Source organism: Mus musculus, chromosome 7 (assembly GCF_000001635.26).
Source record: "Mus musculus strain C57BL/6J chromosome 7, GRCm38.p6 C57BL/6J".
In the NCBI taxonomy this organism is placed as follows: domain Eukaryota; kingdom Metazoa; phylum Chordata; class Mammalia; order Rodentia; family Muridae; genus Mus; species Mus musculus.
In genome coordinates, this window is record NC_000073.6 from 43,629,979 (window position 1) to 43,699,227 (window position 69,249).

The window sequence follows — 69,249 nt, forward strand, 5'->3', positions numbered from 1 at the left end:
AATAAGAAAATACTGAACACAGACAGCCTCTGTGCATGTAACGAGTCTGGGATAACCATCGCTGTGATGTACAGTTGTATTTCTATGTAAGAAGGACTTCCAAATGTTCATTTGTAAAAGGTTTTAACCCTAACCTAGAAGTAAATGGTCAGAATCCGAGCAGCATCACACAACAGCTTAATGACACTGTTGCATCTGATCCACTCTTCATGATGCTCTTGTAGTGCTAAATGTAACATTGCTCATAAGGAGTTATCATCCAAACGTTATCAGTCACTTGAGTGTACTGAATGTGAAAAGTCTTCAGTGGCAGGTCAGTTTTTCATGAACACCAGATAACACATGCTGGGAAGAGACCCTTGGTCTGTCATAAGTGTGGATAGCCTTCCTCAAGAAATCTGAGTTGGTATCCCATCAAGGAAATCACATAAGAGAGAAGACGTGTCATGCATTAGTATTAGGGCCCATTCACCCAAGCTTACTAAAATGTTAGCTAAGACATCAGGACATTTGGGCTGATGTCCACCAGGTTGATCTTGGCTGAGGCTGGGCTGGAGTAGATACCCTATTTGGAATAACAGAACAAGAAACCTGGACCAACAAGCACAGCTCTTCTCTCACCATTGGCACGTCTTGCGTTAAGAGGTGTGAAACAAAGAGATGAAGTCTGGATGGGTGATAGTTGTGCTAAAGGAATGCCCCCAGATTGGAGCCCCTGTGACGTTCCATTCTTAGGACACAAGGTCCTTCCCATGGCAGCTCTCACATTTATGCCTGGCACCACAGGGCCCAGTCTAGTCCTTCACATGAAGCCGTTTCTGTTTACCTTTTCACAGATGCCACAGAGGGGAGGCTGGTCCAAAGCCACTCAACGCCGTGCTGCCTCTGTGAAGGAAGTAGCTGTCTTATACACATGTCGAGCCTCTTCTTCTGTAGCCTAGCCCCCCTCCAAGCCTTCCAGTAATACCAGACACGAGCTGTCCTGCTTCAGGGAATGACTCAACATTTCTCAGCCTCTGTTGTAGCCTGTAGAGTGGGGCTTATGTTTGGATCAGCTTTGACTTGTCGTACTAGAGCAGCATTTATAGACAAGGGTGTGTCAAGTCCAGCCTTCAGGTCTAAGACTTAGACCATGTTCTCCCAGCTCAAGTATCCAGCAGAGAAACCCCACAGCACTTGAATGTGTTCTGCATATTCTCCCGCCCCCCCCCCCTCCACTGAGTACTAGGGAACCTTAGTGGTTTCCATTAGTAGTAGTCTCCTGCATGATCTATCCTCAGTGTGCCTCTCTGTACAGTCTTTGGTCTCACTAATTTGATGAGAGCAGGGCTCAGCTCATCTGTTGCGCCCCTAGCATAGATAGGATCTTGAGACCCAGCACTGGGTACCTGACACTCACCTCCTCCACGTTCTGGGGGACTGTATGCTCCCACAAGGAAGAAGAGGCAGGACCTGGAAAGCAGAACCGACCCCAACCTGCGACAGCCACTGAAAACATTTCTGCTATGGGGGAGCCATGCATCTCAGACAGCTCCAAGTCCTCAGGAATGCCATGGCATTATCCCCACACAGTCACCAAGGGTCCCCAACCGTGGCCTAGAAACCAAAGGGACACATTTATCTACGTTATTTCCTCCATGGTTATACTGACTCCATGGAATGCCTTTTGAAAGGTGAGATTGGTTGTAATCTTGGAGTTGTGGGGACAGCTGACAGCCAGTAGGTAACAGGTATCCCTTGCTCACAGACCCAGGACATAGAGCATATTAGGTTACTGGCACAGCCAGACTCCAGGGTTCCTGGAATGTGGATGTGGAATATACATGAGGGCTAGTGAGAACGAGACATGCAGAATCAGGATTAGAACCGGATACAGTAAATCCCTGCTGTTCGACCCTTCCCTAGTCTCAAGACATGGTCCCATACCACCCCCACAGTGCAGATCCTGCAAACCCCCAGAGCTTGGAACATACCTGCTACATGCACATGGGGACTGCGACAATAATTTCATTTGAAGTTTCTTTTTTCTTCCTGAAAGACCATTATCTCTTGTGAAATTCAAATATCCACAGAATAAAGGTGGAATTTGTGCTGGGCCAGTGTGATTGTGGCCACTGAAGTTGTATCTGTATTAACCCTTGTATGAATCAGTTGCCAGAGACAGACACAGTACAAAGTCGAGGCATGGTAGGGTGATCACTGGTGCTCAAGGGTACTGAATGGTTGCTGTTTCTGATATTTTGATGGGGGAACCATAAATTCCATGTCAGGACCCATGTGAGGAGATGAGGCTCAGCTTGACTCAGACATTATAACCCCTATTTCCAAGGCCACGCATCTGCCTGGTGCAGGGCCATCAGCATTGTGGGAAGTGTGTGGGTTCTGGCTCCTATGAGGGATCACCAAAGAGAATGGACACTGGGGCTGGAGCTGCTGTGAGAGAGCAAACCTCAGGCCTACAGGGGGGTAGAAATCATCTGCAGAGAACAGAAAAACACCTCAGAGCCAGAGGCCAAAGAGATGTTAGAAGCCCTCTTGAGGAAGGAGTAGAGAACCTTGACATCTGCCCCCTAACTCACAGGGATCCAACTGCCTCTGCCTCCTGAGTGCTGGGATTAAAAGCATGGTGTAGCTGTCTTTAGCTACTTTGTGGGTTCTTCTTGCTTCCACCCTTCTGTACCCTTTTTCTACACTCTCAACACTCTAACATTAGGTAAGAGAGAAAGAAAGGACAAAAGCATAGAGAAGGAAGCATCACTTTCTCTACCACTCAATTAGACATCACTTTCAAACATGAGTGCTTCCTTCTACAACCTAACTTAACCTTCATTGTTTGGGATTAAAGGTGTGTGTACTAAGGGTGTGTCTGTTCCAGGCAGAGGGATTAAAAGTAGGTGCTAAGGGCGGAGCCACACCACAACTAGAAACAGGTGTTTTCAGTAAATAACACAATCTTGGGGTCCACAGTATGATCAAATATCCTGCAACAGCTCTACATCTCACACCCAGGATTAAAGCAAAAACATATAATATTTCTCTTTTTTTAAAGAAACCAAAATTCCAGAATTCTCACTACAGTGTGTGCCACCACACCAGGCTCTATTTTTTTTTAATGACCTGAATATTTGAGTTCCTCTAAAATATGTTGTATTCTTAACTTCCATGATGATGGCACTAAGAGGCGAGAGCCTCCAGAAGGTAGAATCTCAGTGTTGAATTAGTGTCCTTATGAAAGATTCCACTGAGAAGGTGCTCTCTTATGAGCCAGGAAGAGGAGTCTGTTGGTCCATGGTTCTGCACACCACAGGAGCAATGTCGTGGCTCTGCTTCATTCACTGCAGTGTAAACATCTGCCCTTGAGTTTGATGATGGTAGGTAAGAGATTGGCTCAGCTAATTTGGGACACCTGAGTGCAACAGTTAACTCTGTATGCCAGTGTGAACGTGTTTGGATGAAACATGTCTGGGTGTGACCATGAGAGTATTTCCAGATATCAGTGTTTGAATGGAAGACCTTGCCCTGGGGAGGATGGTGGTGTTTTTGTTCTTTTGATGAGAAACTATAGATATAGTTAGAGATGGTAACACATAGCTGTGATCCCCGAATCCAGGAAGTAGAAACAAGGTACTCACAAGTTTCAGGGTAGACAAGGCTATCATAGGAGATCCTGTCTCCATAATCTGTGCATGTGGCTCGGCAGTAGAGACAGACATCTACAGGTAAGTTACATCCAGTAGTTTTCCCTGCAGTTAAGGGTGCCGCCATGAGATACAGGCAGAAGTGTTGTGAGCCACTGTCAGAAAGTGTCCCTCACTCGGGGGTTCTTCCTGAGACTTCCTACTTCCTGCTCGGTGATGCGGGGACAAAGCATCAGCTGCCATCTTGGGTCAGGAGGTGGGAGACAGGAGCATCACAGAGTAAGAGGGTAGAGGAGCCTGGGAAATTGTCAAAATCACCTAGGACTTAACCCCACTAGACACACAGAGAGAGCACTGTCTGCTCCCTTCTTTTAAAGGGAGAAAACCCATCCTAAAGTGATTTATTGCCAGATGTGTCTCGTGTGTGTGTGCGGCTTCATGAAGTTTCACTTGAATGGAGTTAGTACAGGTCTTTAAAAATGACCCAGTGAAGAACATGAGGGAGTGTGTCATGGGGAATTATTCTGTAGAAAGAGCATAGTCATAAACCGAGACAAAGCAATTAAAAGATTAATCACAGCCCTGAACACGAATGCCAGCTAAAATGGAAAGGAGACATAGGTTAAAATGTAATGGTCTTTTGCTGTCAAACTCCTTGCCACCAAACCTGATGACCTGAGTTTAATCCCTAGGACCCACATACTCCTTCATATCCTCTAACCTTACACGTGTGTGTCACACACACACACACAAATGCTGTTTGTGGTTGGGAATATAGCTCAATGGTAGAGCCTTTGCCTAGCATGCAAAGTCCTGTGTTCAATCCCCAGTACTGGAGGAAAAAAATTAAACAACCAAAAGACACATGATGCTCTTGTCTTTGTAACTGCTTTTTAGTATTTCCCAGTTTTTGAAAACTAGCAAGAAGCTGGTGTTGTTTGTGTCATAGTCATAAAAACATTAATAGGTATAAAAATGAGATAAGCAAAAGCTGGAAGATGACATAGAGCTATAAAGATAAGACGTGCAGCCGTAGGTCTGCCCTCACTGCCGGGCAGAGTCCTTTCTAGGAGGAGCCACACGAAGAGGGGAGGGCAGGGCAGGGACATTGCAGAACCTGCCGAGCTCTGGAGGACCCAAGAAGTCCATGGACTTTTCTAGGCCTAGCTTTAGCCCCTGGAGGTGGCTCACCCTTGTGGGTAAGAGGGGAGAAAATCTGCTTTCTGAGCCTAGGGGGGAGGGGAGAAGCTCGGAAGGAGCAGGAAACAGATCTGTTGAGGCATAACTCAGAAGCTTTATGATGGAAGCAGCAGGAAGAGGGTTGGAGCCAGGTCCCTCACCAGGACTCTCATGAGCACATACATCTAGGGTATATCTCACACCCATAGAGACATAGACAGATGAGACACACAGACTCAGACATATGCATATAATACACACAACCACAGCAAGAACACACACACACAGAAACAGAGACAGATGAGACACACAGACTCAGACATATGCATACATACAACCACAGCAAGAACACACACACACACACACACACACACACACACACACACACACACACACACACACACATCTACCTGCCATGTAAAGTGGTAAACTTGGACCCCTACCTCCCTGCAACCACTTTGTGTTCCTTAGGCTTCCCCTAGCTATCTGGATTCTCTTCCTGTCCAGCCTGGGTCTCTTTCTAATCCCCTTCTTCTTCAGGACTCTTTATGCTCCCTGATACTCACAGCTACTGTGATGTGCTAGGAGGCACAGATACTGGTCTTGAATATGTCAGTGTTCGCCCTGCAGTATGGAGTGGGATCTCAGGTACCTTTACCTCCCCCATAGTCAAACCTCAGGCATTACAGAGTAGGGGATACCAGTTTGTGTCTAAGGTGGTGGCAAGTCCTACCCTATCCACATCCACTTCAATGAATTCATATCTGCAGACTGTGCCAGACAGTCTGAGAGGGGCTTCCCTGCATTTATTCCCCAGATAGTCATGAAAGCTATATACCCAGTGTTAACTGGCACAGCCAAGCCCTGCCTGCCTGGACCTCACAGGTCTGCCCTCAAACTAAATGTCTAAGTAGTCAAGGCTAGGGTAAGGGGATCCTACGATGCTAGGAAGCCCAGAAGAGACACCTGGCCCAGGCTGGTCAGGAGACATCAGAGCTAAGGATGAAGGAGAAATGAGTTCTCAGGTAGACTGCAAATGGGGAGAGTGGAGCAGAGATCTGTGTATGGAGATGGGGACCAGCATACACAGAAGGTTACGGAACTGAGGAAAGCAAGGTCACATCTTGTGTTTTATTGAGATGCACATGTCTATTGTGTGAAGGATGGATTGGGGAGGCCAGTAGCAAAGGGAAGTGGGTGGGGCTGAGAAGATAAGAAGAGAGTGGATAAGACAAGGACTTGGGACTGGGGGGAAATCAGTCCTCAACTGGAAACTCAATGTATTTTATTCTAGGTATATGTATGTGTGTGCTTGAGTGTATCTGTGTTCACCACATGTATGCATGTACCTGTGGGGGCCAGAAAAGGGCACCAAAGACCCCGGGGCTGGAGTTACAATTGTTGTAAGCCACCCACTCTGGTGCTGGGGGCCAAAGCCAGGTCCTCTGCCAGAGCAGTGAGTGCTCTTAACCACTAAGCCAGCTCTAGAGCCAGCTGTACTGGGACTTCTTCATTTACAGTATGAGTTACTTTGGACAGGAACTGGAGAGGGAGGATTTGCTGGCTCATGGTTCATTCTAGTGGATTGGGGTGGGAGTGAGGCATGATGAAACAGTTCAGCTCGTGGCAGCATCAAGGTAGGGTGGAGGCTGTTCACAACATAGCACATAACAGGAACACAGAGCAGGGTAGGAGCCAGAGGCTAGGTATGAGCTCTGCAGGCTTCCGTTTAGTGGCCTGCTTCCACCACTAAGACCTTGTCTGCAAAAGGCCACAGCCTCCCAAAATAGTGCCACTAGCAGAAGACCAAGTGTTCAAAATTTGAGCCTACGGGAGACATTGAAGACTCAAATTCTGACAATTATAGAACTGTGAAAGTCATTACCTGCATCTCATCCCCCACTTTCCTCATCTCCCTTACCCTCCCCACCCCCACACTCTCTCCTCTTTGGTTTCCTCAGCCAGTTTGCTGACCTGTGGGATCTGCCAGGCTTCTGGTCAGATCTTCATCAGCCCAGACTCACTCTTAGGAGTGGAGAAGTACCGGACCATCCTGACCTTAGAAAATGTCCCAGAAGATGTCCTGGAGTACAGCTGGTATCGGGGCAAGGACAACAGTACAGAAAACATGATTTTCAGCTATAAACCTCCCAATACCCGACACCCTGGACCCTCGTACAGTGGACGTGAGAATGTGACCCGTGCAGGTAGCCTGGTGGTGAGGATGTCGGCGGTAAATGACACAGGCTACTATACTGTTGAAGTGGACACTAGCAACGAGACCCAAAGAGCAACTGGCTGGCTCCAGATCGTAAGTGAGTTGGCATGGCAACCAATTCCCCCAACAAAAAAGAGAAGCTTGTCCTAAGCACTCTGAGAGGGAGATTCCTTGGAGAGCATGCCATCCAGTGTCTTTGTTGCCTGAAAGTGACCCTGGCAGCCATGAAGGTGGCTCGCTGGCTTTTCCTGCAGAGATGGGCCACTCTGTACATCCAGGAACTCAGTTCACTTGTGGAAGAGAGTATTTATTTTCCACTGTTGTGTAACAGCCATACTTTAGAGCAGTGTTTCTCAACCTTCCTAATGCTGTGACCCTTTTGTACAGTTCCTCATGTTGTGATGACTCCCAGCCATTGCATTGCTAATTTATAACTGTAACTTTGCTGTAGTTATGAATTATAATGTAAATATCTGATATGTAGGATATTTGATATGTGACCACCCAGAGGGGCCATGACTCACACAGGTTGAGAACTGATGTTTAGAGGCTTAAAAAAACACACACACACACACACAAAAAACAAAAAACAAAAACTCCAGCTGAGCAGTAGTGGCACATGCCTTTAATCCCAGCACTTGGGAGGCAAAGATAGGTGCATCTCTCTAAGAGATCGAGTTCCAGGACAGCCAGAGAAACCCTGCCTCACAAACCAACCAACCAACCAACCAACCAAACAACCAACCAACCAAACAACCAGTAATGAAGTGATTAACTGTATTTATTTTTGTAGTACTGAGGATGGAGCCCAGAGTGTTCTGTATGCTGGGCAAGCACTCTACCATGAGCTACACCCTAGCCACTCACTGGGGATTCTAGGCAGGGGCTGTGCCACTGACCTATATCCATAGCTGGGACTCACTATGTTGTCCAAGTTGGCCTAGAACTTTCAATTCTCTTGTCTCTGCTTCCTGAGTGCTAGAACCACAGGCATGCACTAGCTTGTTATCACATGACTTCTGTGGGCCAGAAGTCTGGTCATTTTCCTGGTCAAGCCCCTCAAATCTCACGGGTGCTAGTAAAGACTGTGTTCTCCTATGGAGACTTACCTCAGGAAGAACCCGCTCCCGCCCTCTCCTGGCTTGCAGAGGCGGTTATTTCTTGCTGCCTATATGATCACAGACTTGGCTATCACTGTGTTGTTTTATTTTTGGCCATAACTATAGGGCCAAGTATTTTGTAGTTCGTTATAGCAATCTCGTTCATGATAGTGATGGTCACTCCAGGCCTGGAGGTAGTAACATGGCTGGCTGCCTTGGGGATCTGACCACTGCAGAGAGCTCCCATTGGTGCCCTAGGACCAAGGGGAGAATGTAGTTTTCTGAGGACCGGAAGCCCTCTGCTTATTTCTGAGTCTATACACTGTGTTTCTTCGTCTATACTCTGTGGCCCTGAGCCTTATCTTTCCTCAGTGTGGAACTATGTTCCCAAGTTCTTCCATCTGCAGAAAGGGTCAATATCTACCATGTGTGTGTTCTGTGTGTTTGGATAGAGTTTGGTAAATGGAGTGAAACTCAGATAGCAGATCTAATTATTATGAGTAGTTCCAAAGCCACCTGTCCCAGCTCCTCGGATGAGGGTCCTAGGCTTTACAATTACTGGGGGTGGGGGGCAAGGTTGGAGAGATGGCTCAGTAAGAAAAGCACTTGTCAAGAAAGCTTGAAGATCCTAGTTTGGATGCTGGGGATGGTGGATACATCTGTAATTTCAGAACTCCTACTGGACACATGGAAGGTTACCACCACAACCCTCAGCTAATCCGGGCTACACAGAGGTGACAAGTGGCCCTACCTCAAGCAAGGTGGAAGGCGAGGGCTGATCCTCACAGTTGTCCTTTGCACTCAGCATGTGTGGCATGTGTTAGCACTCTCACCCATAAACACATATTCTATAGACAATACACATAGACATGCAGAGTGGAAAACAACCATTAGACCACCTATTCAGGACCAGGAACCTGCTGTTATTGAAGTTGTACAGAATGGCTCAGGCCTTGCTCAGGACTATGCAGCCTGCTTCCCACCCCTCCCTCCTCTGCCCCTCTCAGTGCTAGGGCTTCTCTTTTGCCTTATCTTAGGGTTCTCCACATCTCTTCAACATGCCTCAAAGCTTGAAGAAGCTGACACTATACCTGACTTGTTTTTTTCTGCTTCACCTAGAGTTGAGAAGCAATCCAGGCATCTCAGCCAATACCAGTGCCCTGGTGGAGGGCATGGATTCTGTGGTTGCCAAATGTCTTACCAACTCCTCGAACATCAGTTGGTATGTGAATTTTGTACCAACCTCAGGCAGTAACCGCATGACGATTTCCCCGGATGGCAAGACTCTGATCATCCACAGAGTCAGTCGTTATGACCACACTCTTCAGTGTGCCATAGAAGATGTGCCAGAAATACTCCAGAAAAGTGAGCTGATTCAATTGACTGTGGCCTGTAAGTGCATATGATAGAGGGAAGGAAGCCAATGGTAGACGTCTGTGTGTATCCAGGAAAATGGCTGAGCCAGCCTGCAGCCAGCTAGGTGTGGTTAATATCCCAGCTCTGAGTATTTAGCTCTGTGGGTTCATGACTGCCCTCCCCACGGGATGCTGGACTTTAGGAGAGGGACATAGTCCTTATTCTTAGGTTAGAAAAGGCCAGGATGAGTTTATTGAGACCTGGTTATTTGTTTGTTTTGTTTACTTGTTTGTTTTGTTAGAAGAGGCAAGTGGGGCTGGGAATGGCTGTCCTCAAACAAGGACCTGAACTGGGATCTCTGACATTTGCATAGATGCTGCATGTGGTGGTATGTGCCTATAATCCCAAGACTAGTAGGGTAGAGACAGATTGCCGAGGCTCACTGGCCAGCCAGCCTGGCCAGAATAGATGAATTCTAAGTCAGAAAGATACTTTATCTGATTCGTTTATTTGTCTGCTTTGTCTCTTTTTTAATAGAGAAAAAGAAGAAAACATGGAGTTGGGTGTGTAAGGAGGTGGGGAGGAGCTGAGGGGAATTGAAAGAAGAAATCATAGTCAGAATGTATCGTGTGAAAACAAATTTTTCAGTAAAGAAATAAAGATGTTGCCGGGCAGTGGTGGCGCACGCCTTTAGTCCCAGCACTTGGGAGGCAGAGGCAGGCAGATTTCTGAGTTTGAGGCCAGTCTGGTCTACAGAGTGAGTTCCAGGACAGCCAAGGATACACAGAGAAACCCTGTCTCAAAAAACAAAAACAAAAACAAAAAACAAACAAACAAAAAAAAGGAAATAAAGATGTCTTGAGAGTGATTGAGGAATGCCTGTGATATTAACCTCTGACCTGCACGTATAAATCATAAATATGCCCACACTTTCATGCACCACACATGTATGAATCCAACACACACACACACACACACACACACACACACACACACACAGCACAATCGATCTTTTATTCTTATTTTCATTTCAGATCACAAGTTTGCCTTTCTCATTTGCTTTTATTTATGTGTATGTGTGTATATCTGTGTGAGTCTATGCCATGTATGTGTGAGTGCCAACAGAGGCCAAAGAGGGTGGAATTACAGGCAGTTCCGAACTGCTTGATGTGGGTGGAGTTCTGGGAACCAAGCCCTGCATGAACAGCAAGCACTCTGAGCTGCTGAGCCATCTCTTCCTCCGTAAGAAAGGTACTGCCTTTGACACTTAATCTCAGCTGAAAGTCACAGTCAGACGTTGCAAATCATTTTTACATTTTAGTTAGAAACTGTGCAGTGGTCCTCCTGTTTCTTAAGATGAATTCTGTGGCGCCATCTGAAGAAAACTAATTCCCAGGAGGGTAGACAACCCCTGACCTCTGTGCTGCCATTTATGGGTTTCAGGCTGGAACCAAGACTGAGGCCCCCTGGACTGTAGCTAAGCCCCAACTAATAGCTGCTGTTGTGTGAACAGGGCACTTGAACCTGCTTCCTCTCCTCTGAGATTTGCATCTGTAAGATGAAACATTTATGAACCAAATGACATGAGTGTCGGTTAACAGACAATCCCACTAGGCTCCTCCCAAGGACTTAGCAACAGTGACCTAGCATATAAAGAGGACTGCTGGCTATCCTAGATTCCTCGTCTCATCTTGTCTCGTTTCGTCTTTTCCCTTCCCTTCCCTTCCCTTCCCTTCCCTTCCCTTCCCTTCCCTTCCCTTCCCTTCTCTATCTGTCTCTTTCCACCTTCCCTCCCTCTCATGCTTTCTCTCTCTGTTCCCATGAATTCTTGGCCAGCCTCTCTTTCTTTCTCTATCCCCGCTTTCTCTGCCCTCTTGGCTCTGTTTGCCCCTACCCCTTCACCAGGCCCCCCGCCCCACCCCCTGCTCCCTGTCCACAATAAACCTCCCTTATACCAGATCAGTCACATGGCATGATTTCTCAGGGAGACACCTTGGCAGCACCCCCACTCCTACCCCAGGTACTCCCTTATTCCCACCATCCCTGCTTTATATCTCATAACAATGAGTTTTGTGGATTACACATTCATAGCCTAGCTTGCTTCCTGTAACACAGTTGGTGTGATGAGCTTTTCTGCTTTGCTTTATGCCGTTTACTATATATAGTGTGTAGGACAACCAAGGTTTAGTACACAAGAACCCAAAATGGAAGCTACCTTTATTGTTTCAGTTGTCACCTGGGGTGGGCTCATTGCACATAGAGGGACACCATGTGTCTTCTGGACAAGATGCCATCCCAAGAGATCAGAAATACAGTTGTGGTCTTCTCCTTCACTGTCTCTGCAGATGGTCCAGACTATGTGTCACTGTGGACCCAGCCCTATTTCTTTGCTGGTGTGCTGACTGCTGATATTGGTTCCAGTGTGCAGCTGGAATGTAACTGTTTCTCCAAGCCGGAGCCCAGGTACCACTGGATCCATAACGGCTCCTTCCTAAGCATCCCAGAGAATAACATGACCCTCCCCAGTCTCTCCTGGGAGCAGATGGGCAGTTACCGGTGTGTTGTGGAGAATCCGGAGACCCAGCTGACCTTCTACAGAGATGTCACCATCCAGCCACCTCGTGAGTGCAACCACCATGCTCTCCAAACTTTGCTTCCCATGTGCTTTTTGTCTAGACAGGAGGCCCCTCTGCTGCTACACCCCACTCACAGCCTCTGGTGACATGAAGGGACCGGCATCGGCATAGGACACACCAAGAACCAACTTCTCAGCACAAAGGAGGTGTTTTTGCCTCAGAAAGACAAAGGGAAGGGGAATAAGACACAAAGACCAGAGACAAAGGATGGGAGAGAAGGGAAAAGGAACAAGGGAGAGAAAGAAAAGGGGTATTTGCTCCAAAGGACAAAGGACTGCCTCTGGATAGAGGGGAAACAGATGTGGCCCTTAAGCAAATGAGAGTTTATAGAGGAAAATGGGGAAGTCCAGTGTTAGGATGAGGGTTTTTTTGTGTTTTTTGAGATAGGGTTTCTCTGTATAGCCCTGGCTGTCCTGGAACTCACTCTGTAGACCAGGCTGGCCTCGAACTCAGAAATCCACCTGCCTCTGCCTCCCAAGTGCTGGGATTAAAGGCGTGCGCCACCACTGCCCAGCGAGTTGGTTTGTTTTGATTGGGCATGTTAATTATGTGAGCCAAAAAAGGGCTTTTGATTGCTGGACTTCAAAACTTTGATAGCTGGACCTTGGCAGTCAGCCTCAGGAAGAGGAAGTGGCCAAATAAGGGAATAGACCTTGAGAGCTAGCTTTAGTAATGTTACCTAACAATTTAACTGGGCAGAAAAAATGGGGAAGGGCAAGGCCTGCCAGAGCCCTGTTTGCCATGCTCAGGCCTGCCTGCTAGAGCCCTTCAGTGAAGCCCTCCCTCCCTCCTTATCCTCTAAGTATCTGACCAAAGCTGCCCGTCTGTCAATCATGCATAGTCCCCTGTCCTGGAGTCAGAGCAACGTCCACCAGACACAAGACTGGCCAGCATTTATTTCCTATGTGCTAGCCACAGTCCTGGCCTGTGTGACTATCCTGGTCTCCTGGCACAATGAGTGGTTCAATACCATCCACATCTGTCTCACAGGTAAAGACACATAGCCCCGGGTTGTTGAGTACCTGACCCAAGGCTCCATAGCATATGGGAAAGTGGAGAAATCCTTTCCGAGGGGCTCTGACGCCACAGTCTTTGCTCTCAGTGCATCCACAGTGTGCTGTATCTCTTCCAGAGGAGAGAGCAGTTCAGACACTGCGGAAATACATATTTCTTCTGGTTTCAAAACAAGGAACTTGGGGCAGATTTGCAGACGAGGAAAGCCCCAGTTTCTCCCCAGCAGCTCTGTCATTTTCCACAAAGAGAGAAGGTGACAGGAACAGGGAGCGAGCCAAGGCAAGGGTACTAAGCCGTGCAGACTCGAGCTGAGGGCTTGGTGCAGTCACGTGATTGCTACGCAAGCTTGCGTGAGGACCGGAGATCCGTATGCAGAGCCCAGGTGAAAATAATGTCAGCTATGGTGGTGCGCTGTGATCGCACCTCGGGTGGCAGAGACAGGAGGATCCCTGGGGCTTGTAGGCCACCCAACCTGCCCACTTTGAGAGTCCCAGGCCAGTGCGAAAGCTTATCTTGAAAACTGAAATGAGGTCAGGAAGAGGAAGCAGGCAGATCTCTGGGTCTGAGGACAGCTGATCTATATAGAGAATTCTTGACCAGGCAGGGCTATACAGTGAGATTCTGTCTCAAACAACAAAATAGCAAGGTGAACTATTAAGATGGATCAGCAAATGGAAGTACTTGCCTCCAAACCTGGCAAACTGAGTTCAATCCCAGAGACCTCCAATAATACAAGAAGAGGGATGGCTCCCTCAAATTGTCCTCTGATATCCACACGCAGGCAAGTAACTGGATGTAACTTTTTTAAAACTCACATTAGGGAACACCTTCAGAATGACACTTGAGATTAACTTCTGACCTTCATATGCATGACCAAACACATGTATGTGCACACATCACACACACACACACACACACACACACACACACACTGTTCTAGAATCAAAGGATCCCAGATTCCATTTCTAGCTCTGTAACTAATGTGAACCAGGAGCAAGAATGTCACCATTTCCAGACTCCGTTTTCCCATATGCAGAGCTAGGACAATGCCTCTGCAGTAGATTGCTGTGAGAATCAGAACACTGTAGAAGACTGCATGAAAGGCGGCCAGCCTGCTGCACACCCCGGAGAAGACTGAAGGCTGATTCAGCAGAGCATGCTTCTGAGGCTCCCCCATTCATCGTTTTCTACTCCGCAAGACTGAGCTTTAGGAAGGCAAGGCTGTCCAGCCATTAGCTCGCTGCTTGTCCCTTACTGCAGTGTCTGGCATGCTGCTGGTGCTCTGCGATCATCTTCAGCAAGTTAATGACCCTGTGTAACCAGCACTGCACCCCTTACAACTCCCAACGGCACAGCTCATTGTGTCAGCAGAGTCATGGCACTGGGAGTGTGAGGCAGCTGGTCAGGGTGCAGAAAGCTGAGTGTTGGTGCTGGGCTCACTTTTTTATTTAGTCTGGTACCACGGCCCATGGGATGGATCTTCCCTCTTCAGCTAAACCTCTCTGGAAATCCCCTACTAGACCTGTCCAGCAATGTCCCTCATTGTCAGTCAAGTTCTCAATATCAGGCATCATGTCCTCCCCCTGGAAGTTATTCCAGAAGAGCAAGGGGTTGTCTTTATTTTATTTTTATTGTGTGTGTACATGATGCATATCTACGGAGTGGTGCATCTATAGAGGGTGAAGACCAACTTTGTGGAGTCGGTTCTCCCCTTCCACCTTTACATGGCTTGCTTGGTGAGCACTTTACTCCCTGACCGATCTCACCAGCCCCAAGGAATTCATTTTGATCATTGATGAATCCCTGGTACTGAATAGTACTTTGTACACAGTGGGTACTGACAAATCTTGAAGAACCCACAGGTGGCCAAGTGTGCTGGTTGGTTTTTTTTTTTTTTTTTGTCAATTTACATAAGCCTAGAAGTATCTGGGAAGAAAGCCAACATACCTGAGAAAAGTGCCTTCATAAAATTGGCCTGTAGACAAATATGTGGGACATTTTCCTAATTAATGACTTGTGTGGGAAGGCCCAGTCCACTGTGGGTAGTGGTACCCCTGGGCAATAGGTGGTCCTGGCCGTTATAAGAAAGCAAGCTGAGCAAATCAGACAGCAAGCCTTGATCCTCATGGCCGGTGCTTTAGTTCCTACCTCCAGATTTCTGCTTGAGTTCCTGTCCTGACTTCCCTTCATGATGTCCTGACTTCCCTTCCCTGTAAGATAAAATAAGTCCTTTCCTCTCCAAGTTGCTTTGGTCATGGTGTTTTATCACAGCAATAGAGATTCTGGCTATGACAGTGAGTGAAGAAATGAGTTTAATGAATGTCCTGATTGTGGTGTTGTCCTCTCCATCCAGGGCCACCACTGCCTACTGTGAACAGAGAGCTCTACATCCCAGGACCCTTGGTGATATTTCTCATCCTATTGACATCCCTGGGAGGTGCCTTTGTGTGTCGAGTCCTGGTCTACAGCCTGTTCCAATCCTGCTCCAGAGGTGACCATTGTTCTACATCATGGGGTCAGGGCTTGGCCTCATGATCCAGGAGACATGGAGAGATGGCGAGACTGTCCAGAACTGGACACCACGGTTCTTATGAGGCAGACAGATAGATTCCCCAGGACCAGAAGCTAGTGGAAGAGAGAGCTCATGATGAAGGAGCTAGCGACACATGCTGGGTGCTGAAGGGTGGATTAGTCATGGTCTCCAAAGAGTACAGCACTTCAACTTCAGCACTGACCATACTTAAGAGAGCTAGTTGTTCCATATGGGAGAGTAAGACTATCCTGGGCGTGGTAAGATGGTGAGCACCACCCTTGGCACCTGACCACTAAATGCCAGTAGTAAAATCCACCACTATTCTGGATTAGATAGCTAAAAATATACCCAGGTTAGGTTAGGGGGACCAAAACTGCCCTGGCATGAAATTCAGAAGTAATGGTGATGGAGCCAGAGAAATGGCACAATGGTAAAATTCTTCCTATTGAAGAATGAAGACTTAAATTTATATCCCCAACACCCATGTAAAAACCATCCATGGCAGTGTGTGCCTGTAATCCCAGCACCAGAGGATGGCAGGCATATTCCAGGGGCTTACTGGTCAACCACCAGGCTAGCTGAAACAGTAAGTGAGAGACTCCTAAAAAAGAAGGTGGGTCTGGATGTGCTGGCATACACCTTTTGTCCCAGCACTTGGGAAGTAGTGGGCAGGTGGGTCTCGGTGGGTTCTAGGCCATCCTAGCCTACATAGTGAGCTCCAGGATAGCTAGGGGGATACATCATGAGATGATGGTGTAATCATGGTGGTGGATGGTGGTGATGGTGATAGTGATGACGGTGGTGATGGTATCAGTCTGCTACTGTAACAAAATACCTGAGTCAACTTACTTACAAAAATTAAGATAAATCTTGGATCACAGTTTCAGAACTTTCAGTTCATAGTTGCCCCCATTGCTACTGGACCTGTGCCAAAGCAATGCATTCTGGCTTCTCACCTTGTAATGAGCAGAAAGCAAAGAGAAGGGAAGAAGCTGGGAGTCCAGTCCTCCCTTCAATGGTATCCCTTTCAATAACCTATCTTTGTAGAAATAAATAATTAATAAACCGTCCCGGCAGTGGGTCCTGCTACCCGCCCCAATTGTTTACGTTCCCGAATGAAAGACACATGCAGCCTTTATATTTTGCTATGCCTTACACAGCACAATAGCTGGGCCACTTCCTAACCTCCATGTGGTTAATCTGCCTCCCGCGATAATCCCGAGTTACTACTTGATACATTCTGTGTTCTATGTTTGCTGCTGTGGACCCAGAGGGCTGCCCAGCTGGGCCGCACTCTGGCCGCACCCTCTCGGCTCCTTCACATGGCCGCCATACCTCTCTCTCCTGCCATCTTCTCAGGCATGGCATCTCTCCTCTCCTGCCCACAGTTCCAGCATGGCAGCTCTCATTTTTCCTTCTTCCTCTCACTCTCGAGCCTGGGAATCCTAAAAGTCCCGCCCCTGTCTGCCCTGCCTAGCCATTGGCTGCCAGACTCTTTATTTACCAATCAGAACCAACTGGGAGCAGGGTCCCCTCAGTGTCTTACGTGTAGACACTCATGTAGGCAGTTTTGGGGACCAAAATTACATAATACAAGCAGCTTTTAGGCCAAACCCACTTCATATCTTACTTAACTAGTCCTTATGTCTTAAGGATTTCCCAACTCTGAGTCCATGAGGGACTAAACCTTTAACGTGTAGTCTTATAGGGAACATTATAGATCCAATACAGCAGACTAAGGTGATAAAGATGGCACTACTAATGATGCTGGTGGTGACGGTGACATTGATGTGGTGACAATACTTGAAAGTGGCTGGGTATAAGCCAGTCTGTGGAACCAGCAGGCAGCCTCCGCCATGATTTCTGCTGCACTTCCGTGGTTGTGAGTGAGTTCCGGGTTGACTGTTACACTGTGTGGAATAGCAAGCAGAGCTGCCTCCAGGTTCCTGCCGTGCTTTCCTTCGGTGATGGACTGTTATCTGGAATTGTTAACTGAAACAAACCCTCTCTGTCCCTACTTTGGTCTGGGTGTTTTATCACAGCAATAGAACTGAAGCTAGAACAGATGGGTTTTGCTAATTATTTTTTTTCCTGACATTAAAATAAATTAATATTAAAAAGCATGGGTGGAAATATTAGGAACGCTAGGCACCGAGGTTAAGCCCCAGGTTCATCTCTTCCACCGGCAAGTGTGTAGAGGGAAGATTTGGATCACTTTATTTATTTCTTGTTGCATTAGGTGGTTAGTGCTACTCAAAATCGCCCCATGGCCATGGCACCATGAGTTTCTTGCTGCCACCTCAGTGTTCTGGATTCTCAAATGAAAGACACACATGTAGCCTTCTATTTTAATATGTCTTAAACAGCTCAATGGCTGTGCCACTCCCAAACTTTCATGTTGTTAACACCTCCCTTCCGATATTCCTGAGTTATTACTTACTAAAATCTATGTTCTATCTTTGTTACCCTAGACCCAATGGGGAGGCCCTGGGGTGCTCTTTCCTGGCTCTTATATGACTAGTATGCTCTCTCTTCTGATGCTCTCAAGCCTGGATCTTATTCCTTTCTCTGCATGGCGATCCTCTTCCTTCCTCTACCTTGGTTCCTTTGTCTGAGAATCCTAAAGTCCTGCCTATGTCTCCCTGCCCAGCTATTGGCTGCCAGCAACTTTATTTACCAATCAGAACCAACTGGGGGCAGGGACTCAGTGTCTCGAGTAATTTGAGGAACCCAGTTAATATAAGCGTTAAACCAAATCTACAATAATTTCTTTCCCAGGATTTTATGAACACAAGATGTGACTTCTCTCATTTCGTCCCACAGGAAAAACTTGTCATAAGTGTCCATGGCAGACCAACTAGGCAAGGAGATGATGGAGAGAGACAAAGGAGAATGAGTCTCCTGTGGGGACCGGCTGAACTGCACCAGCACCAGGTGTCTCTGGAACATTCCAGGAAGGGAACCATCCCAGGTTTAGTGAGCTGAAGAAATCTGGGCTTCTGGATAAATTGGAAGACTCCCTGTGGGACCTGGACAAGGGGTGACATCACAGGGAGCCTGGCCATTAATACCATCTGCTAATCAGAGCTGGCCAAGCTGGGGCAGATCGTGTAAGAGCTCCAGGATCTAATTCTAGGCACCGCCCCCCATCCCCCCAGTTTCCAGCTCCACATCCTTACTCTGACACTAGGGGATCTTGAAAGATTCTTCAAAGATGCGCAGATACCAATGACAGAGAAATGAAGCCATTTTAAGTTCAGACAACTGGTGTCAGTTGCTTAAATGGGTCCTACACACAGGTTTAAGAAGCACACTGGTAGAAAGGCTTCTCAATGAGGAAGGTAGTTGCCTTCTAATTATAGATGAATACACAAAGCTACATCTGATAGGGCCACAGAGGCACAGAGATGGGGTCAGAAACAGAAAGAACAGATCAGGGGCTGGAGGAAGAGTATATACTGCCTTTGCAAAGATCCCAAGTTGGGCTCCCAGCACCCATGTTGGGCAGCTCACAATCACCTGTAACTCCAACTACAGGTTATCTGATGCTCTCATCTGAACTCAGCATGAACTGCATTCACACACACACACACACACACACACACACACACACACTTGAAAATATATATGAATATATAAGAAAGTATGTTGTATATGCCCATGATCCCAGGCTTTGGAAGCTGGAAGCAGGAGGTTCGGGAGTTCAAGGTCATCTTAAGCTACATAGCACGTTCTAGGACAGCCTGGGGTACTTGTGACCCTGTCTGTTTTAGTTAGTATTCTATTCCTGTGAAAAGACACTGTGACCATGGCAACTCTTATTTTAATCGGGGCTGGCTTACAGTTCAGAGGATTAGTCCATTACCATCATGGCAGGAAGCATGGTGGTAGACAGGCAGATATGGTGCTGGAGAAAAGCTGAGAGTTCTGCATCTGGATAGGCATGGAGCAGGGAGAGAGGGTGACACTGGGCCTGGCTGAGCTGCAGAAACCTCATAACCCTCCCTCAGTGACAGACTTCCTCCAACAAGTGTATACCTCTAATAATGCCACTTCCTATGAGTGACATTTTCATTCAAACCACCACACTGTCTCAAAAAAAAAACCCAAATAAAAAAGTATAGATTAATCAACAATGATAGGCACAAATACAGATTCAGTCCAGTTTTATGTTCACATGCAAGTGAACATTTGCAAAAATGTTAAGTATTATCAGTATTTCCTCTTACGTTAGAATCTTCTTTATGTTTTGCTCTCAAGTGCTTTTCTCTCACAAAGTATATGCACTGTTTTTAAAAACCAGGAAAAAGAAACCGAGTTAAGGCACGTTTGGCAGCCCCTCAGTATCCAGCACTGCTATCTGCACTTTCTCTGAGCTACGTTCAGTGGTGCATCACCAATAGCAAAGCAGAGTGGAGCAGCATCTCTGCCAAATTGTCTGTCTGTCTGTCATCTTTTTTTCTATCATCTATCTTGTATCTACCATTTACCTTTTATATAGCATCTATCTTCTATCATCTATCTACCTTTCCATCATTATCTGTCATCTCTATGTCTCTATTTTCTATCATCTATCTATATATCATCTACTAACCCTTTTCTTTCTGCTATCTATCTATCTATCTATCTATCTATCTATCTATCTATCTATCTATCTATCATCCATCTAGTTTGGGTTTAAATGTACATTGTCCCCAAAGGCCCACATATTTGGACATTTGGTATCCAGCTGGTCGCAGTATTTTCTAAAGCCTTGCGATCTCTCAGACATGAGGCACAGCTTATAGAAGTGGGTGTCTAGGACTGGGCTTGGAAGATGATACCTACATCTAGTTCTGGTTTGAGCCTGCTGCTTCCTGATTCATCAAGATTTGGAGCCTCCACTACATGTACTCACTTGAGCACCATGTTGCCTTCCTCGCCATGATAGACTGAAACCATGAGCAAGAATAAACCTTCCTATCCTTCATGTTTCTGTCAGCATCCTATCAACAAAGACAAGAAAAGTAGCTAATACATACAACATGAAACCATAAAGGGATTGTTTGGGGAGAGAAAGGAGCCTAGCGACTAATAGGATGCTAACAGGAGAAGGGGATGAACATGGCCAAAATATGTGATACACTTGGAAGAAAATATAGCAAAGTCTATCACTGTGTAAATAATATATGCCAATTTTTAAGTAAAAATTAGATCTAAAACAGTCAATCTTATTACTGGAGAGATGGCTTAGTAGTTACGAGCACAGGCTACTCTTACAGATGTCTGGGTTCAGTTCCTAGCACCCATGTGGCCTCTCACAACCCTCTGTAACTCCAATTTCAAACTGTCTGATGACCTCTTCTGGCCACTGCAGGCAGGAGGCATGTAGGTGGCGCACAGGCCTGCGTGCAGGCAAAACATTCACACACATACAGTTACAATAAAGTCAAGTGCTGGGTGGTGGTGCACATCTTTAATCCCAGCACTTGGAAAGAAGAGTTCAAGGGCAGTCTGGTCTGCAGAGCAAGTTCTAGGACAGCCAAGGCTACACAGAGAAACCCTGTCTTGGAAAAAACAAAAGGAAGAGGGGAGGAGAGGGGAGAGAGGAGGAGGAGAAGAGGGGGCGGGGAAGGAGGGGAAGGGGAGAAGAGGAGTAAAAAGGTCAAGCTTATGATTCCCAGGGCACAATAGCAGTTGTGTGGACAGGGCAGCACAGGGGCATGGGCAGCACAGAACGCCTGTGTCACAGAAGGAATGGCTCTGAAGCCCTGTGTATCACATGTCAACCTAGGTGACTCTTTCCTTCTCCAGAGCCAGCCTCCTGGGGCCACCATGCTTTCTCCAGCCACGGTCATGGCCATGCGGTCCTTTGTGGAAACTTTATCTCTGAGTACTCCGTGGTAGTGTCCTGTTGCCCCCACAGGTTCATGGGCTTCATCTCGTGAAAGCTGAGGGTCGCATAATGTATCTCTTCCTCTGTGGAGGAGGGGGCCGCCTCAAGTATGGAAGGCAGGGGCTCAGAGCTGTCATCTGCCTGGGATTCAACCAGGGGATTCTGTAAAGAGAGGAAAGGAGAGAGTCAGAGAAGACAGCAGGGGCCCCTGGAACCCCACATCTACTCACCCGCAAACATTTTAAATTTTAAATTGCATATATGTGTGTAGGGGTATATACACATAAGGTGCAGTGCCTACGGATGCCAGAAGGTGGCATTTGATTCCCTAGAGCTGAGGTTAAAGGAGGTTGTGAGGAGCTCGATGTAGGTGCTGGGAACTGAACTCAGATCTTCTGCTGGAGCAACACACTCTCTAAACCCGAGCCTCTCTCCAGCCTCCCATGTGCAATTTTTTTTGGGGGGTGGGGAGAGGAATCACCTTCACTCCTACTTTCTGAAAACATTTAATACTTAACAAGCACCCCGTCTCCCTAGCTCCACCAGCAAGATAGTCCTTCTGTCTCTAGTTTATAGATGTGAAGCCGAGACGGAAATAAGCAACTCAACCAGAGTCCCTGGGAAAGCTGGTGCACAGCTGCCATGCTAGACTTAGGGGGCAGAGGTAGAGACAGGAGACTCACTACAAGTTCAAGACAAGTGTGGTCTACATAGGAATTCCAGTTCAATCTGGGCTACTGTAACAAGCCCTAAAGAGAAACCCAAACCAAAATTCCAGTTAAGACCATAATCCATTCCTTCTGACCCCCAATACCTATATTGTACTAGGGACACAAGTGTGAGATTTTTAGGCAGTTGTTGGATATTCTAAGGTGGAATGGGTATGACAGACGTAGGACCATGGCTTCTTTTATTCTTGATATATGTGTGTTACATCAGTGTGAGGTGTGTGTATACACGTGAATGCCGAGGTAAAACGTCTATATCGGGGTCTTCCTTTATGGTGCTCCACCTTATTTTTTAAGACAGGGCCTCTCATTAACCCTGGAGCTCACCATTTGACCAGGTCCAGTTGTTTCTGCCCCTACCCTGGCACTATGGTTGTAGGTCTGCACCACTGTGCCTGGTGATCCAAACTCAACTCCTCATGCTTGCAAGCACTTTACCCACTGAGCAATCTCCTCGGCCCCAGCCTTTTGAAGGTGGTCATAATAGTGTCTGTTGAGCGCTCAGCGTGGTGTTTCTGTAATCCCAGCACTTGGGAAGCTGTGGCAGGAGGATTCCTGGGAGCTCAAGGCCAGTCTGGGCTATATCAAGGTTACTAGATCTGACAGGAGTATACAGCAAGACACATCGCAAAACAAATGATTCAACAGACGTCTAATCATGACTCATGATACGGGCAAGACAGGGTGAGTGGCAGGTGCAGTGTCTTGATTCAGGCATGATGCCTGCTTCCAGGAGCTTCCACACTGCAGAGCAGGGTAAGGAACAGCTGGTCAAAGAAATCTTATCTGATGAATGCCCCCTTAAGACACTCCCACCCTGAACACCCAGAACCTGTAAATATGTAAGCAGGAGGAATGTCACAGGTGGTACTGAGCTAAAGACAGGATTGGATAGAAACTGTATGACCATGCACCCAAATACACATACACTAGGCTCAAGAAAGAAAAGACAGTGCTTTTAATTCATGTAACCCAAGGTGTAGCCAAGTTGAACCCTGCCTACCTTTAATGTTTTAAAGCTTATTTTATTTTCATGTATGTGTATCTGTGTGTATCTGTGTGGGGGGATATGAACAGGTGAAGGCAGAGTACCCATGGAGGCCAAAACAGAGTGTTGGGTCCCATGGAGCTTGAGTAACAGGCAGATTGAGCTGCCTGATGTGGGTGCTGAAATTGAACCGAAGTCTCCTGCAGGAACAGGGAGCACTTTTAGCCTCTAACCTACCTCTTCAGCTTTCTTGTCCACCTTTAAATGCACCCAGGACACTAGCGGTAGCCTACAATAGGGCAAAATCATTGAACACAATGTTTGTTTTATACTGAAGTATTGAATAGCAACATTAAAACAGAAGAAGGAGAAAAAGAAAAGAGAAGAAAAGAAAAACCGTGGGCCACACACCCCATGGCCTTGGGGACACAGAGTGGAGGCTGTGATACATGGCTGGTGCTCAGAATCACAGAGAGGATTGAATTGCATGCTACTGGTTCCAGGAAATAATCAAAACTCAAACTTGGAAGTATGATTTCCACAGAGTGGGTATTGCTTTTGGGTGATGTTAAAGCTAAAAAAGCTTCTAAGCTGGGCTGACAAGATGGTTCAGGGGTAAAGATGGCTCAGGGGTAAAGATGGCTCAGGGGTAAAGATGCCTGCTGCCAAGCCTAATGATGTGAATTCAATCCCTGACACCCACATGGCAGAAGAAGAGAACCAACTCCTGAATGCACACCCTGGCATGCACACACACACACACACACACACACACACACACACACACCACAAAATAAATGAATATAAAAATGTAGTAAAACCTTAAAAAGAAAACTCACAAATCTAAACATGTATAACAGGAAACATTGTATACCTGGACCCTCAACCCTTGTCAATCAGTGAGTCAAACAATACATTCTGCGTTGGAGAGATGGCTCACAGGTTAACACGACATTCTGTTCTGCCAGAGGACCAGGATTCAATTCCCAGCACTCACATTACGTATAGCTCCAGGGGACCCAGCTCCCTCTTTTGTCCTCCATGGGTACCGCACCCAAGAGTGTGTGTTCAGACATATAATTAAACAATCTGCGCTCCTCCTTTTCTGCCGCAAACTATTTCCTGCAGTCTCTTCACCTCGGTGACCTGCACCTCTCTCCTCCTGTCTGCTCAAGGTAAACCTCCGAGTCAGCTTCCAACCTCTTTCACTCATCATCCTTCGTCCCCTGTCACTCAAACCCCACTCTCAGCCCACATGCATCCCTTTCATGAGTGATCCATCAGCCAGTCCAGATTTCCTCCACATCGTCTCTAGAATCCTTCCTAATGCCTCTACCTCTGTCCTCCCCTTGCCAAGCTGTTGGCTGCCTGTTGCATCCAGAGGCATCCACAGAGGTAACAGATTGTTCCTCTCCCGTGGAAGTTACAGTTAGCTTGTTCCTCATAGTGGTCTGTTTGCTCAGAAATGATTTGTACATTCAACTTCTTCAAAATCACTTCCTGTGGTGGCCCATCCTTCCCCTGTCTCTTCACACAGCCCTCATGGCTGCTCTTCCACTCCCTGCCTGCCGCCTCCTCTTTCTGAGAGGACTACTAAATCTAGAGCACAGACTAGATAGATAGATAGATAGATAGATAGATAGATAGATAGATAGATAGATAGATAATGACTGAGTCCAAGGTTTTCTACGGTTCTTCAAAATGGGTCCTTGGAGCCTGGTCCTTGTTAGTACTTAATATTTCACAAGTGGATGAAAGGAAGGGACTTGGGGTGATGGCCCAGTGGTAAAGTGCTTGCTGTGGAAGTATGGAGGCCAGTATTTGGATCCCTAGAATGATGTAAATGCCAGCTGGATATGGTGGCCCACCCATAACTCTAGCTTTAGAAGGCAGAGGCAGGGGATCCCTGGCTAGTGAAAATAACCATATCAGTGATCTCTGGGGTTGGTTAAGTGGCCTTACCTCAGTGACAAGGTGGAAGAGCCACTGAGGACGATCCCAGACATCAATCTCAAGCCTCCTCTTACATGTGCATCTACGTTCACGCATACTCCTACAAGCACACAACACATGCACACGTGCGCGCACACACACACACACACATACACACACACACCCCTCCTCTTACATGTGCATCTACGTGCACGCATACTCCTACAAGCACACAACACATGCACACGTGCACACACACACACACACACACACCTCCTCTTACATGTGCATCTATGTGCATGCATACTCCTACAAGCACACAACACATGCACACGTGCACACACACACACACACACACACACACACACACCTCCTCTTACATGTGCATCTATGTGCATGCATACTCCTACAAGCACAAACACATGCACACGTGTGCACACACACACACACACACACACACACACCTCCTCTTACATGTGCATCTATGTGCATGCATACTCCTACAAGCACACAACACATGCACACGTGCACACACACACACACACACACACACACACCTCCTCTTACATGTGCATCTATGTGCATGCATACTCCTACAAGCACACAACACATGCACATGTGCACACACCTCTCTGCAGCTTTGTGTCCTTAAGAGGGAGATGGGATGAGAACCTGTGAACTTGAGGTGGAAAAGAAAAAAAGGAGAAAGACAATCTGAGTCCTCCCTGCTCAGCCAGAGTGCAAGCAGTGTGGACGGACACTATCTAGTATCATTGAGTTGGGAAATGGGCTAGAGAGCTCCACTTGTAGGCACCCAACTGGGACCACACTCAGCAGAACAGCCCGGGATCCATCTCAGGGGAGGAGTCCAGGCAGGAGGACCCTGGGCTTGAGCACAGGCACACTGGTCACTCACCTGAGAAACTGAGACCTTGAGGGCATCTGGGTGCGGAGCTACCACAGCTGGCCTGGCTGGTTTCCTCCTGTAGGATCTTACTCTGGGTGTAAGGACACCAAGGAGCCTCTCAGTATAGCAGGAAGGAGTGCGGTTGGCAGACTCCCCCACCCTCTGCTTGCAGTTAAGTCTGTGACAGGTGGTCAAGGTGGCCAGTGCTCCCGTCACAGAGGCTCCTGTGTTGGAAAGCAGCTCCCACCATCTGGGACGGTGGAGCCCGAGGGTTGTAACCTTCCAGACTTCTACACACTCACCATATGCCTAGACCACAGCTTCCCCTGACTTCAGGCTCCCCACCCGCCTAGGTCTCTCCCCCAGGCCTGGACTCAAGGTCAGGTATCAGGCTGGTCCCTCACCATCTGGGGTTTTTCTTCCCCACCAAGGCCGATACTCACGCCAGGAGGAGGATGCAGACAGACAGGAAAAGGAGGGCTGTGACTCCTGAACCCACAAAGGTCCCCATCATCATTTCAGATAAAGTTGCACTGCCTGCAGACAGAGAATGCTAAGAAACCTCGCCTCTCCTCCTACACTAGCCCCACGCAGGAAGCTGAACTTACTTTCCGCCTTTCTCAACCCTAGCTCAGACATCAGAACAGGGACCGGGGTGGAAGGGACAAGAGAAGGCAGAGGGGACATAAAAAGCTGGGCAGCAGCTTTGTTTGGTATCCTTTGCAGTAGAGAATTATTTTGCATTTTAAAATTGGATCATTAAATGTATCTCAGCATGTATTATGGTCTGGGTTCCAAACCCAGATTCCTAACAGGCAAAGGAATAGTTCACCCCAGCCAGATGTAGTAAAGAATGCCTGTCATTCTAGCTACCTCTGAAGCAAAGGCAGGAGGCTCTCAAATGCAAGGGGTTTCTGGGCTATACACTGAGTCCAATGTCTGCCTGGGAAACTTGGCGAGTCTATCTCACAATAAAAATAAAAACGTGGGCTGGGGATATAGGTCAACTGTGGATGGGACCCAGGCCACCACACAGGGTTGATCTCTGAGTTGTTTCACATTTATTTTACACTGTTTTGCTTTGGTTCAGTTTGCCCTTGAATTTTATGTCCTTTCCTCCTGGCCTGCAGAAGCAAGGATCTTGTACTCAAAGCTCAGCCATCTAAGTCCCAGCCATCAAAGTCTCAGCCATCTAAGTCCCAGACCCTCCCCTCAGTTCAGGATTTGCTGTTTCTTGAAGTAACTCCTCTCCCTGACCCACACCCTCCTCACAGCAGGAGTAAGGCAGTAAGGTTTTGGATAGCCAGAACATTATAGGCCTCACAGCTCAGCAAGACTTGAGCTAAGGTTCCCCCTGCCCCCCATGAAGCTAACAAGGCTAATAGGGACACTGCCAGGATGACACAGGGGTTGACCTCCTCCTGCCTGCCTGCCTCTGGCCCACAAACCACTCACTCTGTGGAGACAGGCTCAAGGAAATGTGTTGGGAGCCCAGGGCATGTTGAGCTTGGCAGGTATACACTCCTCCGTGCTTAAGATGCACTGGAAACAGCTCCAGGAGCCCGGGCTTGGACAACTTTGATGGGCACAGGGTCAGGTTATCCCAGGACCAGCTTAGGTTCGCAGGGGGATAGCTGTCGGTGCTGCAGATGAGACGCAGTGACTGGCCCTCAGAGATAGGAAGAGATGAGCCATTCTTCAGGATTGTGGAAACTGTAGAGAAGGAGCCAGAGTCAGTGTGATGTGGCTAAGAAAAGGTACACTAGAATCCAGAGAGGGCACTGCCACAGCAGTAGGGAGCAAAGGACAGGAAAACATGGGCTTTCACTTATCGCCACAGCAAGAACCTAAACTTGCCTCATTTCCGTGTGAACTACTTGACTATAAGCCTCAAAATGAAAGAGAACATGGATCCAGGTATACACTTGGAGTTGATGATGAGAGAGAGTCCGACAAACAGAGATGGGGCCGGGGGGGGGGGCGGGGGAGGGGGAGACAGAGACAGAGAGCGACAGAAACAGAGGGACAGAAAAGAGGGATTGAGGACTGAAGGCAGTGTCTCATATAGCTCAGGCTGGCTTCAAACTCACAATGTAGCAAGGATGACCTTCAACTCCTAATCCTCCTGCTTCCATCTCCCAAGTGCAGGTGTGCACTACTGTGCCTAGCTTATGCGGTTCTGGGAATGGAACCCAGGGTTCTGTGCCTGCTGGGCAAGTAGTCTATGAGTTGAGCCACATTCCATGCATTTAGGGGTTTATCACTCAAAGACACACACTGTTGTCATAGATACAAGACCTATTCACTATTCATTGCTGGTAGCACAGGGAACTCCATGGCTTTGCTGCCCGTTGGTACTAGAAACCCATAGAATTAGATCCATGAGTTCTGGGTACTGTGGTCATAGAGACCAAAGACAATCTCTGCTACTGACATCTGGCTCCTCTCAGAACCTCAGGTAGACAAGCCCAGGCTCACAGCCTATGTGGACAGGACACTGGTCACTTATAGACTGGACACTGAGCTTCTGAAAACAGAGCACTGTATGCGTTCTGAGTGTCTAACTGTGTAGCTATGTCTCTTTGCACAAGAACTCAGAGCATAGCTACTGGGGAAATGCAGGTAGATCCATAAATGGGGAGAAGGTCCTGGACGGTGTGGCTCTGCTGTATGCTTGTCACTCTGTACCTGTGGTGGTCAAGGGGCATTGCACATCTGGGAAAGTGTGGGGTTGATATTGATCGGTGCAAACTCCTAGGAGTTTCAGGGGAGTTGATCCAGTGGTTTCCCAACAAGGAACCTCTTGTCTCCAGGGTGAGCCCAGTGTGAGGCAGAATCAGCCTTCCTGAACAGAAGAGATGCTATATCCCCCACCCAGGATGGTACCTACCTGAGTCAGCTCCTTGATAGATGGTCACAGTCAGATTCTTTGGAGCATCTAAGAGAGAATGACACAGTGAACTCATCAACCACCCTCTGTCCCCAGCAGGTGCCTAGGTGGGTATGGCAGGGGGCCGTCATCCTGACAAGCACCCTTATCAGGATTTTAGGACCTAGTGGCCAGACCCTGACCCCACCTGGGGGACCACTTTGTACTAGAAAAACAGGCATCCCAGCCCAGCCTCACATGACACGTTGAGACGGATGGTCATTCTTGTGGACACATTAGTTCCAGGCAGGGTCACCTGACAAGTGAGGTTGGTGCCATGGTCCTGAGGCTGAGGGGTGATGGTTAGCACTGAGGAACCCGTAGTGTTGGTGCTCAAAAATGACACAGAGGTACCAGTCCAGGAGAAGATGGGAGGTGCCGTCCACCCACAGTCCCAAGGCACAGAGCAGGTCAGGTTGCTGGGATGGCCAGCTTCAAGCGTCTCCGGGAGAAGAATTTGGGGGGTGTTAGTGAGGGCTGGTGAGGAAAGGGGAGAAATGGAGCATCAGGATGGGATCAGGTGCAGCTTCAGAGGAAGCCCCGGCTCTGATCCAGCTCCTCCCCTGAGCCCTGATGCTCAAACCCAGCTGCTCCCAGGACAGAGTTCTATCCCAGCCCTGCCCTGAGGCATGATCTCGTACACTGCTCCCAACCCATGGCATCTTTGCAGACCATGTCTGACCTGTTACAACCAGAGTCATCTTGTCCCACATGTAATTATACTTTGTTTTTCCACGCTCCAGGCGAAAGAAGTATAACCCCGCATCCTTCTTTCTGATCTCTCTGATGTTCAGGGAGCAGTCATTCCTCCAAGGGTCTCCGAGCAGGAAGAATCGATTCCGGGTTTCCTTCACTGCTTTACGAATTGGGTTATTTGTGGCCACGATGGAATCTTTGCGTCTGTCGGTTCCTTCCCTGTACCAGAATCCATGAACTGGGTCTGAGTCAGTCCAGTCAGTCAACCTCTTCTTGAGATAGGAGAAGTTACAGGGCACAAGGACACACAGGCCCTCCTGCACCACCACCTTCCTTTCCACATTCAGGGTGAAAACCTCTTGGGGGTTCTGACCCTCCACACCCTTTATCCCCCAGAGCAGCAGCAGCAGCAGCAACAGCAGCATGTCCAGCTAAAACTGTCTCTCCAGGCTCTGCTTTGAGGAACTAAGAGATGCAAGGCCCTGAGGAAGCCCCAGCGGAAGCAGGGGTGAGGCCAGGAAAGTGGCTGCCTCAGGAGGAAGAGCTTCAGACCCAGGCACTGTCAGGACCCTTGAGTATCAGCTACTTACCACCCAGACCTACTCCTGAGACCAAAGATGGCCTCTCCCACATTCACCAGTTCAGGGCCTGACCACCTCTCCTCCTTCTCTACTAACCTTGGCCTTTGAGTGACATTTTTTGCCCAGTGAAAATGCATTTGCTCCCTCCAGAGCCCCCAGAGCTTCCCCTGAGGCTGATGATATTGGTGGAGTTGGGGATGGTTCTAGGGCATAGGGAAGAAGGGGAACTGGGAGGTACAGGCTGGGAAGCATCCCTCCTTCCTTTAGCAGCTTGTCCTGGCTGCCCACCCTCTCTGCACAATGACCCGAGGCTTGTTCCCAAAGCTCCACTGTCCAATTAGGAGATGGATCTCAGGCCCCTCGAGTATCTCACAGCCAGAGATTCAGTAGTGGTAGCAAAGACTGAATGGCTAGTTGCTATAGAGGGGTTTATATAGACATAATGTTACTGTGCAGTGTGTAAAGATTGTCATTGTATTGTTCAAATGCTGATTTCTGTGCCCCCATATCAGGTTGCAAAACATTGCTACCCAATTATTCCCTGATTGGTCAATAAAGAAGCTGATCAGTCAATGACTGAGTCGGGGAGAAAATAGGACTGGACTTCCTCCCAGCTAGGGACAGGGAGACAGAGAAAGGAAGTGGGGGTTCACCACGAGGAGACAGTCCAGGAGACATGCAGAAAGACCTGGAGCCCAGGGAGCAGATCAGTACTAAAATGCAAGTATAACTGGGGCATAGCCGGATTAATTTAGAGGATTATAATAGACTGGTACTGCTCAATTGTTTTGCCCTTAAAGCTTGTTAAATCAATATAATAGTCCGATCTCAATTATTTAGGAGTTAGTTGGATTAAGAGTAAAACTGCAACAAACACTTTACATATTGCCACTGTCTTAGTCAGGGTTTCTATTCCTGCACAAACATCACGACCAAGAAGCAAGTTGGGGAGGAAAGGGTTTATTCGGCTTACACTTCCACACTGCTGCTCATCCCCAAAGGAAGTCAGGACTGGAACTCAAGCAGGTCAGGAAGCAGGAGCTGATGCAGGGGCCATGGAGGGATGATATTTATTGGCTTGCTTCCCCTGGCATGCTCAACTTGCTTTCTTATAGAACCCAAGACTACCATCCCAGGGATGGCACCACCCACAATGGGCCCTCCCCACTTGATCACTAATTGAGAAAATGCCCCACAGCTGGATCTCATGGAGGCACTTCCCCAACTGACGCTTCTTTCTCTGTGATAACTCCAGCCTGTGTCAAGTTGATACACAAAACCAGCCAGTACAACTAACAGGTGGAGATTAACATTCTTCCCACTAAAACCTATCAAGGGAACTGAACATATAGCTAGCTTGGTAGAGTGTTTGTTTCATATACACAGAGCTCTAGGTTCCATCTCCTGCACCACATAGGTTGTGTGTGGTAGTATGTGCCTTCCAACTTGGCACTTAGGAATAGGAGGCAAGAGGGTCAGAAGTCCAATGTCAATTTTGGTTGGTTACATAGTGAGTTTCAGCTCAGCCTTGGCTTCAGCAGACCCAGGCTCAAAACATATAAGTCAAAACAAACACAGCACAAGCCAAAATACAGCAAGGTTACAGAGGGGAGTCTCACTCACAGTAGATCAGGGGATAAGGAGGCTGAAATTTTGTACTGAAACTTGGTAGAGAGAAGATTGTCAAATGGAAGTCTAATGTAGCTGATCTAGCGAGAGAGGAGACATTTTAAAGAGATGCTGTGCCTTCCATTTGCTATCACATTTTTTGGGGGGGATAAAAGGCTCCAAAGAGTTAAACTTTCCACAGGAGTACCATGCTGAAGTAAGAGAAATGCTAAAGTCCAGATGATACCCACAGGCTGAACTCAAAACCCAGGAAGAATCCACACCGTTTTGACAAAACTTACTGGAACACCTTGTGAGCCAAACAAGGATCTGCCAAAGATGGGCTGTATCAAACCATTAGCAGGACTCCTTTGTTTGCTTGTTTTGGTTTTTTGAGACAGGGTTTCTCTGTATATCCCTGGCTGTCCTGGAACTCACTTTGTAGACCAGGCTGGCCTCGAACTCAGAAATCCACCTGCCTCTGCCTCCCGAGTGCTGGGATTAAAGGTGTGCACCACCATGGCCCGGCGTTTAGCAGGACTCTTAATCATACATACTTCTTGATCTGTAATTAAACCTAAACTTCTTATCAGGACCCTGAAGATAGACTTGAGGTCTATTAGGTCTGTTGGGGCTACTAGCGCTCAAGCATTGACCTAGAAAACTACAATAACACAGATTTAAAAAAAAAAAAAAGATTTATTTATTATATGTAAGTACACTGTAGCTGTCTTCAGATGCACCAGAAGAGGGCGTCAGATCTCATTACATTACGGATGGTTGTGAGCCACCATGTGGTTGCTGGGATTTGATCTCAGGACCTTCGGAAGAGTAGTCAGTGCTCTTAACCACTGAGCCATCTCTCCAGCCCCAGTAACACAGATTTTTAAAAGAGGTAAAAACTCTCTTCCTTATGCAAGGAAAGGTTTCTTGTTGGAGGCAAAATTCAGGGTCACTTACATTAGGCATATGCTCTACGACTGAGCCACATCCCCAGCCCCTCACTGGGGCATTCTAGGCAGGAGCTCTAAACCTGAACCACACTATCAGTGCCACTTTGGGAGGCTCTAGGAAAGGGTTCTCCTATTGAGTCATGCCCCTACCCTCTCACTGGCATTCTCTACTGCTGAGTCATGGCCACAGCCTACCAATACATATTTCTTCCCTGCTGTTGTCTCTTACTCTTGCCTGGCTCCAGAGGACCACTTGTCTATTCAGAATCTTTCCTAAGGGGTTCAAGTGAACAGAAGACATAAAGTGAGAAACACCAGCCTTGTATTGTCTCCCCTCAGGAATGGTGTCAGCAATTCCTAGAAGACTGTGTTTAACTTGTGGTGGGAGCTAGGAGGGAGTGGAGATAATCCCGAGAGGTCAAGTCTCTTTTGACTTACGTCAGTTTTCCTTGAAACATTTGAGATAGGAAAAATATACATAACACATCCGAAAAGTGACCCAGAGATATACCACAAGAGAAATGCCATCAAGAAACTTCCCATTGTGAGCCTCCTGGGTCATCCACCTACTCCTTTCCTTATTTCTACATTTGCTCCTTGTTATGCCTAGTCTTGGTTGTTAACGAAACTACATCTGGAATTAGTCAAAACCCAAGTGATTGGGCATATCTATGAGGGTTCCCCCCCCCTTAATTAAATCATTTGAGGTGGGAAGACCCACTTTTGATCTGGATCTTTTGCAGTGAGAAAATAAACCTTTAATAGAGATCTTTTGGTATGAGAAGGCCCATCCTTAATCTGTGCCACGCCTTCTCCTGCGGGAGAGCCCACGTCTTTGGCATCCTACCATATACTGAAGACCAGATGAGACATTAAGCCTCAATGACCGAACAACTACTGGGTCCTTGTCCTTTCCATTGGTAGTCATCCATTGTTGAAGTAGATGAACCATAGGCTGTATATCATTCTACTATAACCCCCACGTGTGTATATATGTGATATATATCATATTCATTTTATAAATATCCAGTTCCTTGAGAGAACCCTGATTAATACATGTGGGCTTAAGTATGTTTGTCCATCATCCTCAACTAACAATTTCTCTCTCTCTCTCTCTTCTCTCTCACTCTCTTTCTCTAGCGCCACTTTCTGAATTTTCAATTGTCAACCAACCTTTCCCCCATCTTCGCCCAAATACTCTCTTCTAGTTACTAGAAATTGCAGCAATTCAGTGGTCAGAAGGGCTGGGCCATTGCCTCTCTGGTTCTCTCTTGTCCCCATTTTGTAAAAAAGCAGTACAGGAAGAAAAGACCCTGAGAATCTGTATCTAAGAGAGGAACTTATGACACATAGCCCTTAAGAATTGAGAAGATACACATGTCTCTTCCTCATTTTCAGAAGACACCGAGTTCCAGAATGGAAGTGCTAAAGTCCCTACAACACAAATGTTAAGATCCTTTTCCCCAAGGCTATGGTGTTAAGACGTGGGTCCTTGTGGGTGGAGGGAATGTGTATGTATGTGTGTGTGTGTATGTGTGTGTGTTTGGGGTGGGGGGCAGTGCACTTGCCTGTGCACATGCATGCACATATAAAATCCCGAATTCTACTTTGGGTATATTCTTCCTCTGTCACTCTCCACCTTACTTTTTGAGCAGGTTCTGTGGTGGTCAATTTGACAAAACCTAAGATCACTTGGGAGATGGGCCTCTGCTCATGCCTGTGGGGGGCTTATCTTGATTAGATGAATTGAGGTGGGAAGATGCTTTCTCTGTGGGTGGTACCATTCCTTAGGCTGGGATCCTGGATTGTATGAAAAGGAGAAACTGAGCTGAGCACCACCAAACATTGCTCTCTGCTTCCTGATTGTGGATGCTTTGAGCTCCTGCTGTCCTGACTTCTCTCCCACAACAGTATCTTGAACTTAGAGTGTAAATAAATAGTTCTCCTATAAGTTGCTTTTGTTAGGGTATTTCATCAACAAAAACAAACAAACAAACAAGCACACACCTAAGGTAGTCCCCTCCCCACCCCACCCCCACTAGCCAGTGACTCCCTGGCATCTGCCTAGTGTTTCCCCCACACTCCAGCACTGTCAATACAGCCATGCACCCTGCCCTTGGATTTTATGTGGAGCTGGGCGTCTGAACTCAGACCCTCATGCTTGTGTAGTGAACACTTCAATGAGCCACGGAGGTGAGTTGTCTAGTGTTTTAGTCATGGTTTCTATTGCTGTGATGCAACCCCAAATCTGAAAGCAACTTGGGGAGGAAAGGGTTTGTTTAACTCACAGTTCCACATAACAACACTTCATCGTCAGAATCAGGAAGGGCAGGAGTTCAGGCAGGGCAAGAATCTGGAGGCAGTGGAAGTTCCAAAAGCCATAGGTGAGTGCTGCTTGCTGGCTTGCTCCCCATGGGTTGCTCAGTCTGCTGTCTTAGAGAATCCAGGACCACCAGTCCTGGGCTGGTCCCATCCACAATGGTCTGGGCCATCCCTTGTTAATCACTAATTAAGAAAATGCCTTACAGGTTTGCCAACAGTCCTATCTTACAGGAGTATTTTATTCATTGAAACTCCCTTCTCTGGTGACTCTACTTGTGTCAAGTTGACATAAAACTAGCCATCACACTTAGGTAGGAATTAGGTCACAGGGATGGGCCCACACAAATTGGACTAATGCTACTTATATAAGAGACCCAAGGGAGGTTGCTTGCTTGTTCGACCACAAGACAAAGTATCATTTTCAAGAACATACACTTTCACAGGATATTGAATCTGCCAGGGCACCAATTAACCTCCTGCTCTATAAGGAGTAAACCTCTGATATCTGTAAGCTTTATAGTTTGTGGTATCTTGCCATATAAATCTCAATAGTATGGGCAGGGAATTGTCTAATTGCATGCATTCTCCACCTCACACGCCATTGGTCAACTATTGTCTACTGGGATCAAATTAATACGTATGAATTGTTGCCCATGACCCATGGTACTCTGGATGGAACTTCATTCATTCATTCATTCCATTCATTATTCATTCATTTGCCTGGTAGAACACATTCATGCTATGTCTTCAGGTCTCCAGAAAAGGCAGGTAGGGCAGATCTAGTGGACAGCTGTAGCCCGTCTTTGGCTACTTTGTGGGTTGTTCTTTCTTCCATCCTTCTACACTCTTTTTTTCCCCCACACTTTAACCCCTGTCTTAGGGTTTCCATTGCTGGGAAGAGACACCATGACCAAGGCAACTCTTATAAGGACAATATTTAATTGGGGCTGGCTTAGAGGTTCAGTCCATTATCATCAAGGTCGGAGCATGGCAGCATCCAGGCAGGCATGAGAGAAGGGGCTGTGGGTTCTACATCTTGTTCTGGAGGGATCCAGGGGAAGACTGGCAAAGCCCACCCTGACAATAACATACTTCCTCCAACAAGGACATACCTCCTAATAGTATCACTCCCTGTGGGTCAAGCATTCAAACACACAAGTCTATGGGTGCCAAACCTATTGAAACCACTAATTTCTCCTAACTATAGATAGGAGAGAAAAAAGGATAGAGGGGGGAGGGGTGATATTATCATTAGATTACTTCCTGCTGATTGGGAGTGTAAAGTTCCTTGGGGCAAGTTTGATCTTCACCATCAGGATATTTAATTTCTTCTTGTTTCTTCTTAACAACTACTTAACAAACCCCGACCAACCCAGCAACAACAACCACCCAACCTATTAGGGCTCTAGCATTTATATACCCTCTGAAAAGTCCCCTGAATTTCAAATGTCACACAATTGCAGAAACTATTTGCAGCTGGCAAAATCACACCCCTGCTAGAGTATGACTGACTGCAAATCACAGTCAGCTGCTGTGGACAACCTGAAGCAGCCCCATATCCCACACCTGGGACTAAAATAAAAACATATTACCATAGTATGTCTGTGCTTTTCAAAGAAAGCAAAATTCTCGCTACGGGAAGCAATATCTTGATGGGTGACAGGTATGCCCATGAGAGCTGGGGATGCCCTCTGTCTCTGCCCAGGACAGACTGGTTCTGGAGAGCTTTAAATAAGAGGATGATGCTGTCCATGGTGTCAATGGAGACTGAGCCATTGCTGTCCCCGCAGAAGAGCCTGGTCACACAGAACAGAGGCCCTGGTCTGGAGTCAAAGGGCTAGCATGGACATACCGAGGAGACTCCGTGCTGCCCATCCTCGGGGATAGGAAGTGACGGCACTAAGTTGTTCTCTATGTACGTGTCTCGTTGATCCTCTCATCATCCCTGAGAGGTTGTGATTCCGCCCCACAACAGATCATGCAAGGCATCACATGCTTAAGTGAGTGAGCACGTGAGGGAAGTATTCTCTAAACAACCACAAGCATTTCCTATACAAATATGACATTCCACTCAGTATAAGAGACACTGATCACCATCATCATCACCATCACCATCATCATCATCATTATCTCTGCCTCTTCTAAAGTGTTAAGGCCTAGGTAACTGTTATCTTTCAAGCGGGCCATTTTGTGCTGTTACTAATGATACAAGGAAACTTTCTCAAATGCTGTAATCACGGTTACTAGGAAACGTTCTCATGCCAAGCTGATTATGAAAGATCCTGACAGAATGTAAAAGGTCACAGAAGCCCTGAAATTGGCAAGATAGATGTCAGTGTTAGCAGAACTAGCTTCACTGATTTAGAAAAATAGAGGTGCACAATGCTCTGGCCACTCCTCGAACCTGTGTGTCTGCCAATGTTCTGACCAGGTGGTGTGTGCCCATTGCTGCACCTTCATTAGACTCTTTCCTTGTACCCTTCCCATACCCATTTCTTGAGAATAGACATTGTTTAGATCTGGAAATCCCCTACTCTCCCCCTTCTCCTTTCTCCCCCGAGGGCCTATAAAAACTGGGACCTCTTTCCCTGCGTGGTATATGAGTCGTCCCCAGAGCTCTGGCTTTCCCCGAATAAAGCCTCATGTGGTTTGCAACAAGCTCGGTCTATCGTGAGTTCTTGGGTGTCCGATATTGTCCTGAGGCCTGAGCGAGGGGCTCCTTTCGGAGTCTTTCAATTACATATCTTGTTATAGTCTATGCTTTGGTGTTTTCCCATCATAATAAAAGTCATCTAGAACTGCTTTGTATAGTTAGCCCCAAGAAGTCTGGACCAGAACCAATGGCCAGGCAGCACTTCCTGCACCTGTGTCTGAGCTTTTATGATTTTTCCCTTTTTATAAGCCACCCTCGGAATGGACCCCAACATAAGAGAGACACCTGCACCAATATAAAAAGCTATTTGGAGTAAGACTTCCATTTTGAGTGGAGTAAAGTTTAAGTTCCCAAGACCTCCTTGGGAACTGACATTGTATTTGGCAGAAAGAGACATATTGCACGGGTAACTGACATGCTAGTAGGCAAGTTAGAACATGAATGTTAGGCAAGGCAAATCCTCACCACAGTTGAATACCCCTACGAATGGGAGCAGCATTACGTGTATAAGCAAGACATGTTCCTGAGGAAGTCCCCTACATCCTGACTTGTGAATTAACTTGGCACAAATGTTTGTGGATTTTAGGCTTAAAAACCCTATAGGATCCTAACTCAATGTCACAGCCACCTCCCAAGTCTGATCTATGGCCCTGATTGATCAGTCTTGGGGTGTGCCATCTAATAAAGTATCCCCGTTTGACCGAGATCATTGTCTGAGTGGTTTGCGTGGTGGTTCCCAGACCCCAACCTAAAATATGAATTGAGCCTATGATCATGTATGTGTGTGAAGGGTACATTCATGTAGGAAGAGTCACCTCATGTTTGCATGCATGTGGAGGTCAGAGGACAACCTCACTAATCTGGGGCTTCTCGGGTAGACATAAGCTTTAACAGTAAGTTAACTGGCTAACCAGTAAATCAGGGGCGGGGGAGTCCTCTGTCTGTCTGTCTCTTCCCACCCCCTACCGGTGAGTCTGGAATTACAAGTGCATGCTACCATGCCTGGGTTTTTAAAATGTGTGCCTTTTAAAAGGCTCTGAGGCCCCAATAGCTCAACCTCAATCCTCAACTCATAGATTTATGGGGCTTCTAGAAACCTGAGGAATTCTTGGCTCTCTTATGGAGAGTGGCCTGTGTGGGTGAGTGCTTGAGGTCAGCCATCCCGCCCCAGCAAAGGTTGCCCTCTCAAGTGTCACGTCCTGAAAGAGCCCAGAACAAAACTGAGGGTGCAGTGAAGCCAGTGTGGCCTTGTTGATTCACATCTCTTAAGACACAAATAAGCTCTGATGCTTAGCAAAAGATGAGCAAAGCCGCAGCCCACGGGGACCGTGACTAATACAGAAAGGTAAGACCTCTGTGGCCCTGTGAATGAAAACGGCCTCATAGGCTCATAGGGACTGGCACTACTGGGAGGTGTGGTCTTGTCGGAGTAAATGTGTCACTGGGGAAAGGTGACAGAAACCCTAAGACAACGTAAAAAGAAGGAAATTGCCTCAATTGAGAAATTGCCTCAATCCCATTGGCCTATGTGAGATCTTATTGATTGCTGACTGATATGGGAGGACCCAGCACACTGTAGATGGCACCACTCCTGGGAAGGTGGACCTCCCATGGCACCACTCCTGGGAAGGTGGACCTCCCATGGCACCACTCCTGGGAAGGTGGTCCTCCTAGTATTATGAAAGCAGTTAAATGTGAGCCAGGAAGTAAGTAAGTAGAGTTCCTCCAAGGTTTCTGCTTCAAGCTCCTGACTTGAGCTCCTCCCATGGCTTCCCTTAACGATGGACTGTGCTCTCTAAGCTAAAATAAATGCAAATTAGTTCCGGTCAGTGTTTTATCACAGCAGCAGGGAAGCAAATTAGGACACGAAGCCATAAACTCAACCAGAAAGGTGGGGCCTGGACTCCTTTCTTTCTCTCCTCACTCAAGAACTCAGAACAACTGAGACTTAAGTTCGCCAACTCATGAGCTCTCCTAGGAATCCCTAGTCCTCTGGACCTCTTAGTGTGCTCCCCCCTGAGCCCCAGACCTGGAAGTTTCTCCATTTTACACAACAACACCGACCCCAGAAAACTGCCTGCCCAGGACTTGGTCACACATTTCTTTAGGGCTGTGGAGGGGACCAACCAGATGTCTGCGTTGGTCCTTGATTCTCTGCAGTGTGGTGAAGTCTTTCTCCTTCTTCCCTTACTTAGCTGGAATCAATTTGTCTGGGATGCTGATGAAGAGGGGCTTGGCACATAAGGACCACAGGACAGAGTAGACAGGCCAGACAAGTGGGCTCGCTCTAAGCTTGCTCTATCTAAGCTCGCTCTATCTATCTAAGCTCGCTCTATCTGTGGTGCTGAAGCACTATTCCCATAGCCTAGGTCAGCAGTTCTCATGCTGTAGGCTGTGACCCTTTTGGGGTCACAGGAGTTGCTTAAGACCATTGGAAAACACAGATACACACATTATGAGTCATAAGAGCAGCAAAATTACAATTATGAGGTTGCAACAAAAATAATTTTATGACTGGGGTCACCACAACATGAGGAACTGTGTGAAAGAGTTGCAAAATTAAGAAGGTTGAGAACCACGGAGCTGAACCCAGGCTGGTAGCTCAGGGCCGTAATTCCAGCTACTTGGAGGACCGAGGCAAAGGATTATAAGTTTGAGGACTGCACTGGCCACATGGCGAGACCCTGTTTAAATTTAAAAAGCATAGAAGTGGTGCATTCTGGGGCTATAGCTCAGTATTAGAGTGCTTACCTAATACCAATACTGAGGAGTTGGGGCATGGCTCACTATTAAAACCTCTGCCTAGAGTTTCTCCAATGAGGTGCTGGGAATATACCTAGCTTAGTAATAGAGCATCCACTTAGAATCCCCTAATGAGAGGCTAGGGTGTGGCACAGTGTTAAAACCCCTGCCTAGAATTTCCCAGTAAGTTCCTGGGTAGTAAGTGGCTCAATAATCGAGTCCCTACCTAGAATCCCCTAGTGAGGGGCTGGAGTGTGGTTCGTCGGTAGAAAGCTGTCTGAAACTGGAGAATGATCCACAGTAGGAATGCTTTTCATTTCAAGTGCATAAACAGCAAACTGCAGAAAGATAATGGGGCACCAGGTCAGACATGAAACAAACATCCAGTAGAAACAGACTGGGGAAGCTGGGAACCACACACAGTCTGCAGGAGGCTGAAGAAGAGGATCCCAGGAAGACAGACTCCCAACTAACCATTCCCACCACAGATGTCCTATGGGATGAGAAGTAGCAGAGGTCTCTGGGAATGGGTCCCATCCTATCTGTGTTCAAGGATACACTATTTTTCTTCTAAGAACTTACTCTCCTGTTCTTAAGGAAGTAGCGTTTCCACTTTATTTGGCTGTTCTCTTTCACTTTCTCACAGGACCAGGAAGCCGGCTGGTGACTGAGGAAGCGGTCTTGGAGAACGCTTTAAGACAAAATGCTTGGGTCTAAAGTCGGGCTGGGACGCCAGGTTCCCGGTGACCTTAAACAGTACAAGACGACAATTTACTGATGTGTATTACAATAGCTTACATAGCTGTGTGTCATCTGGACTCCTTCCACCTTTGTGAGAAAGGAAGGAAGGAAGGAAGGAAGGAAGGAAGGAAGGAAGGAAGGAAGGAAGGAAGGAAGACAGAAAGGGGCAAGATTGCATACACCTTTTATCTTAGCACTCTGGAGGCAGATGCAGGTGGGTCTCTGAGTTCAAGGCCAGCCTGGTCTATATGGCTAGTTCCTCCAGGACAGCCTAGGCTACATGGTAAGATCCTGGGGAGAGAATCAAAGAAAGAGAGAGCAAGGGAGAGAGACACAGAGAAGAGGGAGGGGGAAACAGTAACAGAGACTGAGAAGCAAGCAAGTAGCAGAAGTATATGATAGTCCACAAAACTAGGAAATTATACTGCAGCCATTCTGATTTCAACCACTTCTGATTTCAACTTCCCTTCTGGTGACCTCGCGTTGCCGGACAACATCAGGATTCTGGGCTCGGTTCCCAGGCCCTGGTGTGCGCCCTACAGAGTCGGCCCGTGGGGAGGCATTTGGCAGAAGGAAAGCTGTACTCTCAAGTGTTTCTGGGAATTGGAGTCCAAGCTGCTGTAGAGTTACAGGCCCGCGTCTGGAGCTGTTGCATTCTGGAAGTCGTAGGCAAAGCAGTTCAAGGCCTTATGGGAATTGTAGTCCCAGGGCATTTTTCCGCTCCAGGCTTCCGCGTGGCAGGCAGAGTACTCAGCTCGTTCCACTCAGGTTAGTGTTCCTCTTCCTCCGGTTCCTACGGGCTTGGGGCCATGGTGCCACGGGAGAGCTGAAGGTCTTTCTAGAGATTTGGCACTCGCTTTTATGATTGTCAACTCGCGTTCTGGCCAGGATCTCCTAGTCTGGTCTCTTGCCAGGCCGCTTTGTTCATTTGGTGGTAACAGATCATCTGCCTTCTCTTGCCCCTGTTAAATATGTTCTGGTGACGCCTCTTCTGCCCTTTAGGAGAGTTGGCCACCCGGAGGCACCCCTGAAATTTGTTTTGTAGATCAGGCTAGCCTGGAACTTGCAGAAATTCAACTGCCACTTCCTCTTGAGTGTTGGGATTAAAGGCGTGCACCACCACGCCTGTTATTACCTCGGGGGTTTGCCGCCAGTCTGTACACAATTCTTTCCCCCATCATCCCAGATACTTACTTAATTAGCATAAGCCCTGTTCGCTCCGTCAGCTAAAGACTACTGATATATCTATCAACCAGGTTCCCTCCATGATCTCAGGGCTACTACTGATGTGGTATCCCCCTTTTCTGTTTCTGCGTGTGTCTGTAAGCTACTCCTTACAATAGCAACCCCCTCACAGGATTAGATGACTGAGAACAGAGAGTGTATTTACACGCCATTCTGCATAAATGCGGGGGTAGAAGGTGGTGGGCACTCTCAGGAGACAGATAAGCCAGGCAGAAGGGACAGATTTGGGGAGCACTTGAAAGGTGCCCTGCAAGGATCCTAAGTGGGTCGTTAGGAGGTCAAGCCTGGAGGCACCTCTGAGCCTGATGATTCTAGGGCTTGCTGGGCAGGGCGTGAGGAGAAGTGAGGAGAGACTGGTGTGAACCTAATCCGGGCGAGAGGAAGGGGAGAAACAAAGGCTGAGGAGGATAGTTCAAGGGGCAGTGCTCAGCCAGGAGAGTTAGGGGAGTCTTGAGGGCTGCTTGCTGGGTTCAGTGATCAGAAAGAACTCTTTGGGCCAGAGGAAAGGAGTGTTCCTGGGATACTTGAGAGCATTCTGGAAAGGAGCCACGGGGCCTCCCAAGCATCATTCACGGACCTGTCAAAAAGGTAACTGGGCTGGATCTGCAGGTTGTTATATGCAAATTGTCGTGAAGGAGGGGAGGCCAAGGCAGAGACCAGTGACCCAGACAAGCAGGCTGTGCCAGTGTTCTGAGTTGTGCAGGATAATCAAACAATGAGGGTCACCTTAGAATGTAATCGGGCTCCAAGGCAGCAAGGAGGTCCAGCCTCAATGAACTGAACGTCAGGCTCTTTCTTTTTATTTAGCGTTTACTTTAGGTTGTGTCTCCTTTAGGACAGGTACTTCTGGGCAGCAGAAAAACTTTTAAAATAAAATAAGAATTAGGTTGCATAGTTAAATAATATGTGAAGATTTAGGTGGAGGTAGTCTTTTTTTTTCTTCACAAAAGTTGTTTTTTTTGGGGGGGGGGGTTAAAAAGTTTCTCAAACCAAAACTCCTCATCAAAGGAAACATCACACCCCTGAAACTTTGGTCCCTCTTGTGGACTGTTTGCTGTACTCAATAATGCAAGACATCGCATATGTATCAGGACTGTCTTGTACCAAGTCATGCCAAGGCCCTAAAGCTCCTTCAGAAAACAACTTCATAGACAATAGAAAATGATCTACGTCTTCTGCGATGACGTCTTCAAGGTCAAAGTACTTCTAGAGAACAATTCATTTTGATGTCTATTCTTGGTACACTGAAAGACAACCATTTCATTCTAAAGTTTACCCTAGATACAGCGATTTACTAGAATTCTTTTTTTTTTTTTTTTTTTGGTTTTTCGAGGCAGGGTTTCTCTGTATAGCCCTGGCTGTCCTGGAGCTCACTTTGTAGACCAGGCTGGCCTTGAGCTCAGAAATCCGCCTGCCTCTGCCTCCCAAGTGCTGGGATTAAAGGCGTGCGTTACCACTCCTGACGAGTTACTAGAATTCTACTGCAGCCCTGGCCATGGAGTAGGTGGGAAGTGTCTGGCATCTGAGGCCACAGAAGGATTGGCTGTATCCTTTTAGGGGATCTGAGCATGAGTTCTGAGGATGGACTAGGGACCTTTGGAGAACAAGTCAAGACTGGACTTTGAATTTTGAGCCCCACACAGGATGAGTGACCAGAGTGGTCCTAGACCTCAGGGCTTCTAGTCTGAGCATCTGGAAGGACAGACCTGAGCTCCACTGCAGGACACCATTCGGTGAAAGGAATCAGGGAGGTCGGAGTTGAGATGCAGTGCTCAGTGGTACCGGTCCTGACCTCATGGAAGTTCCTGACAGTAAACAAATATTTGCCAGATCATTCTGGTCATTGTGGTAAATCCCAGGGACAGCCTGACCTGTTCTGAAAGGCGGGATGCTCCCGGGTAGTCCACGCTGGAGATGAGGTGGTCTGGGGGAGAGGCCTGAGCTTGGAGAGATTTTACTGATTCATTACAGCTGGTGATGTAGAGGAGATGCACGCAGCTTCTGTGTGCCTAGAAGAGGCCACTATGCCTTCCAGGGGAAGCAATCAGGACCTCATGCGGGGTTCCAGTATCTTACCTCCCCTACTAAAATCCAAACATCTGGAGCCCTCTGCTTCCGAGTAGCAAGCTCTTCCGGGATCTGGTCAGCTCTGGAAGTTGTCTATGATTGAGACTGTAGCAAGAGTGACTGCAAAACTGTGCTCCATTTCCTAAAACAGACACAATTCCATTCTGTCTATCCTTTGCATGGCTTCCCCCTCTGTCTCCCTGAAACCCTGTCGTCGGGTTTTTATTTTCTTGGTATAGGAAGAAGCTGCCCTTCCCGTGGGCTCCCCTGTGTCAGGGCCACTCAGTAGGACGCCATCTCCACAGCCTCCCCACAACACAGACTATCCGTGTGATCCACTTCTTTCTCCCCTCAGCTCTGAAATGCAGATATCCTGGATAACCAGCTTCCCTTTTGGGTATCTTGTGTGGTCCCCTCCCCTCTTCTCTCCCGTCAACCCTGCAGTGTAGACTCCCCAGATGACTCCCTTCTCTCTCCTCCACAGTGTAGACCTCTCAGACGACCCAGTTCTCTTTCAAGATGCCCGCCCCGACGTGCTTCTCCTGTCACAAGACCCGTGCTGCCCTCCGTCGCCCACGTTCTGGGCAGGCGCTGTGCGGCTCCTGCTTCTGTGCTGCCTTTGAGGCTGAGGTGCTACATACAGTGCTTGCCGGGCACCTGCTGCCGCCGGGCGCTGTAGTGGCCGTGGGTGCCTCTGGTGGCAAGGACTCCACAGTGCTGGCACACGTGCTGCGTGAGCTTGCGCCCCGCCTGGGCATCACCCTGCACCTGGTGGCGGTGGATGAGGGCATCGGCGGCTACCGGGACGCCGCGCTGGAGGCAGTGCGCAGTCAGGCGGCGCGCTGGGAGCTGCCGCTCACCATCGTGGCCTACGAAGATCTCTTCGGGGGCTGGACGATGGACGCCGTGGCCCGCAGCACCGCAGGCTCCGGCCGCAGTCGCTCCTGCTGCACCTTCTGCGGGGTGCTGCGGAGGCGCGCGCTGGAGGAGGGTGCGCGCCTTGTGGGAGCTACACATATTGTGACAGGTGAGCACTGGTGTGCAGCAGGAACGGTGTGGGTGTGGAAGAGTAGTGTGCCAGGAAGTGCAAGATAGTGGGGTGGGCTGGGGTCTCCACTCCCCCCCCCCCCTTTATGGTGCTGAGAACTTCCACTGTCCCTCCTTTTTATCTCTGGGTTCTGAGTGTTCGTTCCAACGCCCACCTCCACTCTCCCAGGCCCCAGTGTCTCTATGGTCCCTTTTACATTTTCTCCTTAGGGAGGATCTACCGGGTCCTCTCATCTGCTCCAGGGGTTCCCGGCCTCTTCTCCACTTTTCCTGTTGTCCAGGGCTTCTTGGGGCCCCCCTCCTCGTGTAAATACCAGGCTTGTACACACGCCTCAGCTGGGGCCTACTGAGTCTGGCCATTGGCAAGAGCAACAGCAGGCTATGAGTGCGGTGACACAGCTCTGAGGGGGAAAGGTATCTTGGCAGTCAGGAGCCAAGGAATATCACAGAGTCACACCATACAACAAATCTCGCACAAGAGATTGATTGAAAGTGACACAAGAAGGTGGCTGCCTCTGCTGCAGTGAGAAGCCATGGAGTACTGAGCAGGGGACCGGCTTAGAGTATTTAACATGGAAGAGTTTACAGGGTGAAGATTTCCAAGGTGGGGATTGGTGACATTTCAAGTCAGAGTGCTGGGTTTTCAGGCTCAGGGATTGGTGGATTTCGGTAACTTTTCAAACCAGGAAATGAGCTGGGACTTTTTACCTTCTCTTCTTTGTCCTAATCCTTCACCTGACCTGAGCTCTTTCTCCCGCAGGCCACAACGCTGACGACATGGCTGAGACGGTGCTCATGAACTTCCTGCGTGGTGATGCTGGGAGGCTGGCGAGGGGTGGGGTGCTGGGCTCCACGGGCGAGGGGTGCGCACTTCCCAGGTGCCGGCCTCTGCAGTTTGCCTCGCAGAAGGAGGTGGTGCTGTATGCGCACTTCCGCCATCTCCGCTACTTTTCCGAGGAGTGCGTGTATGCCCCTGAGGCCTTCCGTGGTCATGCCCGGGACCTGCTTAAGCTCCTGGAGGCGGCCAGACCATCAGCCGTGCTGGACCTCGTGCACTCGGCAGAGCGCCTAGCTCTGGCTCCGGCAGCAAAGCCCCCTCCTCCAGGCACCTGCTCCCGCTGCGGAGCCCTGGCCAGCCACAAGCTCTGCCAGGCCTGTGCCCTCCTGGATGGCCTCAACCGAGGCCTGCCGCGCCTGGCCATCGGCAAGGGCCGCCGTGTGCTGCAAGTTGAGCCTCCACAGCCTGGGAACCCAAGCCTAGTCACCAGTGACCCTGTGGCCCCAGCAGGACCCTGCACCTGCAAGCAACCGAAAGATAAAGCCAACCCATGCGGCAATGGAGGGGACCGGGCAGGAGCCACCTGTGTATCGCAGTGTGACCTGAGCCCCGGGAATGGAGAGGACCGGGCAGGAGCCACCTGTGTATCGCAGAGGGACCTGAGCCTTGGGAATGGAGGGGACCGGGCAGGAGCCACCTGTGTATCGCAGTGTGACCTGAGCCCCGTGGCGGAGTGACCTGAGCTCTGCACTCTACATTGCCCTGTGTCCGGGGAAGTGATTGTACCCCACTGCCCTGCAACTGTGGAGTAATCTATACACTGTGAAGTGATTTCCCTTCAGTGCACGGCACCTTGGGACTGACCTGTTTCCGTGTGGAGTGGCTGTACCCTGCAGAGTCGCTTGAGCCCTGCAGATTATTTAAAGTGTCCAGTGCCCTGCAACCTGAGCCCCGTGTCCTACCTGTACCCCATGGAAGGATGGGCCCTGTAGAGCAACATGAACCTTGAAGTATAGGGCGCTCTAGGCACAGCTACCAGCTCTAAGAGAGAAGGGACCAACACCCATGCATTCCCGCACACCTCTGTGGGCTCAGAGAGCCCTGGCCCTCCTTTTCTGTTTTCCCAAGTCAGGTAAACAAAGTCACATGCGTACTAGGAATATTCACAATCGTCACTATACCCGTCTCATCCAGGCACAGCTCTCGCACCTACGGGAACTGGAGAAAGTTTGTTCTGAACCAGTTGGGACCTTCCATGGGCGGGTATGTGAATTGAGGTTGCCTGGGAAACTGCCGTGGGAGCAGTTACACAAACGTTTACAGCCCTAGGACAATAGAAAGTCATTAATCAAGACATTGGTCAAGTATGTCGGTGTGAACTGCAGGTAGACAGGTTATAGCAAAGCTGAAATCCCTTCTGTCAGTCTGAGGAACTATCTGATGACTTTCTTAGCTTGTGGGTCTTTGGAAGCCAGTGGTCTGCTGAGCTGATAGGTTCTGAACCAAATTTGTAGTTTTCACATGGTTGTTGAGTTAGTGTCCTGGCTGGCCATTTTTTGGTTTTGTTTTGTCAACTTTACACAGGCTGGGGTCATCTGAGAAAATGCTTCCATAAGATTGGCCTACAGGCAAGCTTGTGGGGCATTTTCTGATTGATGATTGATGTGGAAGGGCTCAGCCCACTGTGGGCGGTCCAGTCCCTAGGCAGGTGATCCTGGATACTATAAGAAAGCAGGCTGAGTAAGCCAGTCAGTAGTAGTGTTCCCTCATGGCCTCTGCCTCAGTTCCTGCTGACTTCCCTCAGTAATGGAGTGTGACCTAAAATGTAAGTTGAAATAAAACTTTTTCTCGAAAGATGTTTTTGGTCTGGTGTTTTATCGCAGCAATAGGAAATGAAAGTAAGAGTGTCCACATACGGGTCTTCATCACACACGTTGCTTTCAAGGGGACTTCATCTTTGCTTTGGAGTGCTTATATCTACCTTCTCATTTCTTCCCCATGGCAACTTCAAGGGACCACAGGGCCTGTCACCAGTCCTATCTATAATAGGGTGACTGCCTTGCCCAGTCCTGGTATCTGTTGTGAGTGAGGAGGGCACCCCAAGCTTGGACTCTGGAGACAGAACTTGTGCTGAGTCTCTGCCTTAACCTCTCTAAGGTGCCATTTCCTCCTGTGAAAATGGAACTGTCTTGCCTTCACCCCTATCTTGGGAGATGAGAGTCCAGTTATCCAAGTCCATGTCCAGCTTGGCTCTGTATACTGGGGATTGGCCACCAGGGGGCTCCAGGCTTCTGGGTGCTGCCTTGCCATATTAAGAAGTTGAGAGGCTGAAGAACCTTCCCAAGAAGAGGGTTCCTCAAAAGTACTAAAAACTTCCCTGGATCATTCCCCCAACATTGGGCAAAGGGTGCTCCTTAGCCTCTGTGGCCCTGTCCTCTTGGAAGTGACTCCATAGGTCTCTATTTACCAAATTAAGATAAGTTAAAAAGCAAAGGTGGATGCCCTGCCGCCATCAGGTCCCCCTAGGCTTATAAAGCACCAGGTCAAATATTCATTCAGCAAATATTGGACATCTTTTTGTCTGGTCCTCCTGCAAGTGCCAGGAAGCTGCAGTGGGCAGAGACAGGAGCCCCTCCACAAATTTTCAGTCTGGGGTGGGGGCGGAGGGAGGGCCATTGCAAACAAATAACGAGTGATTGTGACTGTCGCTTTTTCCTTTTTTTAAAAATTTACTTAAAAATATACAGCTCAGTATTGACATTTTTAAGTCATCGAAATAATTTATAATAGTTAAATGCCTCTTAAATATACATGAATTCTTCTGAAGCTAAAAGTAATATGCACTCAACCAGTTTTTAAAATCTACTTGGAACATTAAACATGATAGAAGTAGAAAAAAAAAATCTCTCATGAAGTCCTCTATGAAAGGGAATTGTGACAAGTTCCTGATTAGACAGAAACCATTCCATCTCCAAGGGAGAATGCACAGTGTAACTGTGGCTTCATAGAATGAATTGGGCAGTGTTCCTTCTGTTTCTATTTTGTGGAATAGTTTGAAGAGTACTGGTATTAGGTCTTCTTTGAAAGTCTGATAGAATTCTGCACTGAACCCATTTGGTCCTGGGCTTTTTTTGGTTGGGAGACTTTTAATGACTGCTTTAGGGGTTATGGGACTGTTTAGATGGTTTATCTGATCCTGATTCTGGTATTTGGTATCTGTCTAGAAAATTGTCCATTTCATCCAGGTTTTCCAGTTTTGTTGATTATAGCCTTTTGTAGTAGGATCTGATGGTGTTTTGGATTTCCTCAAGTTCTATTGTTATGTCTCCCTTTTCATTTCTGATCTTGTTAATTAGGATGCTGTCTCTGTGCCCTCTAGTTAGTGTGGATAAGGGTTTATCTATCTTGTTGATTTTCCTCAAAGAACCAGCTCCTGGTTTTGTTGATTCTTTGTATAGCCCTTTTTGTTTCTACTTGGTTGATTTCAGTCCTGAGTTGGATTACTTTCTGCCCTCTCCTCCTCTTGGGTGCATTTGCTTCTTTTTATTCTAGAGCTTTCAGATGTGCTGTCAAGCTGCTAGTGTATGCTCTCTCCAGTTTCTTTTTGGAGGCACTCAGAGCTATGAGTTTTCCTATGTCCCATAAGTTTGGGTATGTTGTGCCTTCGTTTTCATTAAATTCTAAAGTCTTTAATTTATTTCTTTATTTCTTCCTTGACCAAGTTACCATTGAGTACAGCGCTGTTCAGCTTCCATGTGTGTGTGGGCTTTCTGTTGTTTTTTGTTGCTATTAAAGAGCAGCCTTGGTCCGTGGTGATCTAATAGGATGCATGGGATTATTTCAGTCTTCTTGTGTCTGTTGAGGCCTGTCTTGTGACTGATTATATGGTCAGTTTTGAAGAAGTTTTTTTCCCCTTTTTTCAACGCTGAAGATTGAATTAAGGACCTAACATGCCAAGCCACACCCTCAGCCCCTCACAGGGGGATCCTAGACAATCTATCTCTGAGCTACATCCCCAGCACAAAGGTTTGCTTGTCAAAAATAGAGTAGAGGGAGCCATGAAGGAAAGGCCTCTGGGGAGGTGGCCTTTGAGCAGCGACCCACATAAAGCTAGGGGAACAAATCTCAAAAGTATGGGGGAGGGAGTTCCCCCTGGAGGAGGGAACCGCCAATTCAGCAACTAGGGTATAGGAATAACCTTGATCTCTTCCAGGCATCTGAAGCTGGACCAGGTGTGTGGAGTCAAGACTTGAATTTTATTCTAACAGTGAAGGCCAGTCTCTATTCCGGGTCTATCCAACAACTGCTGTGACAGAGAAGTAGCTATGGACAGGGATGGGGGAACAGAGGAGGGGCTGGGGGCGGTAAGGGTGTGACTGAAGACTCTCTAGGCAGATTGTACAACTCCAAGCTTTTCTCTTGTGGGACTGGACCCGTACCAAGAGGGTGTTCCATCCCGGCTAGTGCAGTGATAGGAGAGTAATGCTTGTTTAATACTTATGCTAGATGAACATGCAACCCAGTGAAGTAACTTGCCGAGACTCACATAACTGTGACTCAGGGAGGGAGCAGGGACTCTAGGTTCTTAAACTGGAATCCAGAGGACCTGCTTCCAAATGCATGCACAGCAGGGCACCTCTCATTTCTGGAATATCTCCAGGGACTCTGCCCTGCTACTGAGCCTCTTGTGTGAGAAAGGGGCTGTGTTCACATTTGAACACAAGGGGGCGCTGTGACCACATCTGCGCACCAAAACTGGGTATCCAGCCCAGGCCCAGACAGCACTGGATCTAGAGAAGCCTGAAACCTCTGAGTTTTCATAAAGATGATGTGTCCTTCCTTGCCTTGCACAGACTCTGAGCATGAGACCCGGTAACGCAGCTAAACTGCAGAAACTGCTCAGGACAGAGCCTAAAGGCTGGAGAGGAAGAAGAAAGGGGCTGGGAAGATGGAGGCCAGAGAAGGAGAGAGAGGAAAAGAAATAAAAAGAAGGAACACACAGCTGTAATGTACTGCAACAGTTCGATACTGACAGGTGTCGGTAAGGATGTGTCCTGTCCATTTAAGCGGAAAAGGGGTGGCCTAAAGGAGACAGCCCCATCCCAGCAGAGAACCGTGTAAATTGAGGTGGTACTTGGCTGACCGCTGGAAAGCATTCCTGGAAGAGGGAATGACTAGCCTAGAATCCGAGAGTGGAGGACAGGACAAGTGACAGAGGAGAGAGTGTGAGGGGCAGGTGTTGAGATGCAGAAGCAAGCCCTGAACTCTCCCGGGAGGGGAGGATAAGAATCACGGTTGCGGGCATTTCCTAACACCTCTCAGCCTAGGCTAGTGAGGAAAGACCTGACTCAGCGCTGGTCCCTGCCCTCAGTGGGCTCTCCCTCTGGTGAAGGAAGAGGGTGCAGGCACTGACAAGTCAGGACCAAAGGGTTACATGCCACTGTTGCCATTGTGAGACTTCAGAAGGGATCCTAGAGGTGGGGCGCCCAGCACGGTGTGGTGCGTCATAGAATGCGGAGGTGATGTTTGAACCAAGACCCAGGAGCTGAGTAAGACTGAGGCCAGGAAAGGCAAGAGAGAGGGGCGTGGTGTCTGGTAGGATGGCAGTGGGCCTCAGTCCCCGACAAGAGGCACCTGTCCCTGTGGGGAAGCATTGCTCTTGGTGCAGAAGTCAGAATGCTGCCTTAGCTGGGAACAGGGCCTGCCTGGAAAGACTCAAGGCAGACAAGGCTAGACTGGGCATGTAGCTCAGTGGGTAGATTGCTTGCTTAGCATGTACAAAGCTCTGGTCTCCATCCTCAGTGCTGCATAAATGGGGTGTGCTGGTACACGCAGCCCTAAATCCCAGCACAGGGGAGGTAGAAGCAGAAGGATCATGAATTTAAGGTACATGGTAAGGAGGAGACGCTGTCTCAAAACACCAAGAGCTCTGTGGGAGCGGCCATGGAGACTAAAACTAAGACCACACCAGTTGAGGATCTGAGCTAGAGAGAGTGGAAGACCTGGTAATGCTGAGAACAGGTGCAAGGGCTTAAACCTCTCACCAAGAATTGTGAATCCTACCGACACTGGGTGTGTTTTTAAAACTTTAAAGAACTCCTTCCTGTGTGAGTTCATAGACTATATAAAATAGGGGCTGGAGAGGTAGCTTATCCACTGAGAGCAAGTACTGCCTGTTGTGTTTTATAGACAAAAAACGCTAACACTGCCCTTGCAGGGGACCTGAGTTAGGCTGCTTGACAACATCCTGTAACTCCAGCTCCAAGAGATCTAATGCCCTCTTGTGGCCTCTGAAGGCACTCATAGTTCTCCCTCTCCCTCTCCCTCTCCCTCTCCCTCTCCCTCTCCCTCTCCCTCTCCCTCTCCCTCTCCCTCTCCCTCTCCCTCTCCCTCTCCCTCTCCCTCTCCCTCTCCCTCTCCCTCTCCCTGTCCTCCTCTCTCTGTCTCCCTCTCCTCCCTCTCCCTGTCTCCCTCTCTTTGTCCCTCTCACTCTCTCTGTCTCTGTCTGTCTGTCTGTCTGTCTGTCTCTCTCTCTCTCTCTCTCTCTCTCTCTCACACACACACACACACACAATTGAAAATGCTAAAATATGATATAAATACAGGGTGTCCCTCCTGATGAGCAGAGCAAACGCATTTCCCACTCAGGTGGGCTTTGCAGATACTGGAGGGTGTTGGAGAGGCCTGGGGCTTGCTGAGGCAGGAAGAAGAGCTGGGCGTCCCTAAGGAAGCCTGTGGCTCCCCCTCTCCACCCCACTGAAACACAGAGAACCCAGTATATCATCCCTTCGCATACACCAGACACCAGATCAGTACGGTAAATTCAGTGGTTGACCAGGTAGGAAAGGTCCCGGACCTCGCAAATCCTCTGGGAGACACAGTCCTTGTTCTTTCTATTGGAGGGGCAGAGGGCTAAGTAGCTGAACATCTTCCCTCGTCAGAGCTGACACTCAAGTTGTTAGAGACAGACTTGAATAAAATTTTATTCTGAATAAAAATAAATTAAAATACCCACGAAGGACATTGAACACCGATAAGTGCTTGCACGCAGTGTGAGAAGGGCAGAGACAAGAAGAGAATGCACGGTTCAGAGAAGGTGATTGGAGGGATGACATGGGCAGGGTGGTAGCAAAGGTGTCCCAGGCAGAGGGAACAGTAATGACCAAGCCCCTGAGATGCGAAGGTATCAATCATGCTGAGAACATCAAGGAAGCACAGGGGCCCAAGGCAGAGGACATGATGGAAAGACTAGGGTGGAGGGGGAGGAAGTCTAGACACTGTTGCCTGGGGTGTTTGGAACTTAGTATGCTTCCAGCAAGGTCTTAGATAGGTTTTAGCTTTGAACAAGGTGTGGTTTTGAGCTTTAGGGACCATAGCTGCTAAATGGAGAATGGGCTTGGCCTGGTGGAGGGGGAGGGGGAAGGGTTAAGTGGGGGTGGAAACAGAGAGACCAGGCTGTGTGCTACTTCACCTGTGTAGGTGAGGGGGCTGGGAGGCTGGGTGGATGTGGCAGAGAAGAGGTAAGTGGGGGAATTCTCTGCCAAAGTGAGAGGCAGAACTGTGGTTGGGAGGCGGGACTGTGGGCAGCAGTTGGAGACCACTCCCAGCTTTTGACCTAAGCAGCTGAGGAGAGGTTGGGTTCAAATGGACCACGGAGACAGTACAGACAGAGGAATCAGAGGGTGTCCACCACCATGAAGGATGCCTGGTGTTAGCAGGCATGAGCAGCTGTGGATGCTAACTTAGACATCTAGAGATGGTGCTGGAGAGATGGCCCAGTGATTAAGAGCATGCATTGCTCTTCCAGAGGACTGGAGTTCAGTTCCCAGCATCCACCTCAAGGAGCATACAATCACCTGTAACTACAGTTCCAGGACATGCAACACCTTTTTTTGGATTCTGTAGACACTTCCTTTGCCAGATGAAGTCTGAGTAACGAGAGAGCCACGTGAGCTCTAGAGCCAGAGAGGGCCACTGAGTCAGGAGGGCTGGGACTCAGATTTGTCTCCTCACCTGTAAAATGTGTGTCAGCACGTGTGCAGGGAATCGAGACCTAACACAGGGAAGAATCCCACTCCCACCTCCAAAAGAAATCGTACTTGTGGAGGCAGGAAGAGCAGAATTGCAAGCTTCATAGAGAGTTTAAGACCAACCTGGATACTTGAGACATTGTCACATACTTGTGACATTGTTCATTGTCATTTTGTGACAGTGAACCCCCAGAGAAGATGTGGGGGTCAAGATATGTTCTTTACAGACTGCCTAACCCAGCACCTGTCAACAAAAGGTCAAGAGCCTGGAAGTACTACCAACTTTACAGATCAATAATCTTCCAATGGCTGCAGAGTGCCTCCCACTACCCCCACTCCCTTTTCCATAGCCCAGCTGAGCCTCTTATCTCCTCCAGGAAGAACTGCCCCCTCTGAGGCACGCTTCTGGTGGAGGGTGCTGCAGACAGCACACCCATAGCTGTTGTTCTATTCCCCAGACACCTGGCCATCCCACGGCAGGTCTCACCACCAAGCCTTCCCGCCTTTGCTTCTCCTTCACCCGGACCTAATCCCTGACCATCCTCAACTCCACTGGCTCAGCATCAAGGCAGGTGCTTTCCTGGCTTCCTTGTTCTGGCCACTTGCCAAAACAGTGCCCTTCCCCCATCACCTGAGCATGTGTGCTCCTGAAGATGATCTGGGTGAGTTCTCTCAGTAAACTAAACAAAACAAAAACAAAAAAAACCCAACCGAGCCATTAGACAGGCACGTCCTCTGCTTCCTGCCACCTGACCCACGCCCCACAGAGAACCTCGCCCTTTCCCTCTTCCTTCCCTGGACAATGGAATAGGCGTCCTTCCTCTTATCTGGGGTTAATCTCACCACTTAGCCGGCTGTACCGTCCACTTGAATATTTCCCAACTACAGTTGGGAAGAGCCCTTCAGGTAGGTTCAGATCTCCATGTGGCTACATGGCTTTGTGCAACCCTGGGCAAGGGAGCTGACTTCATCTTGACTTCCTTGTCTAGTACAATGGAGGGTCAGAATGGCACCGGGATGTTTCAGTTCTCACGCACGTAGGGGAAAGATCCATCCAGTTAACTTGCTCAACATGCGTGAAATCCTATTGGTCACATAAGCGGATGTACTGACGCAGTTGGCAGTTTCCCCGAGGTGACAGAAGAAAGAGTCAGGACAGTTGTGGGTTTTGTATGCTGCTTCCTTCTCTTCTCAGCTAGGTAAGTGCGCAGCTTCCTCTCAGCCAGCCTCAGTTCCCAATCTGTAATCCCGACACGAGCTAGTGTCCACACACTTCCCATGACATCCCTTGGGTTTCCATTCTCCTCTAAGCATGGTGGTCTCCCTGTGGTCTCACATCTGCCAGACCCTTCTACCCCATTTTAAACAAAAAGATTTGTTTTTGTTATTTTTAATTATGCGGAAGCATGTATGTCTTTTTGTGTATGTGCACATGAGTAAAGCGTCCCAAGAGGCCAAAGTGGGGCACTGGATCCCTTGGAGCTGGACTTACAGGCAGTTCTGAGCAGCCGAAAGTGGCTGGGAACCAAACTCCAGCTGTCTGCAAGAGCAATGCTCATCTTAACTCGGAGCTGTCTCTCCAGCCCCTGCTTCTTTTCATATAGTCTCTAAAATTATATGGCATATAGTTTTAATTACATATTGCATTTATTTACTCTGTTTTCCCTTCCAGAATACAAGGCAGAATATTTCTTTTTTCTTATTTGGTAGTTTTATTTATTATGGTGCCCCTGTTTCCTGGGAGCTTAGTAAATATTAGTTATAAGTATGGAGGCAGGAGAAAGAAAGGTAGGTTGGAGAATAGAAAGAGTCCCTTTGTTTTCCAAAGAAAGAAGCTAGCTTGCATACAGAACAGAGCTAGAGAGCTGAGGATGTGGCTCAGTGGATGGAGTGCCTCTCTAGCATGTGTTTACCTAGCATGCTTAAATCTCCAGGCTCCGTCCCCAGAACCAGATGCACTAGGCACGGTGGTACACACCGGTCATCCCAGTACTCAGAGGGTAGTGTGGCAGGAACATCAGAATGTTCAAGGTCATCCTCTGCTACTTAGCAAATCTGAGGCAAACCTAGGCTACACGAGACCCTGTCTGCCACAGACCCTCTAGGTCCCTGGTCTGTGAAGAACGGGATTTCTTAGGCAGATGGGCAAAGAAGTCAGATGAAAAATGACAGACAGATACACAAGTGGTGTTGGATCTGAATGTAATGTTCTGGTTGAGCTTCAGACTTATATTACAACGAATTATCAGAGGATATAAATCACAAAAAGACAAGATACACTTAAATTCACCAGTTACAGCAGAAAGGAATTTACAGGGACTAATTAAATGTTTACATTAGGGATAACAAGCCCTGCCTAGGATCAGCCTAATGCCAGGCAAGAATTTCACACTTTAAGGTTAAAAGCATCAGGGGGTTGTTAGCTCTTGACAGGCCTTAAGAGTAATGCGCTATCACAGAGCTCTAAATTCTTAGGTCTAGTAAAATTTATCTTGTCTGGAGAGTTTCCCCTTATCAGGGTAGTATATCAACTTATACTTGACATGGAATGAAGCCTGTAGTAAAAGATTTCTATCTCAGTGAGACTTTTAGTCTCTATCTGTAAACAGCTGAGTAAAATGGCAAGTGCTTAATTGTTTACTGAATGGGTTAAGCTCCTTGCTGCTATCTGGAATCTAAGAACACTGGGAAAAGGCTTTAGCTATGTTAGAATACAATCTTAAAAGGCATTTACTATAAGGTAATACTATATAGAGTGCACGTGGATCCATACACTAGACTAAAGTGGATTTGGAAAATTAATTTTATGGGTTAGGGAAATAGCCAAAGATCCGGGAGTAAGTTTCCTTGAAACTTTTTCCTCATGAGAAAGCTTTCAGACTTTCATCTGTCAAGCTGACTCCACCGGAGTCCCTGGCACCTGTCAAGATAAAAATAAAAAGAACGTATCTAGGAAAGCTGGACATGGTAGAAGATGCTTGTAACTCTAGCACTTTCGAGGCTGCAGGAGGAAAAGAGTTCAAGACACACCTGATCTATGTAGAAACCCATCTTTAAAAACCAGGGGTGGGGCTGGCAAGGCGGCTCAATGGATGAAGGGACTTGCTACCAAACCTGAGTTCCATCTCTAGGTCCCACATGGTAGAAAGAACGAACTAACTTCTATAAGTTGTCTTATGAGTTGTACACATACACGTGCGCGCATGCACACACACACAGAGTGAGACAGACAGACAGACGTAATTTTAAGGTGGAGAGCAATTGAGAAAGACACCTAACATCAACCTCTGACTGACACATATGTGCACACACATGAAGACCGACACGTGCATATATCACATACAGGAAGGGAGGGAGGAAGGGAAGGGGAGGGGGGGAAAGGGAAGGAAAGAGAAGCCTGTGGGTGAGTTGGGTGGTACCCATGGAACGCAGCAGTGTGGATACACTTAGTCCCACTGGCCTGCCCTGAAAGCAGTTAAGAGGAAAAAGGCACAGGACAACACTGCTGTCTTTTTCTTCCAGGATACCCAGTTGTTCCTTCTTCTTCCCCATCACAGCTTCCTTAGCTCTCTCCCCACACAACACAGCCCCAGAACCCCTTATCATTGCTGTCTTCTGTCCTCCAAGGCCACTATCCTATTTAGGAGCATCCAGGGTTGGAGCTGGAGAGATGGCTCAGCAGTTAAGAACACTTACTGTTCTTACAGAGGACACAGGTTCAGTTCCCAGCATCCACAGTGTCCCACAACTGTCTGTAATTCCAGTCCTTGGAATCCAAAGCCCTTTTCTGGCCTCTGTGGTGACAGGAACACATGTGGTACTTGCATGTAAGATGCTCAGGTGTCAGAGGACATGGTTCTGTGTAGGTGGCTGGCTACTTAAGCATGAGAATCTGAGTTCAGACTCCCACTATCCACATACAAAAAGCATGTTTGACCACATGTAAGTATGTAATCTTAGCAATTTGGTGGTGGAGACAGGAAGACCACAGGCACTTGATAGCTGCTAACCTATGCTCAGCAAGAGACCCTGCCTCAAAGGAATAGAAAGAGAGGAATAGATCCAGATGGCAGGCATCCTCCTTTGGCCTCCCCCCTCCACACACACAGGTGTGTGCACCCAGATGTGTGCACACTCTGCATCTGCACCACACATACATACAACAGATTACTGAAATAAATAGTGTGTGTCAGCTCCTGGGACACTTCCATCTCTTCATCTTCCTCCTGGCGTCCTCATGCTCCTTTCTAGCACCCAGGTCATGTCTTGCACTCTAAGGCTGTGGGCTTCCTTGGGTCTCCATGATGCACTGTCTCCTCTATGGATGGGTTGGCAGGTCATGGCAACATCTCTCCTCCATAGCTTCATCCCCCAACTGTTTGCCAAGAGCCCTGTGGGCACCATGGCCCCTTGATTGTCCCCTCTTCTTCTGTTCCTCATTTTCTTCCTGGTCTCCCTTCTCTTCTTCTAGCCAGAAACTATATTACCCAAAATGCCATCAACTCATGGCAATCCTCCTGCCTCAGTCTCTGAAGTGCTGAGAGTACAGGTGTGAGACACAATAACTACCATTCAAGGTATTCTTCTGAAGAAAAGGAATTTTATTGTTTTAAAGTTTTAATGGAGATAATTACATACTCAGTCTTAGTTTCACAGGCACAAAGGAGAAACCCACATTCCTTTCCCTGAAGAGTACCCCAATGGTGACATCTGGTGGACCAGAGTCCCAGTTCCAGGCCTAGAGATGAATATGCTGTGTGAAACCCAACATGAAAGGTCACAGTGGGGCTGCTCCCCTGTGCCTCTGACTCTGAATCATCAGAGAGTCTTTCTCGAAGCATATTATGTCTCCACACTCATCTCACTCCTGGGCCTTCAGATCAATTAGTAGATGAAGCTCCCAGTGAGCAGAAACAGTTCAATGAAAGTCAGGCATGTAGATCTCCACAGGTGTGGAGATGGGCCCTGGAGAAGTGCCATCCTTGAGGGACAGCCATAAAGGAGCTTCTCTGGGAGGAAAGTCACTGAGAAGTGAGGTGGGGTGAGTGAGGGGAGAGGCTACAGGCTGAGTCACTGCGTGGTCCACAAATGGGGCTGCCAAGACCCAAGTATCAAATTATAATCATTAGATACTTTAAAAGGCTGGGGGCGGGACCAAGAGGGGGCAGATTGCAGTGGGACCCCCCCCCCCCAGCTCCAGAGCTCACTACAGGCTCATGTAAACTCACTTTCCATCTCTCCTACTCTCTCAGGGTCTAGGTCCCTCTCTTTCTGGGTCTTTGCTTCTCTCTCTCCCTCTCCCTCTCTTCCCCTCTGCCCCTCCCAGTATCATCCTTAGGGCCCCCACCCAGATTCTACCCATCTACTGCATGCTCTTTGACCAGGCTGGGTACCTCTCTCAATCTCCCTGCCCAGGATCAGCTCCTCCCCTCCTCCCCTCCTCCCCTCCTCCCCTCCTCTCCTCCCCACTCCATTCTTTCCAGATTATAGCATCTTTCACCAGGCAGGTTCCCATTAAAAATTGTGTCTGCTTCTCTGGTCAGAGATGGGAGGGAAGGGAGCAAAAAAAAATCTTGGAATGGAAACTAGCCAATAAAAACAAGAGGCAGAAGGGCGGTCGGGGGTGGGGTGGGGCCACTGCCCAGACCAGGGATAAAAGGCTTTGCTGGTGTGTCTTCCAAGACACCACCCCTCCCTCTTTCAAGCTTGCAAGGAGCCAAAGTGACTGGATCCTGGTAGGCATCTTTTCTTCACAGTCTGGGGGAGCCTGTGACCCCCACCCTCTCCAACTCTGCCATCTACACCTCTGTTCTGATTCCATGTCACTGGGGGTCTAGGCCTCAGTGTGAGTGGTACTCACTGCCCCTGAGTCTTTTTTCTGCCTTGGATTCCCCCCCTTCCACTTGCTCTCTGCATTTGTTAGACTTGGACCTCCAGTTCCAGAATGTTCCTTCTACTGATCATACTCCAAGCCTTGGCTGTAGGTAAGAGCACTGTGGTCCCCTGGAAACTCTGAGATGAGCTAGGGATGTGTTCTGGGGTATCAGTATGCTTTGGGGGACAGTCTGCTAAGAAGAGTTCCAGAGGGTCTGGGAGATGGCTCAGTTTTGTAAGCACAAGGACCCGAGTTTGATCCCTCCGGAGCTCACCCCTTTAAGACAAAATGGAAGCAGTGGGGTACAGTAATTATCACTGGGAGGGCAGAGACAGGAACATCTGTCAGCCACTGGTCAGCCAGCCTAGCCTAGTCAGCAAGTTCTAGACCACTGAGAGACACTGCCTCAAAACAAACGAAGATGGATAGTGCCTGATAAATGACACTTGAGGTTAATCTTTGGCTTCATCTACTAGTTGATCTGAAGGCTCAGGAGAAAGATGAGTGTGAAAACATGCTTTGAGAAAGAATCTTTGATGATTCAGGGTCAGAGGCACAGAGGAGCAGCCCCACTGTGACCATTCATGTTGGGTTTCACACAGCATATTCATCTCTAGGCCTGGTACTGGGACTCAGGTAGACCAGATGTCACAGGGGTGCATACACAGAGCAGGGAGTAGTTGGACACACACAGAGCAGGGAGTGATTGGATCCACACACAAAGGAGGGGTAGCTTGGGGTTTGATGCTGAGGACTTAACTCGGAGTTCATGTCCACATTCTAAGTCTGGAGATACCAAGAAATAGGATTCCAGAGAGAGGCAACTACAGAAGATAGAGAAAATAAGGAATCAGAGAAGACTTTGCCGTCTCTGAAGAGGCTCATGGGGCTGTCTTTCTTGTGTCAGGGAAGATGAAAGTGGAGTGTGAAGGTGTGGAAGGAGTCTGGGGAAAGAGGCTCTGGGGACAGACCGGGTAGGAGGATTTGGAAAGGCACAGGAACTCCTTAGATATGTGTTGAAGAAGGACTAAAGTGGTATATGGCATTCTGAGGGGAGCACTAGAGGGCCAGGGAGCTGGCTCAGCAGTTAAAGCACCTGCCATGCAACCGTAAGGACTAGAATTTGGATGCCCAGAGCCTACACGGCAGCTGTTTGTGATGGGCATCCTTTAATTTCAACTTTGGAGGGCCCAACAGGGGATCCCCCAAGGAAATGTAAAGGAAATCCCAAAGGAAATCTCCACATGAAAATGGGAAAACAAAAATATTCATGGGAACCAGGAGTGCTGGTGTGTGCTGAGATTGCCAGCACTTGGGAGTCTGAGGCAGGAAGAACACTGGGAGTCCAGGGCCAGCCAGGAACATAGTGAGACTTTGTCTCAACCTAAAGGAAATAAAGTGCTCACGGGAGGTTTCTCATAGTAGAAACCATGAATGTCAATTGAGGGAGGGGTCAGAAAAGTCCCTGTCTTGTTGGGGGCGATGTTGAATGTGTATCACACTTGGTGGAGCAGAAAGAAGCAGAGGGTTTAGGTGTTGGGCCTTATGGAAAGATCTCTGTCTGCTGGGCATTGGCTCATCTCCTTTCTCCCCCACCCCAACCCATCTCCCTGTAGCCATAGCCCAGAGCCAAGGAGATCATAAAATTATTGGTGGCTACAGATGTGTCCGGAACTCCCAGCCATGGCAGGTCGCTCTGCAAGCAGGGCCTGGGCATCGCTTCCTGTGTGGAGGAGTCCTGTTGTCAGATCAATGGGTCATCACTGCTGCTCATTGTGCCCGCCCGTGAGTACTCTTTTTTGTTAAGTCAATGACTTCCAAATCCCAGGGTCCCAGAGTTTAGTTATAAACCCAGATCCATGCATAGAACAGTGCAGAGGCTGGGTCCTGATTTGGAGACTAGAAGAGAATCTAGGCTGAGAGGCATAATTCAGAGTGTATGTAGAACCCTTGCCATCAAGCTAGAGTGGTGCTTAGATAACAAAAGCCAGTCAGGTGGTCTAAGTCACAAGCTTGTATTATTCATCCAGTTTCCAAGTGTCACATCAGGACCAGCAATGGCCCATCCCAGACTAGTACATAGTCTACATTTAGAAACCCAGAACATACCCGGAACCCAGAATCCAGTTCGGAGCACATGACCCAGACACAAGTCTGGAAGTTATTTTGCATCTAGAACACACAACTGTGAGACTAGACAGGGCCAAGGGACATGACTCAGTGAGTAAAGTGTTTACCACACAAACCTGTCAACCTGAATTGAAATCCTCAGACCTCACCTAAAAGCTGGATATGGTAGTGTACATGTCTGTAACCACAACATCCCTATAGAGAGGTTGGGGATGGAATCAAAAGAATTTCTTCAAGCCTGTGGACTAGCTATCCTGGAAGATGAAGAACTGAATAACAAGAGATACTTTCTCTCAAACAAGGTGGTTGGCTTCAGGTTTACACATGTGTGACACTGCATGCACACCTCACACAGAGAAGACTAGTCTGGACCTAGAACTTGTTCAAAATCCATGTTTGAATTCCGAGTCTAGTTACCAGATCCTTTTTGAGCATCCTAGAACCCTGACTCCATCCCAAGTTTGAATCCCCAAATACTGACCATAATTTGTGCTTTAGAACTCAGCTCCTTCCAGATTTGCAACAAGAATTTAGAGCTCAGACTTCAGCCTTGAAGTAAAGTCAAGCCTATAGCTCACACCATGACCGTGACCTAGTTGACTGCCAAAACCAAAAAATTTAACTTAGAACCCAGAGACTCGAGAGCAGAACAGAGTCTAGCAGAACTCAGAGCCAAGGATGAAAACAAGACTGTATTTCCTTGTATATAGGTCATGTATAGCTTAGTTTAGAACCTAAAGCTTCATGGTTGAGGACACAGAGCATAGTCTAGAATCATCACCTGTTGTGCAATTTGAGACAGCTTTGTCTAGAGTATAAGCTCAGATGAATATTTAGAAACCTGAGCCTAACCACAGCCCAGAACCTAAAACCATTGCCTAGAACTCAGCTCATAAACAAAGGTTAGCCTAGAACCCAGAGTCTTATCTAGGACTTGAGCTCTCATCAGTGTTCAAAATCCAGAATCAATCTGCTAATGACATCTAGAACTCAAATTCAATCTGCATTACAGATATAAAGGCAGAGCCCATAGCTTATTTTGAAACATTAAGCTCACATTTGAATCCAGAAATTATGCCATAATCTAGACAAAATCTAGAACCCCAACCCTTGCCTAGAAAATGTCTAGAACAGAGATAATAATAGCGTTTTCCCTAGAATATCAACTCTGATTTATAGTCTCCAGAAACACTGAGAAACCTTCAAGGATTCAGAAACTGAGTCAAGAACTTGAAATGGCCTTTGAGTATATTCCTCTAAAGGAAGGGATAGCAAATGAGGTTGGGTAAAGAGAGAATGCCCAGGCCATGAAGAAAGAAAGTATACAAGAGGCCACAAAATGCTCAGCTCACAATTAGAGGTTCACAGGTTAGACTCTGAGGGAAACTCATCACCATGGAAGAAAATGGGGCTGGAACATGGCCTGGGGTTGGTCAGACTTTAAGCAGCATTCACTCTTTGAATTTATGGGACAGGATTCTTCATGTAGCCCTGGGCAAGCACAACATAAGAAGGTGGGAAGCGACTCAGCAGGTGGTGCGTGTGGCCCGCCAGGTGCCACATCCCCAGTATCAACCCCAGGCCCACGATAATGACCTCATGCTGCTGAAGCTGCAGAAAAAGGTGCGGCTGGGACGAGCAGTGAAGACCATCTCTGTGGCCAGCTCCTGTGCCAGCCCAGGGACTCCCTGCCGAGTGTCGGGCTGGGGAACCATAGCCAGTCCCATTGGTAAGGAGCCCTGGGCCTGAAAGTACAAAGCTGGACCTCTGGGTCTGAGGGAGGAGGCTGATGTTGGACTCCTGGGTCCATAGTACTCTATTTGTGACTCTTCTGTGCTCCCCCATCCCCATCAGCCAGGTACCCCACTGCTCTGCAGTGTGTGAATGTCAACATCATGTCGGAGCAGGCATGCCATCGAGCCTACCCTGGAATCATAACATCTGGCATGGTCTGTGCTGGGGTCCCCGAAGGCGGGAAGGACTCCTGTCAGGTGAGGCTCAGATTCCATTCTGGGACAATATGGAGTTAGGTCTTGGATACCACTCTGTCTCAATAACAGAAACTCAGAGGATGTGGTTGGGAGAACTCAGGGCACAGAGATACAGGGATAACTCAGATCCTTTGGACTTAACTCTATTATTCTTCAGTTTCCTATTCTGTTTAATAAAAATAAACTCCTTAGATAGAGACAGGGTATGTGAAGAGACACAGATACGGCTGAGAGAGAGGGGCCATATCAGATTCACAGAGGGAGACAGGGTGGGAATGTTGCCAAGGGGAACTCTGCCACTGCTTGAGTCTGGAGTCAGAGGTGAGGAGGGCTCTTGTCTCAGATGCTTACCTCTGTGGCTGATTCTATTCCCACTCTTCCTCCTTCTCCTTACAGGGTGATTCTGGGGGACCCCTGGTGTGTGGGGGACAGCTCCAGGGCCTTGTGTCCTGGGGAATGGAACGTTGTGCTATGCCTGGCTACCCAGGAGTCTACGCCAACCTGTGCAATTACCACAGCTGGATCCAGAGGACAATGCAAAGCAACTGATCACCCATCACCATCTGATCATCCCCAGCTGTCTCTGTGCTTTCATGGTCTCCTCCATTAGACATTTGAGTCCTCCCCAAGACACTTGAGTCCTCCTTAGCTCTTCTTCTTCTTCTTCTTCTTCTTCTTCTTCTTCTTCTTCTTCTTCTTCTTCTTCTTCTTCTTCTTCTTCTTCTTCTTCTTCTTCTTCTTCTTCTTCTTCTCACTTGAGACTCCAGACCCTAGCCTCTTACTTCAGGCCCAGGCCCCTGAGGTCCCTGGCTCCTTCCCTCAGACCAGCTTCCTCCCTCAGACCCAATAGCTTTGCCTTTATTCCAGGCTCCACCTTCCGTCCCCGTCCCCGGGTCTTGGCTCTGGAATCTCTCTCACAGCTTGTTGTCACAGTTTGAGACTCACTGAGCCCAGAGGCTGGAGTGCAAATGCTCTGCATCAATATCTTCATCCAAAGACGTCTGCTTCCAAAACTCTTACTGTCTCTAGAATCCAAATAAATAAAAATGAAAATGGAGTCATCCCACGTTTCCCACGCTTTCTTCATTAGTCTATTCCCATGAATGCCATGTGCTGTGAAAAGTGGCTGACTCAGAGACTAGACTCATCCCTCAAATCTGCCCATCAAAATCCATCCATCTGTGGTTGTGTTCCCCACCTCTGAGCTGCCTCAACCTTGCTAACTATGCACACAGAGACTCTTCTGCTAGTCAGAGTAGGGGAAGGCAGCAGAGTTCAAGTCCCAGCAAAGTCCCCAACCTCCTCTTTCAGAACTGGAATCCAGACCTGAAACTAGACTCAAAGCAGGAATTCTGGTCCAAACTCCTTCAGACACAGAACCATGAGTATGATCCAGAGGTAACATAATTTGCTGACCTCACCAAGCCACCCCTAACTTTCACAAGACTGCTCCATCATGAGTCTCCTTTTCTTACTTTCTTCCAAGTAGTACTTACTTCATACCTACTATGAGCAGTTATCTGTCTATTTTGGACACCTACTATGCAGCAGTCCTTGACCTAATTGATGCAGAAGACTTGGTCAAAAGTCCATTACAAAGCCCTGCTTGTGCAACTTACATGTTGCCAGTGGGCAGCCCATATGTAATAGCAAACATCATAAATGTCATGCAAAGTCCCTGTGATTAAAGAGGCCATTTAACTAGCACTGGATGTCAGTGTCCATTGATATTTAGGGAGATAACTGGAGACATGTCAGGTATTTTAAGAGCTGGTTGATAAAATCAACCACTGTTAAAATTCAAGAGACATAAATGTATGGCAAAACAATTTTAAAAATAAAGTCTAAGGGCTGGAGAGATGGCTTGGTAGTTAAGAGAACTGGCTGCTCTTGCAGAAGACTTGGGTCCACTTCCCAGTACCTACACGGTGGCTCACAATCATCTGTACCTCCAATTCAGGGGGTCTGGTGCTGTCTTCCAGCTGCTGTGGGCATAAATACACATACACACAAAACACACACATAAAAATAAGTAAATTTTAATAAATCAATCCATACGGCAGCATTCCTATGTTTTAAGCTAATAACTATAGTTTGAGGCCATTTATATTTATTGCATCATATCTGCATTTTCTGTTTGCTGTAACAAAATAGGTGCTGTAAGCCCCTCAAGGGATTAGTTTGTTTTGACTCACAGTTTCAGGGATGTCGACTATTCTTGTGAGGAGGCTGTGAAATCAGTGCAGCCTTCTCAAAGTTCAGTGGGTCAAGAGATATAGGGAGGGAGGGAAGAAGGTAGGGAGCAAATGAGAGGGAGAGATAGAGAGAGGAAAGGGGAAAGAGAAGGAGGGAGAAAAGGAGGAAAGAGACAGAGGCAGGGAGTGAGAGAGAAAAGGGGAGGGAGGAAGGGAGAGATAGAGATAGAGAGACAGGGAGAGAAAGGGAGAGACAGAGACAGGAAGGGATGGGAGAGAGGGGGAGGGGAAGGGAAGAAATGAATGACAGAGCAACAACAATTACATCAACGTCCAGCTTGGTAACCCAGTAAATTTGTGGAGTTCCTTACATGAGCAGGGACAACCCAAAGGCAGTTGCCTGGTGTCAAACTCCTGCCCTGCAAAGTTGTGACTCACAAAAGCTGCAGCCCTGGAGCTACCCCACACAACTGGGCAGGTGGGAAAATCACTCCTCCAGCCACTGCTGCTGTTTTTTGAACCTTGGAGAGGGGTCTTGTGAATATTGGGAATTTTTACTTTCCTAGACATGTGACATTTGTTTACTTTTAGAGTTTCACGAGTACCCTGCACCACTTAAAATGTGTATGCAATTTTAAAATATTTATTTTATTTTAGACAGGCTCTACTACGTATCCTTCTGTGGCTTAGAACTGGCTATGTAGACCAGGCTGTCCTTAAATTCACAGAGATCTGCCTGTATATGCTTCTTGAGTACTGGGATTAAACACATCTGACTGTTTTTTTTTATTATTATGTATATGTGTATGGGGTCAGTATGTATGAACTCATGCAGGTACCTATAGACACCAAAAAGACTCTGGATTTCCAGAGCTGGTGTCACAGGTGACTTGTAAGCTCCTCTGTGTGGGTGCTGAGAACTGAGCACACAGGCAATCAATGAAGGTATTTTTCTTAGTTGAGCCTCCTCTTCCAAGATTACTCTAATTTATGTCAAGTTGACAAAAAGCCAATTCTGACAGAAGGAATGTTTTAATTTAAAACTCCTGAGCTTTAAGAAGCCTTTTCCCTGGATGGATGGAATGTTTCAGCCTGTGTGTGTGTGTGTGTGTGTGTGTGTGTGTGTGTGCGCGTGATGTGGAGGTCAAAGGTTAGCTTCAGGTGCTGGATTCTTTAAGAGCTAGCTCAGTTGTGTATATGATGTTTTTCTGGGAACTGTCTTGTGAGTTAATGTTTTGCTGAGGCAAACACATGGGAGGATGTTTTTCTGAGAATAGATGTTTTTTTGGAAGCTTCCTGGGAGAAGGGCATGTGATATTTTGCTAGAGCAGGCTTGAGAGAACACGTGATTTTGGAAAGGGTACAACTAAAACCCAACAGACAGTGGGCGATGCTGTGACATTGGTTCGCCTTGCCTTCTTTGCTGAGCTTTGCTGTGACTTCGTAGAGGAGAGAAATGTACCAAAGAACTTCTTGTGCTATTCTGGTGGATTTTTGCTGCTTCCACGGACTTGGACGATTAGCAGAGCTTCTCAGTTCCTTCTGGATCAAACTGCTGTTGCTGATTTGTGAATGGTGTTTTTGAGTGGGTGGAATTGTTGCTGCTGATTCGTGTGAACTGAACTGCTGATATCTAGACAATGAAGATTGGAATTAATCCCAGCACTTGGGAGGCAGAGGCAGGCGGATTTCTGAGTTCGAGGCCGGCCTGGTCTACAGAGAGAGTTCCAGGACAGCCAGGGCTACACAGAAAAACCCTGTCTCAAAAAATCCAAAAAAAAAAAAAAAAAAAAAAAAAAAAAGGAATCACCTAAGAAGAACCATTTGTAAACAGGTTCACATCCCACTTGCCTTATTAACCTCCCCTTTTCCCCCTTCCTCTGGTGGGTGGTGGAACAGAAGGGAGATCAAAGCATTTAGGAACCCTTATTAAAGTAGATTTTTGACAAATCTAAGCCTTCAGATATCATTCCTCAGGAGCTGCTCACCCTGTCATTTTTTACAGTCTCTCACTGGTTAAGAGCCTGCTGATTGAGGTAGGCTGGCTAGAAAGTAAGCCACAGGTAACTATCTGTCTCCATCTTCCAGCGCTGGAATCGGGAGTGCAGGTGCATGCCTGATTTTTTTTTTTTAAATGAAAACAAAAACAACAAAAACAAAATGTGAGAAGGTGAGTTTTTGCAATTAAAATCAGGGCTTACCAACTGAGCTATAGCCCTAGCTACCCTAGGAAGCTTTCTTTTCTTTTTTAGATTTCAGGAAGGTTATGTGTGTGAGTGTTTTGTTTGCATTTATGTCTGTGAATGTGCATGCCTGGTTCCTGTAGGGGCCAAAGGAAGGCATCAGATTCCCTAGAACTAGAGTTACAGATGGTTGTGAGCCACTGTGTGGGTGCTGGGAATCTAACTAGAGTCCCCTGAAAGAGCAGCCAGTGCTTTTAACCACTGAGCCATCTCTGTAGGCCCTCTAAGTGTTTCTTAAATCGCCCAACTTGACAATAAAAACTAACCATCACAATGAGCTTCCAAATGTCTCATCCCAAATGCACAGCCAGTGCGTTAA

The 69,249-nt window shown here is 47.8% G+C and overlaps 4 protein-coding genes across 19 annotated transcripts; 3 read left to right on the forward strand and 1 right to left on the reverse strand.

The window, feature by feature from the left end:
* Window positions 1–4,638: 4,638 nt before the first annotated feature.
* Ceacam18 (carcinoembryonic antigen-related cell adhesion molecule 18) lies at window positions 4,639–19,317 on the forward strand. Of its 5 annotated transcripts, XM_017312326.1 has the most exons (7): window positions 4,692–4,837; window positions 5,358–5,465; window positions 6,779–7,132; window positions 9,255–9,527; window positions 11,837–12,112; window positions 15,495–15,632; window positions 18,498–18,935. In XM_017312326.1, the coding sequence occupies exons 1-7, from the start codon at window positions 4,786–4,788 to the stop codon at window positions 18,533–18,535; spliced, it is 1,239 nt and encodes a 412-aa protein (XP_017167815.1). In that variant the 5' UTR covers window positions 4,692–4,785; the 3' UTR covers window positions 18,536–18,935. The 5 variants fall into 5 exon arrangements, with proteins under 5 accessions (XP_030098871.1, XP_017167815.1, XP_017167816.1 ...); XM_017312327.1 differs by lacking the exon at window positions 9,255–9,527; NM_028236.1 differs by lacking the exon at window positions 5,358–5,465 and having other exon boundaries at window positions 4,761–4,837; window positions 18,498–19,317.
* On the reverse strand, window positions 18,904–42,066 carry Siglece (sialic acid binding Ig-like lectin E). Of its 9 annotated transcripts, none has more exons than XM_030243127.1 (9): window positions 41,171–42,066; window positions 40,815–40,926; window positions 29,716–29,948; window positions 29,232–29,510; window positions 28,995–29,042; window positions 27,560–27,817; window positions 26,548–26,641; window positions 26,114–26,354; window positions 18,904–21,711 (listed from the first exon to the last, which is right to left on the reverse strand). In XM_030243127.1, exons 3-9 carry the CDS (start codon window positions 29,744–29,746, stop codon window positions 21,508–21,510), a joined length of 1,155 nt encoding a protein of 384 aa, XP_030098987.1. In that variant the 5' UTR covers window positions 29,747–29,948; window positions 40,815–40,926; window positions 41,171–42,066; the 3' UTR covers window positions 18,904–21,507. The 9 variants fall into 9 exon arrangements, with proteins under 9 accessions (XP_030098987.1, XP_006541381.1, XP_006541384.1 ...); XM_030243129.1 differs by having other exon boundaries at window positions 21,090–21,711; window positions 26,114–26,195; window positions 41,171–42,059; XM_030243126.1 differs by lacking the exons at window positions 40,815–40,926; window positions 41,171–42,066 and adding an exon at window positions 23,503–23,554 and having other exon boundaries at window positions 21,120–21,711; window positions 26,114–26,195; window positions 29,716–30,196.
* Window positions 41,993–48,323, forward strand: Ctu1 (cytosolic thiouridylase subunit 1). Of its 2 annotated transcripts, XM_017322170.2 has the most exons (4): window positions 41,993–42,097; window positions 45,126–45,668; window positions 46,449–47,042; window positions 47,157–48,323. In XM_017322170.2, the coding sequence occupies exons 2-4, from the start codon at window positions 45,161–45,163 to the stop codon at window positions 47,201–47,203; spliced, it is 1,149 nt and encodes a 382-aa protein (XP_017177659.1). In that variant the 5' UTR covers window positions 41,993–42,097; window positions 45,126–45,160; the 3' UTR covers window positions 47,204–48,323. The 2 variants fall into 2 exon arrangements, with proteins under 2 accessions (XP_017177659.1, NP_663557.1); NM_145582.1 differs by having other exon boundaries at window positions 42,053–42,097; window positions 46,449–48,320.
* Window positions 48,324–50,901: 2,578 nt separating this feature from the next.
* Window positions 50,902–65,558, forward strand: Klk14 (kallikrein related-peptidase 14). 3 transcript variants are annotated; one of them, XM_006540955.3, is made up of 7 exons: window positions 55,340–55,402; window positions 55,486–55,695; window positions 60,420–60,480; window positions 61,988–62,156; window positions 63,977–64,230; window positions 64,356–64,492; window positions 64,889–65,558. In XM_006540955.3, exons 3-7 carry the CDS (start codon window positions 60,441–60,443, stop codon window positions 65,039–65,041), a joined length of 753 nt encoding a protein of 250 aa, XP_006541018.1. In that variant the 5' UTR covers window positions 55,340–55,402; window positions 55,486–55,695; window positions 60,420–60,440; the 3' UTR covers window positions 65,042–65,558. The 3 variants fall into 3 exon arrangements, with proteins under 3 accessions (XP_006541019.1, XP_006541018.1, NP_777355.1); XM_006540956.3 differs by lacking the exons at window positions 55,340–55,402; window positions 55,486–55,695; window positions 60,420–60,480 and adding an exon at window positions 50,902–51,507 and having other exon boundaries at window positions 64,889–65,529; NM_174866.3 differs by lacking the exons at window positions 55,340–55,402; window positions 55,486–55,695 and having other exon boundaries at window positions 60,440–60,480.
* Window positions 65,559–69,249: the final 3,691 nt, after the last annotated feature.

Excerpts from the sequence above, each read along its gene's own strand:
- Ceacam18 (XM_017312326.1), top strand. The coding sequence starts at position 4,786 with ATGGACTTTTCTAGGCCTAGCTTTAGCCCCTGGAGGTGGCTCACCCTT. Across the intron at positions 5,466-6,778 it reads AGTATGGAGTGGGATCTCAG|CCAGTTTGCTGACCTGTGGG; the intron begins GTACCTTTACCT and ends TGGTTTCCTCAG. Across the intron at positions 15,633-18,497 it reads GTTCCAATCCTGCTCCAGAG|GAAAAACTTGTCATAAGTGT; the intron begins GTGACCATTGTT and ends TTCGTCCCACAG.
- Siglece (XM_006541318.4), bottom strand. The coding sequence starts at position 30,154 with ATGCTGCTGTTGCTGCTGCTGCTGCTGCTCTGGGGGATAAAGGGTGTG. Across the intron at positions 27,818-28,994 it reads CTATCAAGGAGCTGACTCAG|TTTCCACAATCCTGAAGAAT; the intron begins GTAGGTACCATC and ends CCTTCTCTACAG. Across the intron at positions 26,355-26,547 it reads GTCTGCATCCTCCTCCTGGC|ATGGTGGGAGCTGCTTTCCA; the intron begins GTGAGTATCGGC and ends CCACCGTCCCAG.
- Ctu1 (NM_145582.1), top strand. The coding sequence starts at position 45,161 with ATGCCCGCCCCGACGTGCTTCTCCTGTCACAAGACCCGTGCTGCCCTC. Across the intron at positions 45,669-46,448 it reads AGCTACACATATTGTGACAG|GCCACAACGCTGACGACATG; the intron begins GTGAGCACTGGT and ends TTTCTCCCGCAG.
- Klk14 (XM_006540955.3), top strand. The coding sequence starts at position 60,441 with ATGTTCCTTCTACTGATCATACTCCAAGCCTTGGCTGTAG. Across the intron at positions 62,157-63,976 it reads GCTGCTCATTGTGCCCGCCC|GATTCTTCATGTAGCCCTGG; the intron begins GTGAGTACTCTT and ends TTTATGGGACAG. Across the intron at positions 64,493-64,888 it reads GCGGGAAGGACTCCTGTCAG|GGTGATTCTGGGGGACCCCT; the intron begins GTGAGGCTCAGA and ends TTCTCCTTACAG.